Here is a 72,089-nt window from a genome sequence, read left to right as displayed (position 1 = left end):
ATATCCAGAATACATCTTTATCTATTTGAAAAGAGAAAGATCATTTATTTTTCCACAGTATTCTGCTAGTTGAAAGCAGAATTTCAGCTATTTGGTTGCATCTCAAACTTATCTTCTACAGCTTTCTTCAATTTGGCAATATTAGCCTTAGTTTAGGAAAGATCTTTAATGAACAGCATTAGTACTCAGTATGCAGTGGTTTTTAAGACATTTCATTCTTTTACAGAATCTGTGTTTAACTGGTTATTTGGTTTGCCTAGCTTAGTAACAACTTCTTAGTCTCTACTGCCCAAACCTTCAGCAGGACTTTCAATACTTGGATTACGTTCATTTGTTGAGGCTGGCAGGATTCTGTTGATTCTCAGTGGGCTGTTACTATCTTCCCTAGCATTTTTTTGTCACTGCTATTGACTGGAAAATCTTTTAGAGGTCTTAGGAAATATAAGCAAGAGGGACTCCTCTGTAGATGGCATCTACACCTTGCATTTTTAGTACATGAATTTAGGTAACTCAAGATGGCTTTACAGGAAAGAGAAAGCTTTACAAATACACATAAGCAAAAGCATCTACTGGTATACCAGAGGAATAACTATTCTTTTTGTCAAAGATTATAGATACACTTCTGGGAAATAATACAGATTCTTTCATTTATTTAATTGGAACAAGGTAGCGTTCTATTGCAGCAGGATAAAAAGGTTGTCCCACTGTTGTGCAATCTGCTATCTAGGGGACAGCTTGAAAAGGATAATGGAACCTTAACTAGGTGACTTGTAGCTTACTTACACAGCTGCTGGATACTAAATGATATACTTGGAATCCTTTTCTATGACAGAAAACTCCTATTGGTAGTAAACCATCACTTTAAAGTATTAGTGTGACATGAAACTAAGTGTTATAAACAGAACAGGTAAAACTGAACATCCGCCTTTTTGATGTATGAAAACTAGAGTAAGTTTTTGTTTATGAATCAAGCAATAGATATGCATTTTTTTTTTCTCCATGTTCCAGGGCCTATGATGCACTCTTTCCAATTCTGTCACATTCTGATTGAGATCAGAAGCTTAGAAACATGTTTCTATATTCCAAAATAGAACTGGCATACACACAGGTAACACAATTATCTGAGGTTTGTGATGCATCTGTGGTGATACAGTATGACTGGTGCTAATCTACGGTTGATGATTAAGAAATGCATTATATGTTTTTCAGAAAGGAGAAAAAGAATCAAACTAGTGAACAGCTGGTCAGATTTCTATTCTATGTAAAGATCTCACAAATGAACACATAAATGTATGAAGAAAATAACACAACTTGATGTGGATTTACAGTGAAGACAAATACTTAATCAATCTGAAAGCACCTGGTATGGCAGCACACACAAATTCAATAAACTGCAGAAAACTACAACTAGAAGGGAATTTTTGAAAGGATTACAGAACAATGTGTAAAGGAGAAATAAGAGTTGGAGAGGAATTGGTAAAGGGATTGCTCTTGGACAAATTTTACTAATGTTTTTTTCTAACAAGAAAAAAAGAACTAATAAGATTATCAGATGTTCTTAATATCAAATAAAGGTATTAAATATGTAAAAGGCACTGGTAAGAGCTGATGTGAAACACCTTGCTAAATTCTAGCCATCTGTGTGCAAGAAAATTAAACTCAAAATGGGGCATGTGAGATTAAGGTTTATCAAAAGCAGATAAAAAGTGGTTGACTTGTTCTGACTGTAAAAAAATGTAAGTTAAAGGTCAGTCTCTATACTAAAGCAAATAAATAGAAACTTCCCATGAATTACTTTACATTAGAAACTGGATCTTCTAACTACAAAACAACTGAGACCAAAGCTTCCAAACAGTTTTAAAATGGACCTTAAATCTCTTAACTGATATCATTAAGAGTCATTTAACTCTTAAATGACCTGCTTCTTGCAACTCCAGGTAAAAATAGTGGGCCACCCAAGAAGATGAACTCTGCTTCATGGAAATATATTTATTAAAATGCTTCCATGACTGCATGCATGCCTCCAAAAAAAAAAAGAAACACCAAACCAAAAAACAACCAGTCACAGTGAGTGTATATACTCACAGTGAAGTGAGTATGATTAGCCATGTATCTAAGATACACAAAGCAATTCTCCCATGCTAATATGGTCTTTTGAGAACTACTTATGAAGTCTGAGACGTTGAAAAGAAATGTAGAGAACTTTTAGTAGATAGTAGTAACACTCTGCAGAGGCCGTAAGCCGAAACATGACCCAAAAGACTGAACTTTTATTTCAATGAAAGCAACATCAGAAAGAGAAAATGGTAGGAATCTTCTAGGACTTCTTTGTATAAAAGCTGTTGCTAACATAGAGTTGACAGAATTGTTTCCAGATTTGCTGACACATAACAAGAAGTAACAGGTATAAACAAAATCAAGGGAAACCACAAAAATTTGTTAAAATAAAGCTTTCCAATGGTAAGGATTTTGAGTACTGAGTTCCATGTCCTTAAGAGTCTGTGAAGTCTAACCTTTTAAGGTTAGATAGGGTTAAAAGGTTAACCTTTTAAGGTTTTTAAGATCATGCAGGACACATCTGTCAGTAAAAACTCCTATCTTGCTTTGAGGCAGAATGATGGACTGCTATATAGCAGAGGACTCTTTCAGCTATATTGCGCATGATATGATGTTTAGGATTCTGGCAAAGATTAATTATACCAAGAGGTAAATGAAAGAGAAGAATATATGTCTGAGAATACTGGCAGATGACATCTGCAGCTATGGGAAGTAGTAAGCAGACATGTTTCAGGACTGCTTCAGGTACTTCAGATGTGAAATCTTGCCTCCATATCTGCCAAAGATGCATCTATATCAACAGATAAGACAAAAGTTCTGTTCTGAATAAAAAAAAGGAATATAAATTAGTTTAGAATGGACTAAGATACTGAAGGGTGGAAGACCAAAACAAAACAGCGGTCTTTAAAAAACAGATCATCCTAAAAGCTTTTCTAAACTTGATTTTCAAGTATTTTTTCTTGAAATAATGTGCACTGACACTTTGTATTGCAGTCAATGCACTGAATTTGGTGTATATCTTGTCCTTCCTGAAATTATGTCTTTCTCACAAAGACAAGAAATGGGAAAAAGCAACTGCATATGGAAACACTTTCTACATCCTACAATTTTAGAATTGTCTCCTTCCGCTGTCTATTTTCTCCAATATTTTAAATACTCATTTTTTAAAGTGTAATCCATTCTGTTAATAGTCTTTGATAAGTAATCCAGTGTTTCTTTCACCAATTCTAACTCTGTAAAGAATTATCTATGTAAAAAGCTTGACCACAGATGTATACTCTATGCATCTGACTCCTGACATTCCTTTGAGACTTCAGTCCCAGTATATAGAAATCATATCAATGACTTTTTTTCTAAGGGGAAATAAAATCTGATAAAGCCATTTAAAACATAAATCAACAAGATTTGTTGAAATAAAACCATTGTAACAGCTTTTAATGCTTGTAAGATATAAGAATTTTGTCACTTACCACAACACTCTGGGCAGTCTGGATGCCTTACAGCATTCACTCCATATCCTGGGTAGCAACGATCAACCCACACCATTTGCAGTGTACCTTCAATGTAGTATATTTCAGGCAATGGTTCAGAACTTTTCTTCCTAATTTCCACCTCTTTCTTAAAGAATCTCTCTATGAGGTCCTTTGCCTAAATTGAAACAAATAACTATTTTTTTTAGAATCAGTGATGCAATGAGGTCAAAATAGAAAATAAAACCAAGGAACATGGGTGTGAGTTGAGATTAAGAATTAAAGGATGTATTTCTAAATCTTTTCATTGTAGCACGTAGGTAGAATGGAAACAGGAAGGTAATCTGATATTTTTTGATATGTTGTCTTAAATGTAGATAAACCTTGCTCACTTAACACAATATCTCTAAATGTTCAGGATTATAGAAATACAACCATTTAAACTAATTCAGCTTTAAATAAACCTGGATTATAGCATTAAAGCTATCCTGCACTGGATATCTGTAGCTCATCACTAGTTTTGCAAATTTCCCTCTTATACCAGTACTATTATTTAGGTCCAATTATAGTTCACACTTTCCATCCACACTGAATATCTCTGTTCAATAAAAAGAAAATACCACACACACAGAAAATACACACACAAATTACAAAAATGGCAAAAACAAATGTGTTTATGCATTCTTATTTTGATCTTGTCTGCATGAAAATACCTTGACTATGAGCTTTCCCACAAATGTGTTTTTTTTTCCAATGGACAGTATGGAAACTGTTTAATGAGTACTGCATGTCTGTGACTCCCTTCCCACTCCAGTTGAATCCCGAAGCATGATTTATGTACGTGATATTTCTTGAGTGGATGGATGTAAATAGCAGATGGTTCAGAACAGCATTAAAAAACAACACTATACTGAACAGAGAGCACATCTATAATCAACATACTGTGAGGAAGGTGCTTAGAGGTAGGCCACACAAAAAAAAACACTGAAGGTTGCAACTGCCTTGAGCTTTCCTTTTTAAGTTCCTAAAGTACTTTAGTTCAGGTTGCAGAGCAGTACATTCATGATACGCACTGTCCTAGGTGTTCCCCTCCTAGGGAAGAAGGTATATCTTCCTCCTGTCCTTCCTTTCTCTTTTTCCTTCGCCTTTCAAGAATCTCTGAATCATAGTTAACCTGATAAGCTAAAGTTTGACTTCTCTTTCTCTACTGTGAGAGCCAAAATCTTCAAGCAGTTAATATTTTAGTAGATCACAGAATCACTTTCTATCACAAGTGATGGAAAGGCATGCCATTGCAAAAATATGACATTTAGTATTTGCAAGACTTGTCCAAAGCTTCCTGATTGTCTTGCTACTCTTCAGGTTCTTAAAATACTTTCCTTAATGCAGATTGATAAGTGGGATCTGCCTTACCCATATGGGCAACAGAATATTGTCAATTTTAACTAAATTTTATATTTTTTATTAATTTAGAACCACTAAAACTTTTATATTGGTTTATTTACTAACTAAACTATGTTTCATGTTGATATTTTACTATACGAGAGTAGCCTATTATGTTAGTTGCAATTTTATTCCTCTATCTACTTTACCTTGTATAATCTATGAGGTGCATCACAAGCACTTTGTGGACATGGTTTGTTGTTTTCTGTGTCTAAGCAAGTAACTGTAACAAAATACAATCTGTTTACAGAAGAGCAAAGTCAGTGAAATCAGCATTTCTATTAACTTGTTTACAAGAGTCTAATCATTTCTGATATAACTGTTTGGAATTTCACATTTCAGATGGCTAACTTGCAACATTTTAAAAACATTAATTTGTCCTCCTATAGACATTACCACTATGTCTATTTAAGTATATTGCATACACTTAAATATTTCATGGGAAATCATTTTTATTTGTAAATTCTGATGGCAAGGAAATATGTAATCCTGGATGCTTCGCAGACATATAGATATCCAAATCCTTTCAAAAAATAAAATACAATAAAATAAAATATGTTACTGTCTATTTACTTAGATATCATTCTGGTTTTATAAATACAGATTTAGAAACAGCCAGGGATCCTAACTGTTCAACCTTCTGATTGTTCAGATTGAATGGACTCCAGTTTTCTCTCAAGAACAACTTCATCAATATCAACGTTTTTAAAGATCTCCCAATTTCCCCCACTGATCTCTTCCTGTGCGCGCATCTCAGTCCCATGTACTCACACACTCAACCCCTTCCATCCTCATAGGAACCTCTATGAGGTACTGAACCAAAGGAAAACTTTGAGAATGGATTTAAGAAAAAATGGTTACACTTTAGTAATCCATTTGCATGAGACCACATTCCTCATCAACTATGACTAGCATGATATGGTGAAGGCCTGAGACATGATTAAGAAGCTGCTGGCCTACTCTCCAGAACCATCCCTTGATTAATCTGCCATAATAACATTATCTGTTATCATGTTAATTGCACTTCTCTTAAGCTTTACCTACCTCTGCCATAGAAGTAATTCTGAAACACCAAAAACTGCTTAGAAATAAAAAAAAAACTGCTTAGAAAAAAAAACCTGACACCTCAAGGTGCTGAAGAATGTGTAGTTTACCATTGGGTTACATCAAAGTTTAAATCCACCCAAATCTCTAACTGGAGAACTTCTCCTTGATTGTAGAAAAGCTTCAAAGCATTGCTTAAACATTTATGAAGTCTGCACATTGGCTAAATCTCATTTATGTCATCTCAACTAACTAGAATTAACCTAAACTAACGACCCTCTTCACATCAGTGCTATCCACTACAAATACCATCTTTAGAGAAACACAGCTAATAGTTTCACTGTTTTGGAAAGTGGGAAGTGGAAAACAAAGTGCAATTGATATCCTTTGTTGGATATTTTAAAACTGCATATGTTGATATATAGTGACTAATGTAATTATACATATGAAAATATGAAATAATTGAAAACATTAAGCTCAAGAAAACTTTAGATATGTTCTTATCCACATTCAGCTCAGCAACTGCAAACTAGATATCTCTTGATAACAAAGTTTTCAAGTGAACTACGTATATAGTGAGACTGCTTTACTTTCTGTTTCAATCTTCTTTCATAGCATAATGGATCCAGAACCTTTTCTCAAATGGTCTGAATGTTTAGAAGGAATACTCTCAAAAAAAGTAAAATAGTATCTTCTTTGGACTGACACAGCATTAAGATTTCTGACTTCCACAACTGATGCACTTAGTGAAAAGCTGTTAATAGAAACATTTTATGAAAATTAGTGTATGTTAAGGTGAAAATGTATTTGTAGTACATTAATCTTATGAGATAGTGTGAGATCATTTATGTATAAAAAGATTTGAATATCAGATATATCAGATATAATGTTTTGTAATTATTACAATATACAGTGGCACTCAGTAAGAACACTTAAATATCCCATAGCTTAGTGACTGACAAAACCACCTGATTATTTGCTTTTAATTGTGATTGAAGGAAACTACAAATACCAAAGTTAACCCAGCATTTTTGTAAACCGGTTTTGCCCACTTCTCCTTTATACTCCTTTTGTTTAAAAAAAAAATTGGAAAAATATTAAATATCCCTCTTTCACTGTTGCCACTTAAAGAAAGAACTGTACTGAGATTCATCTCATTTAACTCCAAACCACATCCATAGAGAGATTTATACATCTATAATAGCTGACAAGAGGAAAGTCATCCAGGGAGTTATGGAATACAATGCATCAGTTTTCTTCCCATGATAGTGTGCAACAAGGAACATGATAAAGTTTTATGATGCAAAATAAAAAAACATATTGATCTACGTACAGCTATAAAAAGTTCTGTTCTCTAGTGAAATAATGTAAAAAACACACTTTTGAGTAGATCTTCTTTTTGTTACGGGCAGCAGCTTCACATGCAATACCTTGAAGCACTTCTACAATTGGAGAAATTAAATACATATAATACTTTCAGCATATAAGCAGTAAGTTCAATTAGCCATAAAACATCTAACCATTCTCTACATCCAAGACAGATTTTTACCTGAAAATGTAAAGAACATTTCGTTCTGTAGGCCTCCTCTCTGCATTTTTACATGGTGGCATTCTGACTTAATTAGTGAAACCTCACATGAAAGGTCAGCAATGAGCTTGCTGAGTATCTGAAGCAACGCCTTCCCAAAAGAAGTATTACGAAAACTATTGCAGGGGGCTGCATGGTACTGGACTGTCAATTCATAGTAATACTGAGGATCAGAATAAGCTGCAGGAAAAAATGCAAATGATGATGAGGAAAATGTATGAAAAAATGAGTTACTCACATATTTGCAAATAAAACTGTCGCTTTAAATTCTTAACTTATAAACAAAATTAATTTGTTGTTAATTTGTTGTTAATTTTTAATGATAAAATAATGTATGATGGACTGGTCGGAAACACGTAGGAGACTTTACAAGTCCATATTCTTAATTATATCCATAGGTTACTTTATGTTTATTACTGGCTGTGGTGTTGTTTTTTTAAAAAAAAACAACAGTAAACTGTAGAAGAAGCATCAAGAATATGAAAGCTAAGAAGCATGTTACAAAATATCCTGTAGTATGTGATGAAGTATTTCAACTCACACATTATCTTCAGTTACAGTAGTGTATTTTACTCTTCTTACTCAACTATCACAAATAAGTATTTTAAAGGATGTAATAACTGAATAGAAATCCCTTCTCTATCAATGTAAGTACCTGAACATGTTATCATACAGACATGAAATTTACATTTAAGGAAGAACCAGCTATTTAAACTTTACTGCAAGGCTACATGCACACTTGGGCATCTTTTACAAATATAATGTACCATGAAATGCATGGGTTTAGTTACTTCATGATAACCACTCTACTTACCCAAAGCTTGCTATCAGCTTGATATTAATAGAATGCTAAATTGAAAACAGAAGTAGAAGAATGAAGAACAGGAGTGATGGTGTGGGTAGAAACACAGAAATAAGGAGGGAGATTTGCAGAGAAGAAAAATGAAGGAATACAAACTAAACCAGCCAAAAGAAAGAAAATAGAACAAACAAAAAAAAACCTAATAGAATCACAGAACAGTCTGGATTGGAAGGAACTTTAAATATGTAGTTCCAAGCTGCCTGCCATAGGCAGGGACACATTCCACTGTACCAGGTTGCCCAGGGCCCCATCCAACCTGGTTTTGAAACACTTCCAGGGATGGGATATCCACAGCTTCTCTGGGCAACCTGTTTCAGTGCCTCACCACCCTCACCCTGTGTAAAGAATTCTTTCCTTTTCTAGTTTAAAGCCGTCATCCTTTTTCCTATCACGACACTCCCTGATAAAGAGTTCCTCTCCAGCTTTCCTGTAGTCCCTGTTAAGCGCTGGAAGTACAGCATCAAAATATCAAGAATATGGCATCCGATTAAGGCAGCTAATTAGATTCTCCACATTGATTTTGCTTCCCCCATTTCCTTTCACTTGCTGAATATTCTGAATTTTGAATTTGGTATGCAAGTATTTAGATTGGATCCTTACTGAAAAATGTAAGACTGCATTACTGAAAACTGTAAACTTTCCCATCACAATTGCTTGAAAGAAATTTCTTCCAGTTCTCTCACACAAGGTAACTGTTAAAGGTTACAGATATTCTATATCAAGGCTACTAAGGCCAGAGTCAAATTAATTTACATCAGAGGCCAGTTTAGGTTACTGTGCTCTAGCAAGCCTTTAAATGAATACTGGTACATATTTCAAATTTGAGGTCAGACATCATTCCTGCTTAAGGCAATACAAACTCTTACCTAAATCTCCTCAAGAATTAAGGAAGGAAAAGAGATCTAGTAATGAATTAATGATATTGTCTTTGTAATATTTCACTTCATCAGCCATTCTTAACAAATGGATATGTAATCATAACAGGAAAGAATAAGCTACCAGTATTGTCACAGACTAATAGAATCATCAAGATTGGAAAAAGCCTCCAAGATCATCCCATCCAACTGCCAACCTACCACCAATATTTCCCCACTAAACAACATGCCTCAGTACAACATCCAAACGTTTCTTGAACACCTCCAGGGATGGTGACTCCACCACCTCCCCGGGCAGCCCATTCCAGCACCTGACCATTCTCTTAAAGGCGAAATTTTTCCCAACATCAAACCTGAATCTCCCCTGGTGCAACTTGAGACCATTCCATCTTGTCCTATCTCTAGTTATGAAGGAATTATTTAATTAATTGATTATCTAATTAATTGATACATCATTTACAATGTAAAAACACATTCAATTAATAATTAAGCCATTAACCTGTGTGAAATAAATCCATAAGGCTGTGCTAAAATTCATCTCCTAAAGAATAATTTCATTTTAAATTATACTATTTTTATGTTATTAAGGACTGTTATCTGTTCAACCTGTTGCATTCCACTGTGTTTTATGTTTCTTTTTTGAAAAGAACTGTATTCATAAATTTCTTAGTCAAAAAGTGACCTTCATTTAAGGCTCTGTAAATGCCATTAAATTAACTGCCTGCTAGCAACAGCTATTAAAAAAAATCTATCCAGAGCAACCAAATGTCTTTACCTCTCCAAGTTAAATTTTAAATAAGCATTACTTCTTTATAGGTAGCAACACACATTTAAAAAGAAAATCTACTTCAAGGTAACCACATGCTTAACAGCATTAATAACTTACCATAAATAAGATATTTTATTGTGAGTCTTTTATCAGGTTGTGCAGCGATAAGCTTATAAACAAGGGAACAAGTGTAAACTCCACTCAGGTCAGATCTGAAGTGTCCAAATATTAAAGTTCCCGTTGGTGATATTTGCACACTGCTATTTTCTGGTAAAATGTAATGAAATAATGTTAGCAGTCAGTATGAGAAGATGCAGTTCTCCCATGTAGTCTGCGTGTGGGTTACAAGATGACATTTGACGAACACTTTCCTAACTTGAAGACAGTGACAACATGCCTGAGGATTTCTTAAATAGCAGCTTATCTTGGTAGCTGTCATAGGAATCACTAGATTAGCACAGATTATAACAGACCTGAAGGTAAAACATTCACTTGGATAAAATATTTCTAGAACAGATTATTTTGCTTTTTGGAGCCCAAGAAAAAAAATCTTTTTAATATTCTAAGTACTTTAGGTCTTTTGTCTATGGTATGGAATCAAAGACAGCTAGTGTGATATGAAAACCATGTCTTTTTTGACTGAAAAAGTGAATCCTAAGGACATGAGATTTATATTGAACACATTTTAGGGCCCTTACTTTAGATCAGTCCTAATCTGGTTTTACAGACAGAACATGTGTTCTCTCTCAAAGCTAACCTTTCCAATTAGCTTTATTCAAAAGGAATCCAGTTTCTGCACCCAACAACCAGTCCATGATCCAAATAAAATGTGGTAAGTGAGCAACATTAAGCAATTCACTTCAAAGCCACACTCCTATTCAATCTAACAAATTACTGTTACCCTGGATGCATGCTGATTTTCCTGCTTTACAATTTTAAGATATTAACCAAAAGTAACTTGACCAAGGTCCTTCTTTTCACACACCTGGCAGAAGGGTGTGGTACGACTTTGTTCCTCAAGAATCAATTTAAACATTTAATCAACTTAGTTTTGTCTTATATGTAACTGTGTTTACAAAGATGATGATTCAAGTGCTGGTTAAACAAACAAACAAACAAACAAACAAACTACTAAAAAGACTGAAAGTATAAATTCTCTTACAAGAAATGTTGGGGATTCCATAAAAACTCAGGTTCTCACATTAATGGGACACTGTCATATTTAGTAGGACAGAGAGCTTTTTAATCCGATGACAAACAGGATGCGGAGTCTATAAACTAGGATGTGATTTGCTACCGAATGCTGAAATAGCCAGCAGATTAATATTGTAAGAAAACCAGCATACATTTCAGAATGTAGTTTGGATCTCTGGCATATTCAACTGCCCTAGCTGGAGTGCCTTTAAGACGTATCACAACGTCTCATTTTTGCTGCATCTACAAAATCCATTAGTAAATTTCAAAGATGACAAAGAAGTCCAGAAAAGACAAAGCCTGGACGTCCAGTGAAGAGATGTGATCGCAAAGAATTTTTTTGAAAATGCATCCCTAGAAATAGGAAAGTTAAGCAGTTCTTCTAATGGATTAAGTCACTGGTTTTATTTTAGAATTCTGTCCTACTTTGAACAATGAATATTTCTATAAAAGAAAGGAACAGAACTTTACAACAGTAGTCATTAACTCTTTTAATGGTACATCTGTCTGTAAAGAATCTCTGTACGGATCACAACATCAAAATATTGTTTTACTTTTCTTCTTAGCATTACAAACAAAACTACACAAACATCTCTTGCTGTGTGGGATTATCTGGATGCATGTGAGTTTGGATTCACACGAAAAAAAGACAATTACCTTTAAATGAAACTTGAAAAACAATTGATTTATTTATGCACTCTCTTCTCAAATCTAGTATTTTTTCAATGTTACTCTGCTGGAATAAGATAAGTAAGATGAGTTTGGATTTCATGTCACATTCTGTGATACAAATGACATGGTATGATTTAACGCGCTTCTCTTACACAAGAGGCATTTCATATACATGATGGACAAGGGATGTGATCAAGTGCAGAGTTTCCTTGTGGTCAACATAAAATAGCATGATACGAAATAAAAGAGAAGTTATTTTTGTTCTATGAGAGGAAGTTAGATTATTTTCCAGGCTCCATGAGTATGTTAGGTGGCAGTAACTTTCCTATACTTACTTATTCTTGGGTTCCACCAAAGTTTTAAAACAAACTTATTCCAATATTTGCATTAGCAAAAAGAATGAGATACTTTCTTACATTTTCTGTTCTATTTAACTATTTCTATTTAAACACCCTCCAAAATTCTTTTTTTTTTATGCAGTGAAACTTTAGGATGCAGAACATAAAACGCAATTTTTCTGTTTAAAGTGTGTTTTGAAATACTCTTATTCTCAGTCGTCTGACATTTCAAAACTTCAAAGTATAATTTCCAGATCTTAACACAAAAGAGTCATTCTGCTAACTGAAGAAAAATAGTAAATTTTAAAACTGTAATGATTTAAAAATAAATTTTGTGTAGTATTTTGTTTTTCATTATTCTTTCGACAACGCATACGTGGATTAGAACTATTTGTGAACAAAGATTCGAAAAACAGACTTGCTTGTTAATGACTACAAAAAGCAGAGCATTTACTGCTCCTTGTAAGTTTTTTTTGTAGTCGTGATGTTCTGTGTATATATTTTGACAAATTTGGTGGGCACAATACACCTGTTTATTGTGAGTGCCAAAGGGTGGTTCGCCTGAAAGATAATTTGATTTTTCTATCACAGTTCGTACATCCACTTTGAAATGTTTCAAGAAGCAGCATTTTCTTACTCTTCCCATGACTTGATTCATAATTCTACATTCCCACTAATAGGATTATTTTATTTTATATGAACACACTGAGATAAATGCTTATGAATGCTAATTTCCTTCCAGTATGGTGATTTACTATGATAGAGATTAGAGACTAACTGGACACAGAAGCCCATGTGATTTTTACCACTTAGCGGGAATTAGACTCATTATGAAAGAAGGCCTGGCAACAAAAAATTCTGTCACACAAAAAACAATTCATAAACTAGAAACTTAAGAGTTTGTTTATACTTGAGTTGAAAGAAAAGCTCTGTCAGGAAAACACATTTTCTTCTCTTTTGGAAATGGTTTTTGCTCTCCTGCTGCTGAGTCTAGCGTACCTAAAGTTTCCAAAGAACCGAGAATCCCTGCCACCCTAGCTTTTTGCTAGTCATCCAAGTCTGGCACAGCAACTTGAGATATTACTAAAGCAGTCTTCAGGAAAAGATTTAAACCTGTCAGATGGAAGTCTGAGGTCTCCATGCTTTTCTCTTCTGCATAGTTAACACTGTCGAAACTGTCATTTGGGTACGCAGAAGCCAGAGGACTGAAAAGGACAATTTTTGTTAACTGTGAATCAGGAGGCTGCTTTCTGTCTGATCACATTAAGCTCAGGACATATACACATGACAATATATCTGATAATGTGTTTGTCGTGCATCACAGACTGGGCATCAAAATATATCATTTACAATGCAGGACACACAGCTAACCACTACATATTCATTTCAAGAGAGATTAACATTTTCATGCAAAGTGACAGAGCCCACAAGCTTAAGTATAAGCAAAAACATCTTTAACTGCGAGGCAATGAATGCTATAAATTCATCCTCGAGGTTAAGCCTGTTATCAGATTGAAAGCAAAACCAGTGCAGTGTCAGATGCTATAGAAACTTGAAATGCTCTACTATGAAGGCTGGCATGTAGCGGATTAAGAATGAAGAATCACTATGATATCAACGGTACTTCAGATCACACAACAGGAAAAGCTGCTTGAAAATACACAAACACCAAGGACAGAGGTCTGACAGACACCAGTATAGATTAAGAAGAAAGCAAACAGAATTTAGTGACGCTGCCGTTATAAAAGGGTGAATACTTACTAACCTAAACTGTAAACTAAATTAAGAGATTAAACAGGTTTAAAATTAATCACAGTGTACTTTAAAAAAAAAGGTACCGAAATTACATTAAAGAGTAAATGGGACATACACAGAGGGAAATAAAAACAGAACTTAGGTTCCCTGCTCACACTTGGAAAGATGTTGCTCATGAGCAGGTCATGATCTCTAAGAAATCTTTCTCATTATGTGGGAATTGTAAAAAATGTACAAGTAGCCCAACACATTCAACAAAGAAACACTGATATGTAGCTTTCCTACCATACCAGCAGCTTAGGACAATGGTTTCATCACAAGCGTCTTTATGAAAAATGGTAGCCTTAAACGAGTCATGAAGAGATTAGTCAGAAACTGACCTTGGCAATGGATGTGAAGAGCCAACATAGACACATTCGATAGAAGAGCAACAGAAATGTTAGGCCAAGGATGAAGGGAGCTGAATGACAGCAACAAAGAACATGGAAACCATGAGGTAGTAAACATTCTTTGTTTCAGTCTTTCCTGGCAAGGGCTGCCTTCCAGCTTTTGTCCCAGAGTCCACCAGAGCTTACGGGGGATACTACAGGAAATTAGAAGTATGATGTTAGGGAGTTATTGAAGTGATCTGGACATACACAGGTTAATAGGCCAGAATGAGATTGTCTGTTTTGATGGCTATGTGGCCCCAATGGTCAGAAAGAGGCAAATAACACATCCATTTTCAAAACAGGGAATCCACAAGTCAGCCATTCTCACCTTAAACCCTTCAAAGATGGAAGTAACAGAAGCCATTTCAAGGCCCATGAATGCCAAAACTGTGACTATGAATAGGCAATGTAGATGGAAAATTGGATGGATCTCCATTTAGAAGATTGCTTGATTGTTCAAATTGTAACTAGCAGCGTATCTGAGGGACTTTCCTCAGGGCTGCTACAAGCACCAGTACTGATTAGAATCTTTACCACTGACCTACATTACAGGACAGGATGCCTTCTTGTCAAGTATGCAAAAAAAATCAAATGTCGCAAGTGCACTTGGAACAGAGTAAGAGTAGCATATACAGTTGCAATGTACAGTTGCAGACAAGATTTTTGGTAGCAGCCCTGCAAAAAAAAAAGGCCTGGGAGTCCAACTGGACCCTGCACATGACTCAGAAGCACACTTTTGCAACAGTGAAGGCTAACTGCATACCGGGGTGTATCAACAATAGTACAGCCAGCAGTTTAGTGATTATTTTCAGTACTCATTTTGGCACTACAGCACTCCTCGGTACAAGACAGATGCTAACAAACTGGAGTGAGTAAAGCAGGAAGCCTGTAAGATGATTAGGGAGTTGGAGCACAGGATAAGAGGCAATGGAAACTAGGATGTGAGAAATCTAGGGAAGGAATTGCAGTGCTTCACTACCTAGGGAGAGTTACAGGAAAGATTAAGCCACACCCTTTACGAGATACATCACAAAAAGATAAGCAGCAATAACAAAAAACTGCAATAAGGTAAATATTGTCTGAAAATGAGAAATAAAATGGAAGACTTTCCAGAGAAAGGACAGAAAATCTCCATGGATAGAGATTCTCCAAACTCTAGAGGTCAAAGCCATACGCAACTTCATGTCTGAAGGTAGCCTGTCATTGAGCAGGAGGTTGGGCTAGATCACACTGCCTATGACTCTATTACTCTATCCTTATAGAACAGTCCCAGCTATTGCTCAGTGCAGCAAATAATGTCACCTTCAGCCTCTGTTGCTTTCATTACACCTTGCCTTGTCTAGTACTCTTTAGAGATGGCACCATTTTCTACAGAGATCTGCAGTGTTTTATTCTGGTTATCCTGAATTTTTATCCTAAAACTTGAAAGTTTATCATTTGTATGTATGTTGTTTATCATTTATATAATATACATACAAACATAGAGTCTTCTCAATTCTCCTCCATTCACAGTTCTATCTTTCTAGCTATCATGATTCCTTTTAGGGGGAGGAGGAGGAGAAGAGAGAGAGTGTAGAGGGCCACGTAAGAAAATAAATTCTTACCTGAAGAAAGATAACCACCTGGTCCATTCCACCGGAATACTGGATCAATCAATTCTGAGTTTCGTAGGTGATTTGTGACACATAGAATATGTGGACTGCTGTGATCCAGCTTGACATAAACTTTCACTGAAAAAAGTTTATTATTAGCATTAAATACTTATCACTGTGAGATATATAATGATACCAGTGAGATATATAATGTTAAGACAGTAGTAAATGTAATTTTATTGTGTACAGTTTGTTTTATTTCCCTTCCTAATGACATTCTGCAAACCATTTGCGTTCTTCAGAAGCATGAGATGCTAGATATTTATACTCTAGAGTACTCCAAACATGAATATAGCATGCTATCCTAATGCTGTTGAAAAGGCCCAACTTGTATAAACACTACAACCACAACATTTGTGGTCTAGAGAATCTGACTTAATAAGTGAAATTAAATCAAATATACAAATTACCATTTATTTTACCATGCCATTTAGATTCCCTGAAGGGAGAAAACTGTTTAGATATTTGATATGGGAAGGAATTAACATTTAGAAAAACAGTTTTCACTTTTCCATTATGTCAAGTAGTAGTAATGGCACCAGTTTTCTCTCCCCTTCAAGCACGATTGTTTCCTGTCATTAAAACATGAAAAACCTCTTAACATCACAGCACAATATTAGACTGCTTAAACAGAATACAGACATCAGTATTAACATTTGATACAGAAAAATACATTTAGAATTTTGATAGTCTCAAGAACAGGAAGAATGTCCATCCCAGCTAATAAGCTTGTTACTGTGGCTTGTAACACAGGAAACAGAAATGTGTATCTTTTAACTGTACAGCAGAAAATCATGGAATTAAACATTATTTGCAGGTGTTACTTCAGATTTTTAACCCAGAAAAGGGTGGGGGGAGGAGGACATGTCCCAGTCTTTCTAATCAGAAATGCCTTGCGTCATATAGCTCCTTTTATTATTTTTCACCTTGCAAAGGCATGCTTTCATTTGTTTATGACGTTAGTTCAGGGTGAGAAGAGCAGCATGATACAAGGAACAAGTGGGAAATTAAAGGATTATGCTTCAAGTGGAATGCACAAAGGGGAAAAAAAAAAACTACACAGGTTTCTGAGCTCATCTCCATTTGCATTGAATGAAAACAAGTATTTTCGAAGTTTTAACCACGAATCTGAAAGTGTGTCTTTCATTTTACAGTAGAGCACAATACTCATGAAGCAACTCTATGACCTCAAGTTGTATTCTGAATATGAGGTAAAATGCCAGAGAGGTTTGCAAAAAGGAATATTTATTTAAAGGAATCTCAGTGCTAAATGCCCAATTATAAATTTGTTTGTTTCCCATGGCTGACAAAAGCTATTCTGTATGCACAAACTGCTTTTTGGTTATTTTAGTAGGGAACAGTCTGAAAAACGACTTGTACTAACTTCCACATGTTAGTCAAGTCTGGAGAAATATCGAGCAAAGCTGAACGCGCATCTTCTAGAACAGAACTTTATTTTGTCTCAGTTTTGTTCTCCTTCCTTAATCAGTAGCAGCCCTACTGAAACATATATGTTACTATTCTCAGGGAAGAAAAAAGAAAAGAATTGCATTTTGCACTGACTTTAGTTTAATGCTTCTAGGTATGCTATTAGTAAAGCTGAAAGTGTAAACACAGATGGAGAAAACTAGGGGGAGGTGCATTATCAAAACCAAGTATGCAATGTGCATTAAAGAGATGGCAACATAAGTAAGTATATGGCAATGAGGAACAACCTGTTCTTTAATCTTCAGATTTTTTAACAATTGCTTTATTTATTAAGAAAGTGACTGTATTATGTAGATACACGTGATGTATTAAGCAATTAACTCTTAACATTTCTTAATTTTTATTGTAGAATATAGCATAAGACTCAGGTTCTGCGTACACAGAAAGTAAAAAGCAGCAGGAATATCTACAATGGGATAAAGCAGTATTTTGGGGCAAAGGTCTTGCAGCCAGAATGATGAGTACAAAGAATGCTGTTGTTTTTAGAACAATTCTGGAAAATAATTGTCTTTGCTTTATAAAAATTGCAAGAATAAAAAAAAATCAGTGGTAGGAATATGTGCTTTTGTGGCCTACTAAGTCATAGTAACATAGGTAAGTCAGTACAGAATTGTAATTAATTAAGGCATTTTAAATAATTAAACAACAAGGAATATGATGGAGAAGGGCACTTTTGTGGTAGAAGCGTTTACATTATGTTTAAAGAAAAATACCTGGAAATAAGATGGATCCCACTATTTTTAAGCTATTGCTTCCTGACTCTGCACTTCCTGAGTACTGAACTGTTAAAAGACAAAACAATTGCATCAACACAACTATTGCATTTCTCTGAAAAAGCAAACAGCATGGTTCAGGTCAATGCACATCCTTTAGGGACTTGCACTTCAACAGGTATTAACTTTGTCTAATGTCTTACACAGGGCATGTTTCTCATTTTCAGCTTTAAATATATTTCTAATTTTTACAGAAGAGCTGTCACATTTTATATGAAGTCTCTCTATAATGAGAGTAATGGGATTAGATACCACCTAAAAGGGGGATAAAACTTAGCTACATCGTTATGATACACAGTCTGGATGTCAGTCAATGTGAGTACTGACCACTAACAAGGTAACAAACATAGTTTCTGTTATTATTGTGATTTTCTTAATTTCCTCCATGAAATTAATACAAGCTCTTAATTGTTTTAATTTGGTTGTTTTTATTTGCATCTTCAACATTAAATAGAGATTTTAAAGACCTTTCATAACAACTGAAAAGCTTTGTAAGACATGCAAGACTTCTGAAAGAAAACTGAATAACCTGCCAGTGTGCAGTACCAGGTGGGCATTCTAGCACAAGTCAGATCTGAGTATCTTCTACAGATATTCCAGATATGCTGCAGAAAGCCAGCAGAAAGAGAACACTGGCTAACAGATCTCTCAGTATTTTGTGTTCTTTGTCTCCACCTCCTGTTTAGAAAGAACATGGGTTACTGAGAGTTAAGTTCCTTAGGGGAATCTGGGAAAGCGAGTAAATATCAGAGGAATATAAAGTCTTGAACACAAAAGATGGCAATAAAATACTGTGCATATAATCAGTAGCAATAATGGGCTTAATAGTTATGTGGCACCAGAACTGTGCTTGTTGCTAACTTACATTCAAGAGATACCAAGTAAAGCCAGCAGCAGATACGCTAGTAAATTCATTTCCCATTGCGGCATTTGTTGGTACACAAGAAGGACTGGGTCAACTCCCAGCTTCGCTTTGATTTACCTTGATTAGAACAATAATGGGAAATCACCAATTCACCACATCTATTATGAAGCTGGTAACTGTACTCCTTACCATACATTGTTGAAATGGAAAACAGAAGGAAGTCAGACTCTCCAGCAATCAGGACAAGATAACCAACGTAAGTTAAAAGAACTGCCTATTTTGCCATCTGAGGATACAAGCAAACTATTCTATTCAAAATACTTATGGAACAGAAAAAGCAAATTGAAAGAAAATAACAAGTAGAATCGTATATGATTTCTGCAGATAACAGTTTAATTTACTTCATAACATTGCTTTACCAAGTAGCAATTCACAACTTTTTTTTTTCTTTTTAGGAGTAAAAACTTTTCAAATAGCTTAATTTTCCCCCAAGACCTCCTAGAAGGATTGGAGGATTTCAGTTATAAAACAAAACAGATTTGAAATTCTAATTGGAATATTTATATTGTCTTCCAGAACTCTACTGCACTGGAGCAGATATACATAGCTCTTCACTGGAAACAGTGATTTTTTACAATAATAACTTAAACCCAAAGATGGAGCTCTTGCACTGCTTACACAAAACAAATTAGAAGTTCAAAGAATGTAGTTACTGAAGGAAGACAGTGTAAAAAACTACTGAAATTACTGTTTTGGCATCATTAAGGACATCACATTTGCCTGCTCTGTCATGCGCATACACTTCATTTGCGTGGCAGTCATTTCAGTCAGTAAGTGCTTCTGCCCACATATGAACCTGACCTCAATATGCTCTTTCCCTCACTTTCTATACTGACTTGAAAATTTTTTTGGAAGTCTTTTTTCAGGTTTCCTACTTGAATTCCTATCCTCTCCTCCTAATCACTTTAAATGGCTCTTCCTCAGGCAGTCTCTAGCACAAATGATCTTCTCATTTTCACTCACCAGTTTAAGAGTGCATACGATCAGTTTAAACAGATTCTTATCACAGCAAAAGTATTACGAGGTCATTCCAAAGAAAATGTAGCAAAAACACAATCAAGATAGGACAAAATAAGAGCTTAAACTGTATTTTAAGGTCATTAAAGATGCTATTCCATCTCCTCAAATTGCAACAGCACTTAAAAAGCAATGGGAAAAGCTAAGATTCATTCATTTTTTGAGAAAAACAAAGGTGATCTCTTTATTAATTCTCCACATAAGCTTTTTAAGCAGCCCAATGCACAGGGTGTGATTCTTCCTCGTATTGCATTCCTTACAGGCATAACAAAAGCAGATGAATATAGATGAAGAAAACTAGTTTTGTATCACTGTCAGAAAAAGAGAAGTCAAGTCATTCATCTCCAAGGCTGAGGAAAACTTCCCAGCTGCCTGAAGAGCCATGCAAAGAAAACTGTTTATTACTGGAATTCAAAGGAATTCATTTCCCTGTCTATAGTGATACACATGGTATCTGTTACCTGAGTATCAGATCTGTATGTTATTCATCAATGGACTCTGAAATCCTCTGGAGTCAAACTCATCAGCCTTCCTTCTAACTTACACCACAGTTTCTGTAGGGAGTTCAGTTTAAGCATAAAATGCTAACACTCTGTTTTCTTGCACTGAAAGTCTATTTGGCTGAACAATAAATTATACCCAAGAGAAAAAGTAATCAAAGTAAGAGAGAGATGACATCCATGTATTTCTAAGGAGTTTTGTCTGCAGAGGAAAAGTCTCAACACCAGATCAGAAGCAGCAAATGGATTGTACTTGCACATATACAAGGCTCCCCTGCTCCTCCCTGTTCCACGGGGCATTACAACAGTGCCACACAACAGGGGTCCATTCTCACTCCCTGCCCAAAGGAAGAATCTGGTTAGGTTAATAATGACTTCAGGAGTAGTGAGTTGAAAGGGAATGCCACTCTGCAGCTCTAAGATTCACATGAAATAATTCAACCATTTCATATAATACTTTATCCTGACTGTTTCAGTCTTAAAATGAACGCTATGGTAGCAAAATTAGTCATCTTCAGAATAGCTAATCAGAAAATGATATTTGTCTGAAAAGTGCAATGGCAGGAAGTAGGGTTTAAAATAAGACTTAACTAATTAAACAATGTATTAATTAGCAAAATGCTGTACTGCTAGAATGTGCAATTGGCATAGTTTCAATTCATTTATAAATGAAACTTATAAAATTACAGAGATTTAAGTTATGGTGACTGCTGAATTTTTTTAAAAGTAATTATGTTTGGAAGTAATTTTTGTAAAGTGATTTCCATACCAAAAGACAATATAAACAACAACACTACTTATCTTTACCCAATGGTGCTAATAGACAAGTGCTTTCCTATATCCAAGCATTTTAATGACAGCTGGCATTTCCAAGCTGCCTATTGATGGAAAGTGCTCTTTAAAGAAAACTACACAAACCCCAAATGCAAGCATTAGTAAACAAAACGAGAAAACGTTCATATTTTTTACATCGATCTGAATCCAGAGTGTAACAATAACAGTGACACAAAATTAAAATTAATGTCTTTTTTGGAATTGATAATGTCTATTCTGACTATTAAAATCTAGGATAGAAGCAATAGTATAACAGCAATGCTTCAGTGAATAAATACTAGAATGCTGCTAACAATGTGTTTTTAATATTGTTTTTTTTTGTTGGAGTAGAACTTCACCACTAATCTTGCTCATGGAAAAGTCCTCAGAAAGGAATTAGTGAAACTTGGCCATAAGTAGATTGGCAAATACAAAAATCTGGCACCTAAACACACTGATGCCCAAAATGAATAATCTAGTTTAGTATGGCCAGAAAGCCCGAAGCGACTTGTTACATTCAGACTTCAAAACCCCACAAAGGACCAGGCTACCCAGACAGCTGTGGTGCCTCCTTCTGCGGAGACACTCAAAACCTGCCCGGACACTTCCCTGTAGGGAACCTGCTTTAGCAGAGGGTGGACTCGCTGATGTGCAGAGCTCCCTTCCAACCCCTGCCGGTCTGTGACTTCAAGGCAATCCCAGTTTTAGCATCGAGGCTGTACAACCAAATTTCCCAATAGATGTCAGCTGACAGCTGTGATCACGCGCGCTGGATAGCAGATCAGCAGAACCGCTCCCGACAAGTGCAATCTTGGTGTCCTACCGCAGAACTACCCACGTTCTTCAGAGCTGATGACAGACATGCGGCTCTCAGCTCGGTCCCCGAGTCGCCAGCTGCCTCACCAAGGAGAAAAACCTCTCCCCTCAGAACTCACTGTTCGCTTTTGAGGAAAATAACCCTTTAGCTTTCCTACGTCTACCGGTGGGTGTAGATGGGCTGTGAGATTTTGTCACCGTACGGTGAAGGCGCACGTACCTGCCTGGACCGCCTGCAGCAGGACGAAGAGGAGGCCGAGCAGGAGGAGGCCCTGCCCGCACATGACGGCGGCCGTTGCCCGGGGGCGGCCACGCGTCCCTCCGCCGGCCGCGCTCTGCGCCGCCACCGCCCGCCGTGCCGCTGCTCGGCAGCCGTTAGCGACCCCCGCCGGGCACCCGGCGGCCGGGTTGCGCGCTGGACGACCCGCCGCGGGGAAGTCTGCGGAGGGGCTTTCCCGGCCGCAGAGCGGAGCACCTCTGCGCTCCGGCGAGAGAAAGCGTGGTGCTTTCACATCCTCAGAGCCCGGGGAAACGTGTGCCGCGGTGGCAGCTCCAGCTAAGAGCGTCCCGCTGCCGGGCGGTACGCGCTTAATCTCGCTCCATCGTTGTCCCTTAAAAAATACGTAAACAAACAAACAAATAAACAAAAGCGAGGAAGTTCCCGTAGCAAAAGTGAACTGTGCATCAGTGTCATGAGACGTACCGCCTGCTTCTCATTGTGCTGCTTCATAAAGTGCCTGGAATCCCAGTGTGCTGGCATGCTTCTGTGGTATATTTTTAACTTGTATAGGTTAGGTAAGGTAGTGTATGAAAGAATAGGGGAGGGGAAAAATGAGCTGCCCAGGAAGCAAGTAAAGTCTGACAGGAAAAATTAACTACTGGAAAAATGTGGCTGCTGTGCCGGAGATGAAAAATAGCTGCTTACATCAAAGAGACTGCTCCACAGAACAGTGGCACTGAAAGACGTGGTGGTGGTGGTTGGACTGGATGGTCTTAGAGGTCTTTTCAACCTTAATGATTCTGTGAACCTTACACCCTTAAGAGTACCACCACAGACACATGACCAGCTCCTCTGTGTGCTTCCTTCTATCACAGACCACTTCTGAAAACTGACAGCAGAAACCACTCAACCTTCATTGGCTTAGTTGGCAAATTTGCTTCCCAGGATAATTTAGACAGAATCTCTGCCAACAAAATCTAGGATAAAGCTTTACTTGCATGTCAGTCTGTGAAATGAAGGCAACAACACAGGACTCATCCTTGGAATGGCATCCATGTTGTGCCTTACCTGAGTCCCACAGCAAACAACTCCAAAGGAGAACCACCATAATCCTGCATTATGGAACGTAACATTTTATTATCTAAACCTTCTATTATATACGTTAGCCCCATGTCTGATCTCGTGTTAGTCAAGAGCAACTTAGGAATTCAGGGAAGTTACATCTTTGTGACAGTGACATAAGTGAATTAATGCTGACAGAGCCATGGAGTAAAGGTCCTACAACATCAGTTATATAATAAATGTAGTTTATTTTTTTCTGAAGTGTTGGACCTTTGCAGATGGCACTGAATTCATGCAGAATACCAAGTATAATTCAGACTGCTTTTTTTTCCCTAGATTGCTAAATGAAGACAGTAGGATTTGGAATTAGGAAATGAGTGCAACATATTCTGACCTGCGACATTAGTAGGTTTGCCAAACAATAAAACAAATGGCAAAGCTACAGAATTAAGCTGTGTAGGATGCTGTAATGTCTATGGGATTTATTTTTTTCCAAGTAATAATTCTTCAGTTTTCTGAATTTTTATTTTTCTATGATTGTGTTTGATAAATTTTAAGTCAGTGTTTCAGTTTATTTTCAGATTTGTTCTCTAGATATAAAAAAAAATACTTTATTTTAAAATGAACCAATGAAAATACCAGATAACCTTTAGTAAAATTGAAAAGATCTTAATTTTGCCTCTTGTAGTAATTTTAAAATAATCTTGTAAGTAATTGGCAGTGTTATTTCAAGTTGTTATCTGCATCTTTGTGAAGGGTGAGGTTACCGTGGTACATGTGAACCATCTTTCACACTAGGAGACGTCATTGTGAAGTAGCTTCCGTAGTCACCAAGTAACAAAAAGGCTCACTGTTAATTCAGCAGTTCCATTCTTTTTGCACCTTTTTGATAAATGCCCTTCTCAGGAAGGAATTCACCACTTGAGCCACTGCTTTGCTCTTTATGAATTCTTTGTACTGATGTTCTGGAAGATGACCCTTAGTTTTACTGTGGTTTGCTGGCTAAGACTTCAGGAACTTGAAGAAACAGGAGAAAGGGGACTCTTTTGAATGTGCTGCTACGTAAGTGAAATAGAAGAGAATGGCCATGGTTTCTCATGGAGCTGAAAGGCGGGCTGCCATGTCAGTTGAACCAATTCACAGGATGCATCACCAACAGTATCAAAATCTATTGAAGAAGATGTGCATGCCATTTATGAAAGGTCCTGAGAACAGACATGACTTTGCCAGCTTTGAAGAGAAAGGCAGCATTTCTTTCCTTAAATTCCATCCAGACACCCCTCCGTTTGGGCCGAATTACCCCTTATTCCCACACCGAGATGATGTGCCTTTAGTAGATCCCTGCTCAGGCTTTGTAAGTGCAGGAAGGGATGCTGAGCTGCAGCCCAGTGCTGGAAAAGTTATTGAATCCCTGGTGGACTACAGTGATGTGAAACCTCACCAGCGGGTCCCTACAGCAGGAAAGGGGGTACGGACTGCTCACAGGAGGCATATGATCCTCCTAGAGGAAACCAGTCAGGACCGACGGTGGAATTCCAGGGCTGTGCCAGCTGCTTTGATTAGGGCAAAACTCAGAGGTAAAGCAAGCTACTATTTTTATTTCTTAATCACTAAAGAAAAATCATTGATGTTTAATAAATAAACAGTTTTTTTTGTGAACACCATCCCCCAAGGTTCTAAAGGAGCAACCATATAAAATATATTTGTGCTGGATATTTGAGATATTTGAACTGAACATAATCACTGCTGTAGAACGCGTGAGTCACAGTCCTTGCTTCAGCAAAGAGGTACAAGTCAGCAAATTCTAATAAGCATCAAAAAAAAAAAAAAAAAAAGAAAGTAAAGAAAAATCTTTGAAATAAATAACATTTTAAACAATGTATTTAAATTGTGAAGTTATATATGATAGATAAAGGGAGCATCTGTTTTAACATAACCTGAAATAACAAATAAATGCTAAGTGTCAGGAAATCCCCTGAATATTTCTGTGTCTTTTAGCATTTCCTGAAAAATAGCTATGCAGAGTATTTAAGACGTTTGTCCAATATCTAGTTGATGGGAGAACAGAAATTCTTCAAGACTGCCATCATATCTTTTTTCAATTACATATTACCTTCCTAATGTACTTCAATGTGTTACATCTGAAGTTAGGTCTGTTAATTTCACATTAATTGCAGCATCAAAACTAAAATTTACTCCTCGTAATGGCAAAGTTTCAAAACCATAGTCTGTTGATATTTCTGGAGAGAATGAATATCTATCCAGGGTTTCTAAGGTCAGACATTATTAGTGGTAAGCAGTGTGGTTGAACTGTTCTAAAGATTAAGCCAATTCCCAGAGTTTTCACAGAGAAATGCTCATCTCAACCAGAAAAATAAATGAATAAATAGATAAATAAATAGATAAATAAATAAATCAATAATGAGAACTCAGACAACACACTAAAGTCTCATAGATAAAAAAAGCATCACTCAGAACAAGATAAAGAAATGTAAATAAGCTATTTGCTCCATTTTACCATACAGAGATATCATGCCGTCTTTACAGTTTACTGTGCTTTATCCATGTTATTGTCACCATGAAGTCTCTACATACAATATATTCCAGCTGTTTTTGGCTCCTTGTTTCCGTCTTAGAAATTTTCGCTTTAAATCCTTTTAAGCCTACTGATGTCATGTAATGGAAGCCAAAAGAACCCAAGAAACCAGAGAGTAAAATAATAAGACCTCATAATTTTCTTTTTTTTCTTTCTCATTCCAAATTATTTTTGCTATTTGTTCTCAGTGGTCTACTTAAATTAGATCTAAGAAATCAATCAGAAGTGATTAGCTTTTTCCACAAGCCTATGGAGAAGCAAAAGGAAGGAGGAAATATGATAATCTATCTGACCATTAATTTTTTCAACACAAAGAAAAGCAAACAGAGACAGAGATAGAAATACTGTGACGGATTAGACACTCTTGAAATGAACTCAGACAAAAACTGAAACCATATGTCATCAAATCAGTTATCTGTTTTACAGTTAAGAAAGTGGTCCAGAATGGAGAGTAGTTCCATAAGTCAGATAGAAATTGCCTGGTGACTTCCTGTTGATTTACCCTTGGGTGAAGTTCACTATTAGTGTGAAATACCAACTTCAATGAAAATATCTGCAAAAGTTAAACTTGTGCACAAAATCTTGAAACAGAGTCCAGTATAAATTTATTTGAGATACCTCTGCAAGTGTTCTTCCAAACCTAGTATTCATTTCCAGGTTTTCCTGTGATGCTGAATGTTGATTACAGATGTGTAAATATAGATTAATAAAAGAAAAAAAAGTAGTTGAGCTTTAAGATGCTGTTTTCAATGCATAAGCAAATTCCAGATTTCAGCTATTCAAGCCAGAGGCCAACTAGCAACCCACAGGCACATGATGCTTTGAAAGTGCTAATCTTTCTAGACATCAGTCCTGAGACATCATTCCCCAGCATTGTTGTTTGGGGAAGTTGTGCTAAAAGAGAGATCAGTCAGGCATTTTGCAAGCAAATTCTGCACTGTTTATCCACTGTGCTGGTGATGAGTGGAAAAAAAAAAGCAGATACAGAAGCGGCCTTTGAGATGTATGAGTTGAGGTATTTAGAAACATCTCCAGTGTCCAGGAGGTCTTCTTTTGTGAGAAAGTGTACAGCAATATTACTTTGGCAATCAACACTGGTAACTTTAAATGTCCCCACACAGCCTTTTGCAACTACTGGGAAAATCAAGTTAATGGAGCAGTGAAGCTCTGTGATACCAAAGCATGGTGAGAAGCTGGCAAAGGAGATTGTTTTATGACTTCAGAATCTAGCAGAGAAGGAAGATTGCTTAAGAACTATTCTTCATGGGTGTTTTGCTTTGTGTAAGGAAGATGCTTGGTGCTGCAAGACAGAGTCTTTAAGTTGACTGTTTCCCTGTAGATTCCCCTTCCATAACTCACATGGCAACTGAATTTTCCCTTTTTCTGCAGTTTCAAATTCCTTTGCACATTCAGGATTTGATCCTACAGGTGTATTTGTAAATGCAAGCCTGACAATGAAGTCATAACTGTAATTATTATTCTATTTGGTGTGGGTTAACTATTTGGTGTGGGTGTTCTGTTGCATGAATAAATACTGAGGTTTCGCTAAGGGTGTGATACTTATCATCTCTGCAATTATATATTTCACTGTGCACTCATTTTTCACGTGCCCCATAGCAGAGAGGTTTGTTGATTTAACAAATTTGTTCTTTACCTGTCACTTCTTTTGTCATACATTTTCAACCTAAACTGTTTGGTATTATGCTTACGTTAAGCTAGTTTTCAGTGAGTGAGTTAAGCCTTTTCTTATGGGTGTAAAACCAAACAGAAGTAATGTTAATTGGTTATATTTATTTTTCATATATAAAGAGAAGGAAAATAATTCATCAAAGAACTAACCAAGAGAATTTGGAAGAGTTATCTGTATGCTCTTCAGTTGGCATTGTTATCTCTTGTTCGACCCACTGAAGTCAATACTACTAATTTTAAGATATAAAAAGTCAAAAACATCACATGTTTTCAAGCAACAGTGAAGTGCAATGAAGCTTGTAAGGCCACTGTTTTGTAAACCTCTTTGCATATGACCTTACATGATGACATAGGAGTCTCACTTTTTCCTTTGTAAACAAAACAAAAAGATATTCTAGCTTTTGTGATTTCTGGGAAATGAATTAGAAAAGTGAATGAGTACATCTTCAGTTTCTGACTCAGAATGCAAAAACCAGAAAACCTTCAAAATTCATTATCCGTCATTGAATCCTTTTTCAGATTAGGAACTAGTTTAAGTAATCAACTGAAACTGACAGCATCATTAATATCTTGATAGTTAAAGTGGCAAAGTCAAGACATTGAGTGCCAAACTTGAACAAGAACAGGTCATGCCATTTTCAGTTCTGAGGTCTAAGCAAATCGATAGGGGCATTGAAACCTCCAGAAAGTTGACTTAAGGAAAAAGCACTGTTTTTATGCTAGATCTTTCCACTGAAAGCAAAAAGAGAAGTAAATGTTAGAAAACTAATCATCCCAGCATTGAGGTGAATATAGCAAAATACAGCATAAGATGCCAAGAGCAGAGCTCTAATAGAAATTCATATGTACAGTTACCAAAGCAAATGTAAAGTTATATACAGATCCTTCTAAGGACACTGTAGCTGAAATGAGTTTTACACATACAGCACAAGGAAAAATATTTGCAACCTTTAGTTACTTAATCGATAAACATGAAAAGAAACTATTTTTATGGAACAACTAATAAATATGCATAGATGAGTAATCTGCCAATTTACTGTGGAGAACACTAATACAGTAGTATGAAGTAATTACAAAATATAAAACTTAATAGAAACATTCCCACCTGAGTACAACCATATATTTGCAGGTAAAATTTAAAATCTCCACCAGGCTGAGGCAGTGAAGATGCAGACACCATCTTTACTACAAGCACATTGCCTATTTAAGAGAAATTTTCCAATTGACTTGTTTTAATCAGAGAGGGATTCAGTTTGAAAGCTTTCTTCACAGTGCAAATATCAATAAATTCTTTCAAGCTTTACAAAAGCAGCAACTTAAAGTTATGGTACACTGTGAAGAAAAAAAAATGCTCTTTTTAAAAAGCAGGTCATACTATTTCACAATCTACATACAGCATCACGGCACTAACCTGTGTTTTTCTTTAAAACTTTGACATGTTCTACAGGAATTAACTTTTTATTCTTCACAGCGATTTCCAATTTTCAGGTTTTGATCACTTTTCTCCAAAGTACACCTTTGTAGACCTTTTTTTCCCCACAAATAGCTATGAAAAGTAACTCCATTACAAATTAGTTTCCATACACCTTCACATATATTGGAAACTTTTAGGGGATCTGGAAGTAAAAAGCAGGACGAAAAGGAAGGCATAAATTAGTGTTCTTGAGGAACCTGAATCTTGGGCATTATACCATCTTTCTGTTTGGCAGCAGCTCTCTTCATTACCAGTATGTGTATACTGGCTTACCAGTAGAAATATGCCTCAATAGTAACTGCAGACTTTGGCCTCTGAATGGGTAAGCCAAATTTCCAGGACCTGGTCAGGGCAAGCTCTTGCTGGAATATGAAGTTGGGAGGATAATGACTGAAAAGGAATATCTTTAAGAAATCATTTCTCTGCTGCTCATGGAATAGCTTGTTGCTAACAAGGTTGGCGAAAACAACGTAAGTGTAGAAATGCAAGACATAATCAATAGTTTGGTTATGTTAGCAAATTTTTATTATTATAATTGCAGGGTTGGATATTTTCTTTAATACATTTAATTTGGTACATGACAATACGTGAAGTTGGCCGAATCATAGCAAAGTATGTTGCAATACTATTTATCACTGTATGGGAACTACTGAGTCACGGCCTGAACCTCTGATTGATCACCTGAGGCGAGCCATGAGTCAGCCAGAGGAGCACAGGTGAAGGCAATTCACCTGTGCTGCTGGAAGGGCTGGAGCCAGGCTCCACCCCTCCTAGACCTATTTAAGAGCTGGCTACCAGAGGGGAAGGATCTCTTCTGGAGATCACCTCTCTTGGTGTTTTCTAGTGAGCTCAGCTGAAGGGTAAGCTCTTCCACTTATTCTCTTTTGTGATCGTTGTCTACTTTGCCTAATTCTCTTGATTATATTGTGATTATAACATCTTGATATCTGTTGATTATTCAATTATATTGCGATTATAACATCTTGATATCTATTGATTATACACAATTATATTGTGATTATAACATCTTGATTATACAATCACTCATTTTAAGCTTTCATGTAATTAACTTCATGTCAAATCATAGACTATCCTGAGTTGGAAAGGACTCACACAGACCACTGAGTCCAATTCCTGGCTCTTAAAGCACCACCCAAATTCAAACCCTGTGTCTGATAGCATTGTCCAAACACTTCTCGAACTCCGCCTGACTTGGTGACCAATGCCCTAGGGAGCCTGTTCTAATTGCCAACCACTTTCCAATCTGATCTTCCACTTACACAACTCCATGTGGTTTCCTTAGGTTCCCTTGCTATCACCAGAGAGAATAGACGCTTCTCTACTCCCATTGTGAGGAAGCTGTAGGTTGCCATGAGGCCTTCCCCTCAAGATCCTATCCTACAGGCTGAACAAACCAAGAGACCTCAGCCACTCCTCATATATCTTGTCCTCCCAACCCTTCACCATTTTCATAGCCCTCCTTTGGATTATCTTTAATAGTTCTCTAATAGTTTTATGTGTTATAAGTAGTAAGAATGTACAGTATGTGTATACAAAAATGTGTTTTTGTGGACATTTGTAATTCCTTTCAGAGTCGGATCAGGTAGCTCAACACTTATTCATTGATTCTGGTGAAAAACCATGAGTTTTTTCCATCCAGTTTAAAACAGCAAGGATTGCTGCAAATTGATTAACACAATAGGAACCCCCTTCTTTCAGGTCACAAAACTCCAGCGAAAGGTCTTCATGTTCTACCTGATCAACACCATAATTTTGCATTTTCTATGGATCCCCATCTCAAGGCAAGTGTCCCATTATTTTGTTATAATAATGGAAAACATATTTAAATTATTTAATTTCTAACTCTGCTTTCAATTTAAAATGCTTTTTGCAGTGACTTTGATAATGTGGTGAAATAGGGCTTTTTCATTTCTTCATCTGATTATAGTAAATAAGTGCATGTAGCATGATTTAACAGTGCTCTTTGCTCCAATACTATTTTTGTACTGTTTCCCTGGTTAAAGCATTTAGACTGTAAGGCATGACTGATACCACTTATGTCATATGTATCTAAATATGACAGACTTAGAGCCAAAATAGCAAAATATAGAAAGAATCAGGAGTTGGACTCAGTGATCTTTATGAGTCCTTTCTTCTAACTCAATGTGTTCTATGAGTCTGTGATATAAAAACTACAATTGAAATTATATTACTATATTTAAAATTAGGCCAGCCCATATTTGATATATATAGTACTTAGAATCATAGAATCATAGAATCCTTAGAGTTGGAAGGGACCTTTAAAGGTCATAAAGTCAGGCTGCTTGGAGTGCGATCTAGCCTTGCCTTGAATGTCTCCCATCTTGAATGGATGGGTCTTCCATTGCATCTCTGGGCTACCTGTTCCAGTGTCTCACCAGTGTCTCTGTAAAAGACTTTTTCCTTACATCCAATCTAAATCTACCTTCTTTAATTTTGAAACAATTTCCCCTTGTTCCATCACCACAGACCCTGCTAAAGAGCCTGTCCCTTTCTTTTTCATATCCCCTTTAGATACTGAAGGATGGCTATCAGAACTCCCCAGAGCCCTCTCCAGGCTCAACAGCCTCAACTGTCAACATGTCTCCATAGGAGAGGTGTTCCATCCCTTGCATCATGGTCTTCAACAACTTTTAAAATCTAAACCATTATATGATCCTGTGATTCTATCATATATGGTGCAAGTCTTAAAGAAATAAGTAAATAAAATGACACCAATGAGTCCATAGCACAACACTGATTAAGTCTTTCCTGTACTGAAAATGAAATGGTATCCTTCACCCTTTTAGACTGATGTGGTAATTCATAGCCCTTAATGTGTCACACATGCTTAAATGGATTCCTGTAACACCCATGAACATCATACAAATATATCAGGCATATATGAGAGTTTCTTTGTTATGTCATTTTATAGACAACATAACAAATGGAAAGCTGCATTCCTGAGGATTGGAGAGATAAGGACATTCTACTAGTTTTTTAACTTGTATTCACTTATTAAATTTTCCTTTCTCAGGAAAATTCTTACATTCCAAATAAATCTCCAGTGCTGTCTGGTGAAGAATGTGAAATTGCATATTTCACTTTCTGATGCAAAAGAAAATATTAAACTAGAATAATGTAGATGTGTTCAGTTCACTCGTAAGCAATCACAGCATCATATATGTTGATAATATTGCTTTTTGCCATCTCTGATTTCTCTTAGGATTCAAATGATCCTTCTGCAAGTTGGAGAGAAGAAAAAGCGAGGGACTATTTCTACAAGTCAAGTACTCAAAAGTGAGACATCATTTCTTTTAAGAATAGAATTTGTTTGTGCTTTGCTTCATTTTTTTTCCCAACTTATTTTGCTCTGATGAACCTCTAGGTAGCAAAGTACATAAGATAATACATAATTGTGGCCACGTAAGACCACAATTAGTTTTTCTGTCACTTCAGAGCTTCTTGTATTGCAGCAGCAATTATTTAGCATAGTATTCATCTCATTACCTGCAGCTATCTAAAAATTTGTATCCAGCCTGTGCCATTCATCTCTATTTCCTCTATATGCAGTGAAGAAAATCTGGAGTTTCCTAAAGGACATTCTGTACATCTGTTTTTAACAACTGCCATAGGCATGATATGTGGTGTGTCTAATCTCTATTAATATAACTTATCTGATTTTTCAAACATAGATAAAATAAACCCTATCACCACCATAAGTTAATTAGAAGATAAACTACTTTTGGAAGATAAATTACTACTTTCAATTAGTAAGTGAGAAAGTTTAAATAAGAGAAGCCTGTGAAAATCTGTCATAACTACTTTTTCAAACACAGAAAACGTGTAATTCCAGTCTTTTCATTGCCCTTTGAATGAGAAATATACTTGTTTTTTTCCACATCCTTATCACAGAATTCTTATCTAGCTACAGATGCAATTCAGAACAGATTATATTGCAACTTCTTTAATCTTTTTTTTTTTTTTTTTTTTTACCTAGGGCATATGAAGATGTTCCATGGGATAATATATTGCCATCCAAAATTCAGCCTTCTGAATCAACAGTGGAAGTGATGGCTGATCCCGTTTCCCAGTGTTTCACAAAAAGGAGATACAATCCTGAACCTGAAATAAGCCAAGTCAGTGAGCAACTTCTTTCTAATTGTTCTTAGATTTTGCTAAGGGAATGTAGCCTAAGATTTGTGTAGATCACACAGATAAACACACGGTAATAATTTCAAATAAGAACATTCCCTAGAGAGCATTTAAGGCCATCTTCACATTTGAGAAACTGCCTCACATTGTTTCATGTGTTTTCTCTTTTTCCCGTTGTGAATTGGTACAGAAGACATGCATGCACATTACCAAAAGAGAGGACAAAGATACTGATAAAAAACTGTAGCACAGGAAACTTTATGTTAGGTTTGTTTGTCATTATTATCTTGTAATAATTACCATTCTTACTAAATAAAAATTCAGTCTTGAAATTGACTCTGCACAGGTCATCCTTTCCATAACAGTTTATTTCAGTGATGAATTGCAGCATAAAAATCTATTAAGTCAAGTTAATTAAGCATCTAATTACGATTTTAGGTTGTTGGAAGCCTTTGGGATAGATTTCAAAGAAGATATTTTACCTCTTCACAGAGACCTGCTAATTTGTAAGTTTCTTTTCTTGTTTGTTTGTTTAATACTAAGGTCCTCTGAACAATTCCTTATCAGGTTATTCTATAACTAGAGAAGTTAAGATATTCAGTCGATGCCTATCTGAAATGTACACTCCAACATTCTTTTCTTTTGAGACTTAAATGTAAAAAGCAGAACAGAAGAATAAGAGAATGACTATCATGATTGCATACATCTGATGTTTTCATTGAGGTGTGACATTTATGAAAATCCACAGTAGTCACAGACATTTACAAACTCAAAATTTCATCTCCTTTCCATAACATCTTGAACAGCTTCAGAGTGGAGCTTAATTTGCTTGTTCAAACTCAAGAGACAGGTATACTGCCAGACAGATAGGCATAAAACAGGAGAGACACACACATCTCCAGAGTGGAAGGGAGATAAGAGCATATTATCACTGTCTTCTTGGATGTTTCTCTTGCAAAGGAATATAGATGTGGCCAGTGAGAGCACGTTGCAAGGACAGAGCAAGAGAGGAATTCAGACCTGATGTTAAATTTTCCCATGTTCTTGAGAACTGACTAAAGTGTTACAAGTAGAAAGACAGTTCATGTTTAAAGAAAACCTGCATATACAATTGCAGGAAAATACCTGAAGCCCCAGCATCTGAGGATGAGGGTTAAAGAGAAAAATTTTGCAAGCCGAACTGGGTCATTTAACATATATGTCAAACTAATCATTTACCACAGTCTTTTACCACAACTCAAATGAGCACTGCATCATTCCAAGAGCAAAACGTTGACTTGTCACTACCTCTCTTTTGGGGCTTCATAAATATTCTATCAGAATATTCTGCTGAGTGAAAAAAAAAAAAAGTGATTGAGATATTTTGTCTTTAACAGTGTAAGCCGAAGCTCTCAAATCTGTCAAATCCCTTTGTACACGTAAGTACAATGTCCCTGAATCCTTTCTAGTTTTGTTGGTTTGTTGTTGTTGTTTAATCCCAAGCAATCCATCTCTTTCATTTTCTGAAGGTAGAATTTTAGATGAAGCAAGAAGCAAGATGTACAATATGTGATCTATTCTTATGGTATTTTCTGGTGCTGGGGAGGAGGATGTGCTGAGTTGCCCCTGCTTGTGGAGGAAGCCTTTTACCTATGGAGCAGAAAGCAGGACTCATTATGTCCTCTTTGGAAGAATATCCCTGTTTGGTCACAGGCATAACCAGAAGGACAAGGGATTATACATTTCTATGTTATTGCCACTCTTCACAAACCTTCTCTATGCACATATATACTATGTGCTGTCATTTCTTATATGTGGCAAGTTCAGCAAGTGATTGTTTTCATCTTGGGATATGCCTAGCATGCAGGGGGGTTCATCTCCATGTTTTTTTCTCGTGGACCATTTTAATAAACAACTAGAATTTTGGAGTATGCAGTGTATGGTTCAGCTGCCTCCAGCATCTGTCTTATAAATAATTTACATGTATTTGATTTCCATCCTAACAGTGGCTGTGTTGGTGCAGTAGATTTTGAAGACATTGACAATCCCAGTGTGGACTTAATCGTGTTTAACCATGTGCAAACTTCAAAGCCTCGCTACACAAGGACTGCACAGTATGTTTCTCTTATTAGCAATATTTTGATGCTGCATCTTGAGTTCTGGATACTCAGGAAAGGGGAAAAAATATTTAAGACCCAGTCTGGATCCAGAAGAATTTTAAAAATTGGTGGAAACGCCAATCCTTATACTTTTGGATAATTTCAATGAGGTTCTATTAACACAGGAAGTGCAGTAGGTTTTCAGGTGCAAGACTGAACTTGAAAAAGTCCTTCATAATAACTGTGTCAGTAGTAAATGGCCTGCAGTAGTAAATTCCTACTGTGATCAGAGTCGGTCTTCATAAATCTCAGAGACCATTCAGTCTAGATACTCAAAATCAGTCAAGGAAGCTTAACCAAGATGAACAGAGAAATGTCTATGGAAATCATGGTATAAGAGATTTTATACATCTATTTATTTTATGGCTTTCAATGAAAAACACTAATCGCAGGAATGCGTTGGCAGTAAAGTTAATTCAACTTGTATGTTCACATACAAGAAAAGTTGAATGTGAAGCTACTCTCAGGATATTTGCTAAATCATGCCTACGAACACCCAACCATAGCTCCTGCTAATGTTAGACCACCCAGAACAGGCATTCTTCTAAATGTCCAGCAGCAGGAAACAGATTTGTGTTACATTCAAGGCTCAAGTTGAGAGCACGTGGAAGAGAAACTTCTGAGCTCGGAGGGCCCCAGGAACTTCTGTTGACGCCATTCTGAATAGATTCCTTACTCCCAAAGTGTTACATTAATCCTGAAAATATGGTATATTTTCATATTTCAAACACTTCTTCTGTTCTAATATTCACGAACAAGTCTTCTGGTGTAAAAGGGATTACAGCACGCTTTGATGCATGGGATGACTTGAATGCTGTAATGCTAAAAATGTGATTTTTAACTTTAGCCACTAGATGGCCTTCTAGTTTGCCAAAGTTCTCTGAATGCCATTAGGAGCAAGTCCTTGCTCTTAGTTAGATCATAAACTTTGATGTTTAAAAGTTTTCACTTTAAGTCTTTCCTAATGTTGTCTTTAGTAGTTTGAGATAATATGAAGCCTTTATTTGCAAATTTTTTGCACAGTAAAATGGTGAGAGTAGCAACATAATGACAAGAGCTAAAAATTGTAAAACAAAAGACAGTTCTGCTTACCTTATCACATTTTTCTTCTTGCCTTTCCTTTTTTTTTTTTTCCTGTCGACAATCTTGCAAAGTTCTGTGAGAAAACTACAGAAGATTTACAGCAATGGAGAAAGCAGTGGGAGAAAAATCTGTAAAGACACTTCTCTCTCTGGAATGCTGGCCTTAGTCGTGAGGGTATTACTACTTGCTCGGAGATGGCTTAGAGATGGCTGGAATTTCTGAGCTCTACTTTAGGTCTCTTCATTTCAGATTTTTGTATCAGTTTCAGGCAGAATACCTGTCATTTTATAGTGTATTACATACTACCACAGTTGTGAGGAGAAAAGCTCCATCCTCCACACAGCCCTATCCATTATGGCAGTATATTCACAGACAACATGAAGTTGTGAAGTTTAAGCACTGTAATATGGCCAAATTTGACCCATATTACTGTAACCAAACCCATTATTACCAAGCTGTTAATGTACCTAATGCACCTCTCTGACTGTCTCACCTCCTAATTGAGTCATCTGTTTTCTCACAGCCTTAATTTAACCTGCAACTTCTGCTTGAATTAGAACAGAAAACAGTAGAAAATGATTCCTGATAAATGTGCTTTAAAATACAGTATACATGAAATACAATTCAGTGCTGAACAGAGATCACTGAAGTTAGCAGACCTATTAACTTTTAATTCTGCTGTTATGCAGCTGTTCTTTTCAGCTTCAGAAAACAGTAGCTAATGTGCACCCTGTGCTGCAAACAGGCGTATTGTCTGAAACTATTTGCAGCATGTGTTTCCATATTCTCCAATATTCTCTATTTTCTTGGGTGTTAGTGAGTGAGACAATGATTTCCATTGATTTCTGGCAAGCAGGAGACCAAGAACTCTAGCACCTTGAAGATTCTGATATCTCAAAGCTGGGAAAAAGTCAATTCCACTTGAAAAATTCTACTCTTGAAAAGAAGTATACCTTTGCATAAAGAATATTTGTTTACTGTGCCTATGACTGCCAGATATCAAGATTGCTATGATTTTAAGCTGAAGAAAAAAAAACAAAAACACACACATTGAAATGAAGAAATAGATGTAATTATTGTTTGTTTGTTTTTAATTTATTTATTCCTTTGTGTATTTGATAGTAGTTCTGGACAGATGCATAAAAGTCTTAAGGCTTCTAGAATCCTACTGGAATCCTTGAGAAATTAGATTCATGATTTCAATTTAGAAACCTGTGTATGCTTTGCAAATCTGTAAAATGTAAAAATCTCTTTGCAGATAGTCACTTTCACTCTTTCATGGACTAGCAGTTGCACTTCCTGCTTCTAGAACCCTGGCAGCAGCACTCAGGCAATACTCTGGAGGGAGACTCTTCATCCCCAGACCATGCAAGAAAGTGGTTGCCAGTCAAATAATTAACATAGATGAAACTAGCTAAGAGTCATCTGTCATGTTATTTTGCACAGACAAACAGGAAAAGTGGTGAACCTGGGCATGTTTTGTATGTTACTCTTGTGCCCGCCCTCTCTTCCTTTTGGCGGAACAGGAAACCATCTTCTGTTTTTCTTTTTCTTCTTCTTCTTCTTCTTCTTCTTTTTTTTTTTTTTTTAAGGAATTAGAAAAAGGATAAAAGTAATGGCTTATGGTTGAGTTGAGCCCAAAAGCCCCTAGTATAAGATCAGCCTTGTAGAGAGGCACTATGAATATACACAGAACTCCTGATAATACATTGAAGTCCTTACCGTGCATTTTGGAGTTTTTACAGATGAGAATTCAGGTGGGATTAAGTGGTTTGCCAAATCCCATTTGGAATCTGTAGCACAGTTAGGAATGAAACTTCATGTACCCTGAAACGTTGCCGAATGTTGAGCTTTGATCTATTGAAACAGTGCTTTGCTTAAACTTGATTAGAAAAATAGTAATAATTAGCAAAAAAAGTTGGCTGTAGTTCTTAAAAGTTATAATCAAACACAATTGAAGACAGGAATTTAAGTCATCTTTTATCCAGTTTTTCCATTCTGTGATTCAGTCACAGAATGGGAGCATTCATCATATGTAAAAAGTCATATCATAAGTGTTGTGACTCAGCTAGAAGTTTTAAATTGATGTCTGGATTTATTAATCAAAATTATATTTGTGTTCTGCTGGTGGTGATCAGTGGGCATTTCCATAAGGGAGCTTTGCAAATACTTTTCTTGGGTCACACTCATCACCTTCAAACTCAACCAAAGATCCTGAATGGTAATTTAATTTTTCTCATTCTCTTCCATGCTTTCATTAAAGCCTATCCTGGGGGAAAGGGATTGAATGTATCATCTCTTCTGTTTCAGTTTCAAAATGTAGCATCGTTCTTAACATCCTTGGTTTGTGTATTCACTCCTCAATTTGCTTTAGAATGAACTTGTTCCTTTTTTCCATCCTTCATAATGCTGTGAAGTACAACTGAAATCTGAAATCCTCTATCACTTATTTGCCAAGGATGTAAAAAAAAAAACCATATTAAAAAAAAAAAAAACTGGTAAAGAAATAGGAAATTGTTATGAAGGACTACTCTGAAAACATCATTTATTATAGTTCCATTCTAATGATTTCAAAAACTATCTTATAAAACATATCATGCTCTCTTTTTACCGTTCAAGGCTGCATTGATTGAACTACATTGGCAAAGTAAAGAAGTTGTAGGTTTGAATTTTTTTCTTTTCATGCCATTAACAAGTGAGCTTTCAAATAGAATATTTTTATGTATTTTCATTAAATGCTGCTTATGCAATTTTGTTAGGTGCACTGACCAATGTAGGTCCAGTGGCTCAAGTGTTTTTTTGTTGCTGTTGTTGTATTTTTAGATTTATTGACGTTTGCATAGTTTTGTATTTCTTCCTTGCTGTGTTTTTTCCTACTTTCTCTCCTTGTCTGCCTACTTCAAGCTCTTTTCTTGTATTTGATTTATTTTCCTTCAAACTACTGAAACATAAATTCCAATGGAATTAATGAGTTGAAGACATTCTCTTAACAAGATTTTCTGAACAGGAATGGAATTGATTATGCAGTCATACACTTAGCAGAACTGAGAGCTCTGCTGTTTATTGTAGAGGACTCTAGAGTTTACAATGATTATACCTGTTTTCTTTAATTTGTATTTTTGTTGGTAGTTTTGTTTCTTACGGATTTGATTATTATTTGCTCATAGTACTTATTTATTTGTGGGAGATGAATATTGCACTTGATTATATATGTCACATGGCTAACCATATACCAGGCAGGGAAGCAGCTGAGAGCTAGAGTGTTTTCTGCAGCCAGCCAGGCTTTCAAAAATAGCTCAGCGACCACATTTGAAAACCAGAATTCAGAAAGAGCTCACCTTCTGGCTGTATGTTGATTGGTAAGCTCCTGTGAAAATCTGGCCACAAACACCACAATGAAACTTTTAGATATAGAGCACTTTTAAAAATCTGGCCCCATGTGTAACTGCTGCTTCAACCCATTTAATATCAAGGAAAAGTAGGATGGTCAGAATTCAGAGGATACACGGTATTTTCAGACTACTTGGGCAAAGTAGTACACAGCTACCATGACTTTCAGGAAGGTTCAGACTGCTAAATCCTCTGAGTGCTTCTGAGGCTTTATCTTATTAATAAGAGCAAATATGCAGTGATCCAAATCATTCTTTCACATTATTATCAACGATCGCTTTGAAAAAAAAAACTCTTTCTTATTCAGAAATGTATTCTGAATTCAGTAATTTTGAAAACGATGCAGAACCTGGATTTACTGCTTTGTATGGATTCCCAACATAATAATCTGCTCTTCTCTTTTTCTTAAACATCTTTATCAGCATGCAGTTTTGTATAATCCTTCTTCAACCCCTAGTCAACAGATTTTTCCTTCAGTTGACCTCTTCCCCGATAACTACTGAAACAAGGTTATGCTTGATGTGGTATTTTAGTTCTGCAGGTGTTTTAAGGGTCAGTGGAAAAAAGCCTCCCACACTGGTGATGGGGATTTCCTCTGCGACATTCATGGGCAGGGCTCTGCAAAATGCTCAGTCTTACAGGCTCAAATAACTCTCTTTCTGGGCACTGTTAGAACTCCCTTACACACTCTGCAAGTTAGCATTGCTTATTATAGCGGTAGTGCAGCACACTTAGTGCATTCCAGTGTACACAGCAACTACTTCTATCAGTCATTATATCTGCTTATAGTATCACAGTAGCTCCCACGTCGTGGTACTTACTGCAACCTCTTGAAATCTGAGGTAAGCAGTTAGGACAGAGATTACATTTTCTTTTTCCACATTAAAAGCCTCTGACTCCAGAATTAAAAAAAAATCTGGCATTTGTTCACATTTTATAACTTGATACTCATAATTCATCAACTTTCATAGCACTCAGTAGAGGGCACTGCTTACACAATCAGAGCACTATTTTCTCAGCAACACTTTGAAGTGTCAGCTAGTTCATGCTTGTAACACAGATAAGGTAGATTATGACACTAATTTTGGAAAGATGAAGACTAAGGATTATGAACTGGCTTGTTCAAGGCCTTGGATGTTGTCTTTATTGGAGAGTGACTAGGATCTCACCCAAATCCATTTCTGGGAGCAATTGTTTAAAAGGTGAATTTTGAAATGTGAGTTACTTTGTGTAATACACACAGTTTCCAGGAAGATCAAGACCTGTGTGTTTCAAGTCCTACCGTTCTTGCACAAAGCTGTTCTCTGAAACTATCCTTTATTCTTGGTTCCCCCAAGCACACTGGGCAAAATGCTACTATCGTAGCAGCACATCTGCAGTGACTTCAGTCATATTTCTTCAGTATAAAGTCAGCTTCCAACTGACTGTGTGCATGCATCCCTTATCATTTCAAGTTACCACAGAAACCTCACAGGCCACAATTAGCTGAGGACAGGACCCTCTGCTGCCTTCCAGCTTGCATAGTCATTTACACTGACTGTCTACGAGGTCCTTCACAATGTATCTTTGCTTCAGAAACTGACAGCTTATCCACTATGTGTGCGTTTTCAGCAGTTTTCCAATTTGAGTCATGCTGAGGGTGACAGTGAGTGAAGGGAGTGGGTGCCTAAATATCCTCATTTGACATTTACCAAGTGAGATTTTATAGTTGTTTCTGGAAAAAAAATAAAAATTACTCATACTAAAAAGGGGGCTTGAAAAAATTGAAAACAGAATTGAAATTATTTGAAATTGTAGGAACAAAATATTCTGGTCCAAAATATTTCTGGGAAAATACCGTTTTAGTGTTTATTCTGTTAGAAATGCCAAATCCATTCCTTATACTGCTTTGATGGCTGAGGGACAAGGGTATAAAATGCAGCCCAGAATGGAATGCTTTGTTAAAAATTCCTGTTGGTCCCATTCTTCACTCTATGTGGAGCACCTTGTTCTGACTTCATAAGCTCTCTCAAGTACATTCTTTCCTAATTCTAGGAACTATATGCGCTGAGTTTCTTGACAGAAAATCACGTCAGAGACATTTTTACCATAGGTTATTCTACTAAGCAAATAGGGTCATGAAGTAAAAGAATGGCCACAAATGGGTGATATGTAGGTCTTCCTGGCAGAGAATTTTAGGTGGAAACCATTTGCAAGACTTACGTATTGTGATGAGATCTGAGAGGCCTGTTTTGTAATTGCACTAACCAAAAAAACTAATTTATGACTTTATTTGGTGACTTAGTTATTTGGGATTTTCTAAGAATGAGTAAGGTGTTAGGAACCCTTCATTCTTAAGTGCGAGATATGAATCTCCAGGACTGCTTTCATGAGACAGAACTTTTGCACAGAGGATTTGCAAACCTAATTCATAGTATCATAGAATGGTTTGAATTGGAAAGGACCTTTAAGATCACCCAGTTTCAACTCGTCTGCTATAGGCAGGAACACCTCCGTCTAGACCCAGTTGCTGAAAGCCCCATCCAGCCTGGCCTTGAGTGCTTCCAGGGAAGGGGCATCCACAACCTCTCTGGGCATCCTGTTCCAGTGTCTCACCACTCTGACAGCGAAGAATTTTTTCCTAATATCTAATCTAAATCTGCCGTCTTCCAGTTTAAAACTGTTTCCCCTCATCCTTTTGCTACATGCTCTTACAAAAAGTCCCTCCCCAGGTTTCCCCAGTTCAGTTCCAGTACCAGTTCAGGTACTGGAAGGCCACTATAACGTCCCCCTGGAGCCTTCTCTTCCTTAGGCTGAAGAGCCCTAGCTCTCTCATCCTGTCCTTGTAGGGAAGGTTCTCCACCCCTCTGATCATCTTTGTGGTTCTCTGGACCCAATCTAACAGCTCTCGAATTGGGGTCCCCAGAACTGGATGCAGTACTTCAGGTGGGGTCTCACAAGAGCTGAGTAAAGGGGCAGAATCACCTCCCTCAACCTGCTGGCCATGCTTCTTTTGGTAGGGATATGGTTGGCTCAGATTATGGATTCACTCAAGTTGAAGTGCTAGATCCAAGGTTTTCAATAATTCCAAATGGTTTGAGGCATTCTTGATTTTGTTCCTGTAAAGACACCTGGGATGGAATTTATGTGGCAAAGCTGAGCATCCAAACTCCTGCAGACTCACTCCTACAACATCACTTCCAACTGCTGCTTCAGAACAGTATGGGAGTTATATGGGTCCCACACTGTACAGGGATGTCTTGGATACCTTAAAGGCATCTCAGGTGGCTCTCAAAATCTTACAGCTTATGCATATGTTATCACAGTATATCTGTTACTGGACCAAGAACTTCTAGTATGATAATAAGGAATTATATGAACAGGAGAGATGTCATGCTTACAGAAAGGAAGCCTGGTTACAACAGCATGTAGCAGGTTTTTGTATGTTGCCCAGTAGAAGCTTGGCACTTAGTTGTTTTCTTTAACAGCAAAAGCAGATTAGCTGCTTTAGCAGCTCATCAGAGAAAACGCACAAGAGCCAAACTGTGTGATCCAAAAACAAAAAAACAAGGGGGTAGTTTTCTAACCTAATTTTCTTCTGCTTTATCACATACATAACCACAGCACTTTTTTGCATCTTCTTTGCAGGTTCCCAAGAGAGCAGCTGCTTTACTGTAGTCTCTGCTTTCTTATGATCCTGGTGCTTTTAGCTGTTCTCTGCACATTTCTTTTTCAGAGTGACATCGTTTCCACATGTTATGAAGCTGCCAACTTCTGTGAAACCTTTCTGACAGACAGTCGAAAACAAATCTTCAACTTAGGTCATCTCCCAGACTTGATTTTTGGGTCATGCTTGGTCATTTATGATGCTTTTCTCTCTTCTAGTTTTGCTAGCATTCAGGTCGGAAGATTTTATCAATCAGATACTTCACTGTGCATAATTTATTTTAATATCTCACTTGTATAGTTATTCTATGAATTAACTCCTAATGAGGTTATAAAACATAACAAGTTAGTGGGACTTGTTGTGATCTCCTTGGTGTTGCTTATAAAATTTCAAGGAATTGAACAGAATTTCTTCATTACACATGAGAGTTGTATCTTGATTACAGAACATTGCTAAGGTAGTAAATATCTGTTCATAGTCTTAAGTCCTTTGGAGAGATTTTCAGGTTTAGTTTAGCTAGATGCATGGTCTTATACTCGCACACGCTCGATGTGTGTCCATTTTGTATCTCAGTGAGATCCCTGCGTATGAAAATGAACTTTTCTACACAAAGCTACTTCATCTGCATATAACCTGAAAAACCGTTTGCTTTGATATGAAGAGGCAACTTTGTCTGACAGCCATTTTGGCCAGATCTGAAAATGTGTCTCACTGCTGTACTGTATTTTCGGTCCTGCTTGTGTGGCTGCTGTGAAGACAGAGAGTAAGTCTGTTACTTGCTCAGACAACAACTTGGGGATTACCTACAGAGAACAGCTTCTCAAAAGCTACAAAACTGCTGTACTGATTCTACAAAAACATCTGGAGGGTCACGCTCTGCAGTGTGGCCCAGGGAACGTAACATTGTGTGAATATTTGGGTTAGTGCAAGGTTACTTTAAAATCGGAGACCAACTAATTGGTCTTTCTGCCAGCTATGGATAGTTCATCCACATTTCCTTGCTGTCACTGAGGTCAATACAGCATTTTGTCATTACCTCAGCTATTCTGGTAAGGAATTTCAGAGCTGAGTTTCCTTGTACACCAATCAAAAAAGTAGCCGATAAAACAGTAGCTGATAAAACAGCATGTGCACAGTTTTGCATCCTATGCTGTACATTAGCATGGAGAAGTAGCTAATCAACTGTACCAAAACTAATAGCTCTATCTGCTTTATTAATACAGGAACTGTTTATGTTCACCCAGAGTACAAGTTAACAAAGAAATATCTCAGGGATTATTTTAAAGAGGCCATTCTTGCTATTCTTGCATCAGATGGCTCACAAAAGAATAATGCAGTCAAGGTTAACAATCCTTATTATATTGTTTCAGTGGATGAAACAGCTTGGCATGACCTCTTATGTTTATGTGTACGAGGATCTGAATATGTTTATAATTCAGTGGTATCCTATTTAGAAATGCCAGCATAGAATAGCACTGTTGGTACTCTGAATAATTTTGTGCGGAAAAAAAAGCTATCAATTTGGGGTATTAGATTGTTTAATTATTAATCTTCATGGATTATTGTACTTCTTTCTTTTTCTTTTTTCTTTAATTTGGTCCATCTCTGTTTTATCTCCTATCAAATACTGGTAAAATTTTCTGTGTGCTACCTCGACTAAGTAGAATTATTTTGTCTTTAAAGAAAGAATCCTCTTAAAGCTTCTTTAAGAAACTTTATTTTTGAATTCCACATTAAAATTTTACTTCAGAATTAACAAAAGTGTTTAGTTTTCTAAGATATGATGCACACTCACAATCTTGTCATGCACTCATGCTAGATTTTAAGTGTGTATCTGAGCAGTGTTAATGATATTGTACATCCATCTGAATTTAAAGAACTTTAAAAATGTCTGGGAAATCATTTGTGTTTTAGGTCACTAGAAATCACACCTGTTGGCTGAAACCCTATTACCTCAATCCCATGTTTAAATCTGGAATGTAAATATCAGCTAAATCTGTATCACAGTTTAAAAAATATTTCCTTGCTTTTTTGTGAACCACGTGACTACATATTTTCATTGAGATGAAATAATGAACTGTTGCTTATAATCATGAATATCATACAGATATTCCAAGAACTTAAACATATGGGATAAAAGATACTGTCATGTCTAACAAAGGTTTTGGGTCAGATCATCAGCACGATTAGCTTGAAGTTGTTTCATTGATCTTAAAGAAGTCTAACTGTATGATGATGATTTTTTACCCTACTCAGTTTTAGTAGAGAAACACCAACTATTTTAAGGTGATCTGTAAATCATATTTCAAATCTGTTATAATTTAATTTACTCTTTCTTTCCCCTCACCCTTTCCTTCCCTTTTTTTTTTTTTTTAATTTAGCACTCCAAATATCCCTGGATATACTGGCAAGGTTCATTGGTTGGCAACTCATCCGGCAAATTCTAATCTTCCATCAACATCACCATCAATAATTTCACAAATGCATGGGTAAGTATGAGGGATATTTCTTAGCATGTTCAGAAAGGTTACAGGGAAAATCCTAATTGCATTTATTTAACTAAAGAACAATTAAATGTTGAGTGTTACTTTTCCTTGGCTTAAAAATATATAGAACAGTTTGTGCTGGATCCCACAACATTGTTGTGGTGGTCATCTGAAATTATCTTGAGTTTTTTTTTTTAATTTTTGGAATGTCATAGGGTGCATATTAGAAAGGCACCTTAGGTAGATAATGATTTCTGAATGTTTCTGCACTGATGTATATTTTCCCTAGCTAAGATAGATTAAGTCATGGCTTCAGTAAACTCTATTTTTGGTTGATCTATTTACATTTTGATAGAAGACCAAAATTAAACTTTTTAAAATGTGGTATTGCACTTCCAATATGGTGTTGGCAGATTCTCATGAAGTGGGCATTTGCTGTTTCTTGCTCTTCCATACAACACCTGTTAAAACTACGGGTCACATTTCCGAAATATGTATGTGATGCTTTAAACAGAACTGTACTGTTCAGAATACCTGAAAAACTCTATTACTTTATTTAATACAAAGAGTCTGACATAGGCATGGGTCCAATCTAGCCTTTCTTCCAGTGTCTGAACTATTAGTAACTACTTGCTTCCCCTTCCTCCTTTATGATTTTCTACTTTCTCTTTAGTTTCTGATCTATTATTTTCCAGAATGATCTAGGACATGGTGACACTATCCAAGTTTCCACATAGCCCTTATAAATTTATCTTCAATTAAACATTTTAATAGTCCCTTGGGATTCTGTCCACAACACATTTAAATTGTTTTTTCAGTAGTAACAGTGCTAAGTGCCCAGAAAAGACATGAGAAGCTTTAGGGAGCTTCCTGACTTTTGAAGAAATCAACATGTCAACAGTTTCATCACTGTGCAAAATGCACTGACTTCCATTTCTGCTGTCTACCAGCTATTCACTTCTGCTCATTTTCTCCTGTGGTTAGCCCTAGAAAATAGGCAGTCAGCTGTAGTCAGTTTACTGTTGACAGGGAATGAAAATATGCAACAGTCTCAAGTCTGTATAACCCAATAAAGCCAAGCTCAGATTGATGCAAGACTAACTTGCTTTTAAATGTCAGACAAATAAAAAAGCAAAGGCATCTTAGCAAAGATCATTTACAGGCTTCAGACAGATACCAAATTTCAAAAGCAAAAAGACAGATGCCAGTGTGATCTAAGAAAAGAAAACACATCTGTTACTTCATTTTACTTTCTACAGGTGTTACTGTGAGTGTATTTCATAGAGAATAAATTTTGTTAGTTTCTAGTGGAGAGGAAGAGTAGAGTTTCTTTTCTGTGCTAGTAGAGTCTTTCTAGAATCAGGACAGAATCCTCTGGTCTTTTGAAGATGGGTATATAGTAAACAGACAGCAAGCCTAATCACACTTAAAAACTGACAACAAAGTTTTTCCATTCTTTTTCTGAGTTGAGTGGTACCTTCCCATGAGATTAGAACCTCCAGCTGCAACGCTGTAAGAGATAATTTCTTACCTTCTCTGTGGCTACTTACATGTAGTGTTCACTGGCTTAAGAGGGAAGATTATAGCCCTCTTTGATACTTCTATGAATTACAGGTCCCCTGCCCACTCCCAACATTAGTGATGCCTGTAAAAGAAAAGTGCTCAACAATTGATTTCTTACTTTTGTAATATAAAGGACAAAATTTCTGTTGATTTCAGTGGTCACAAGTCAAGCTAGGCTGTAGTCAAGAAGAGAGGTTATTTCTGAAATGCGGACTCAAACTACTCTGATTCATCTCCATATGCTTTTCTTGTGGGATGACATCTCATTCGTACTGTTTTTAAAATGGTGATCTATTTTTTTTTTTCTTTTTGATAATTTTCAAGCCATGGCTGTAATAATCTCTCAGAAAGTAACGAGTGTTTACACGTGGTGGATATTTTAGAGCCACTTTTTTGACATGTCCACAATATATGAAGACAATTACGGGTGACAAAGAGGGTCACTCTTCTACTGCTGACAGGTCTTGTACATGTTTTGTTGAGAACTAACATCAATACCAGGTAGACCAAAGAGCATGCAGCCACTTCTATGCTGTATTTTCTTTGCATGGACCTTCCACAGCATGTGGAGCAAGACTGTAGTATTTTTAAGCATTCTAAACTCACTAGAGTTGTGTATGTTATAGAACAGCAGAAATATTGTTTCTTCATTGTTGAATATGAATAGCTTTTTTGCACATCAAGTTTTGTTGCTATGTTGTATTTTTAATTCTAGGTAATCCCAAGTTGAAGTTGGAAAATTAAGTAGTAAAGTTCTCTAGTACAGTTTAGTTTTGACATCAATGTTAACTCTTGCAGAGAAGGGAACATTTGATGTGCATCTCTAGTTGCATGACAGTGCCTTGGAATTACAATAGTTAATACAAGATGGTGCTGGATTTCATTGGATTTTAGACAAAAGAGTTACATACTTTTAGCAGGATGTTTTGGAGTCTTCAAGAGGAATCCTTAGGTCAAAAGGCAATCTGTTTTTTATTTGAAGAGTTGGTGAACACAAGATTCTGTGCTGAGTTCTGTGTCAGACCTACTTTTGATTTGAGGCTTTTCAGCTCAACATAGTTACACTATGTAAGACTGCAGGTATAAGATTATTGTTAGTGCATCTTCTTGTAAAGATTTTGAAGTGTATCACAAGATCAGAGTTAATTGTTTGCTTGCATACAGTCCCCAGCATATTTTCTAAACCCCACCTCAGTATGCTGTATCACAGCGACTGGGCGTTTAGAGCAGGATTGGCATGGTGCTAACAAAGTGTTTTTTCGAGGTTTGAAAACCAAACCTCCAACGTCACCAGGGCTAGCCCTGCAGAAGCTGCAGGGCCTTATGTGCCTGAATGCATTTGGTGTACTCATAGCCTTTTGCCACATGGTACATATATTAGTTGTGAAGGACTCTGCACTCAAGAAAGGCTGAAAAGAGGCAAAAGGATTTTTGTAATATCCTTCTTACAGTTCCTGTAGGGACCTGCATTTCTGTGCATCACAAAAAGTTTTAAAACTCTTGGGAAGATTTCTCACCACTGTTCTTAAAAAGACTGATTCCAAGAATATAGGATATTGCAGATTGTCAATATTTTCTGACACAAATGGACATGTCTTTAGCAGTGAGAGGGAAGAAGAGGGAAAGTTTAGCAACATGAGAACTTGTTTTAAAGCCTTTTATTTCTCTTTTTGTAATTGCAGATCTATAGCAAAACATGGAAGATCATCTCAGTATAATCACCAGGGACCTTTTTCTCAGATGATAACTCCAGTTAGTCCTCAGAATCCTTTCAACAAGATTCAGAGAAACTATTACAGTTTAAAAAGGGTCAGTCATTTTTACCTGCCTAACCAAGCCTTAGTGTCTGATAGCAAGGAAGATGGAAATGTGTGGATATTTTAAATAAAGAACAAAAATAACATATAAACGGGTGTTTGTGGTAGTCTTATTACATCATTGTCAGATATGTGACCTCCTACCACTGACAGTTAAAACTGTATTAAAAACAAGAGGAGTTATAAGTCAAAGGCTTGAAACTTCTCTCTATACTAGATTGCCTTCTGAACTAAGGTAGAATATGATGGTATAAAAGTTCTATCAATTGGCATATATATATGGATATATATATGCATAGAAACACATGTAATCACACCTATGTAAATGTATTATTAACTAGTAAATCATAACAGAGCAGCAGTCCCTCTCACCAGACTGTATCTGGCAAAGATGGTTAAATATTACAGAGTGGTATTTTAACCTTTTTATGTGCTAACTCTGTGTATAGTAGTAACTAAAAGGAGCCAGGTTATGTTTTCTGGTCTGGAGGCTAATTAATTCTGTGCATCTCACATCTGTGCTTAAATTCTTATGCTAAAATTGAAAGTAATTAAATAGGGAGGGTGGAGTATCAGTGTTCAAGCCTCTGTTGTGGTACTGTTTTATTTTCTGGTGTTGGTGTAGGCAGGATGAGGGAGTTGCATTCCTGAGAAAGAGAAGACCAAATGCCACGTTGTTGGTCAGGAAGTTCTGCTGTGCTCCATGGGTCAGAATATTCTGAACAGTTTATTGTAATTTGGACAGCCTCTCTCTTGAGGTCTTTGTTGAGCTGTATTACCCAAATCATCTATATTGCTATTCATTTACCTGCTTGTGGGCTTATGATGGACATGTGTGTAACACATCTGTAAGAAACAGCCCAGTTAAGGACTTTCAGCGAATGACTATAACATGTATCTATGGCCAAAAGCCTTTTCAAGAGAAGAATGAAGACTTCACTGGGAATACTGAAAGGTAAGTGGGGAATATAAACCACAGAGGCAGAAAAAAAGCAAATCTTCAGAAAAGAACATCCATCAACAAAAAGATTAGATCCTTGGCAACAACAACCAAGCATCCAAATATCTACTATTGCTGTGCAAATCTCAATCATAAAGGATATACAAACTCCAAGGGAAAGGAAGCTGACAGCTAAGCAAGGAAAGCACTGACCCTAAAGTAAACAATTTTTCCTAGTAAGACAGCAGCAGATTGCCTATTCCAAAGTAGAGCAGAAAGACTCCAGTTCTTAAAGTGTCTGACCCAACACAGAAACTGTCACTTCTGGTTGCCTGTATTTTCACTGTACAAAAGTCACAATATAAAAAAAAAGTCACAGATACCAGATTATTTTAAAGAGAGGCTCTCATCCAACCAATTTCTCTATATTCATTATATTAGAATTTTATATATGCATGCAGAATTAAGGCGTGTGTACAGGAAGGATGCAATCTGCCTTTGCCTTGTAAGCCTGCGCATTTTGGAGCTGCACATTTATGTAAGCTGGTGAGCATTTTAGATAAAAACATAGTCTCTTTTGCGAATTTGGCATATTGAAATTACCTGGTACTACATAAAAAAATATTTGCAATTTTTTTTTACTGGATACAAAGATTACACTGTTATGTGCTTGAGAAGGACTCAAATATTTCAGGCTCCCAACTCAGCAGTGCAGGGGGAGTGATCTGGCTCTGGCTAAGAATCTAGGAACTGTCTTTGTGCAGTGCAATGCAGCATCACAGGCTGTATCTTGAACAGAAACTTAAATTTCATTCAAACGAGCAGATGAAAACTGATTACATTTTAAGCCAGCAGTGGGCTGAGAACGTTGACTGCAAAGAGATGCCATCGCTTGAGTAAGTTCAGATTGGATGCTTTGTATAAAAACATTTTACACATGGCATAATTAAGGCACAATAATCTAAGGAGATAGGAACTGCATTTAAAAGGGACAGGTTATCATCAAGATAACTCAGTGTAGCTTTCTCTGACCTTACAGATTGCATAAGAGTCAGAATCTCTACATCTAATGAATGAAAAGAAAAAACAAGATTTACATTTCTCCATACTGCTAGAGGAAATTTCTTTTAAAAATAAACAGAGGGGAGAAAAGGCATTTTCAAAAGTCAAGAAGCCAGTTCCTCATTACTTTCAGTTTCTGTGAGGCTTGAACAAAGAGCAGTAAGCTCTTGTGCTTAAACAGCAAATGGAAGGGAAATGCTTGCATCCAAGATACAAAGCTCCTCATTCCACTTGAATTAAATCAATTAAATCCATAGTATGCATGTTTTCAAATAGTTTTTCCCATTAAGAAGTTCTTATGATTTTAACAAATCTGTATTTTTGATGCTAAAATTATGAGACAGTATTCCTTGAAATCCAAAGGAGGGAAAAATTTTAAGTACTGAAACAAAATCTTACAAGGGTAGTAGTTAGAAAAGAGCTATGTGACACATTCAGTATAAGGCCTATTCCTGCTTTGGCTTCACTGTTGGCTACAGTGACATCATTCCTGTTAGTGAAGACAGATGGGGGCTCTTGACATCATGTCAATGCTGTAAAGAGCACCACTTGATTTAATCTGGACCCTTCTAAGGTCATGTGATATATGGTAGGGTGTACTAGCTATTATTATTTTTAAGCTTCCTGACTTCTTTCTCACCTGGTGTTTTGGCACATGGTATAAAGTAAATGAAAGAAAACTGCTATAAAAGAATCTCACTTTTTTCTTCAACTGGAAACGAAATGAGAAACACTTTAGTTCATGGGGTAACTTCTGTCTTGTATCAGTCAAACACTACTGAATCACAGATGCTGTCAATCTATACATGGTCTCAATAAAGCAGACAAATTTCAAGTCACTGGAAATCTTTTTTGGATCTGTTCCTTTGAGTTATTGCATTGACATGCAGATGAACAGGAACAGAGGTGACTTCCGCTCTGTAGTAAAACCACTGAAAAACAATGCTGCTGCGAGAGAAATGGTTTCCTGGGTAGAATTTATTTGGCTTTCCTTCTACAGTCTTCTAAAGACTCACATTGGTGTAGTCTTCTAAAGCAGATCACTTACACCACACAAAAATACACTACATCTGCAGCTTGTTTCACAGAATTTCTCTTCATATCAAGGTTTGGGAGGTTTGGAAGGGAAATTGATTTGAGATAATCTTGCGTAAAGTAGTAGTTAGCATAGTGACTGTGCTTTTTATAGTATGTCTTCCATATGCACAGTAAATAAACTTGTCAAACCGTTCTATTGCTTATTTATTTCTAAATTATGTCTGTATGTTTTGTACAAGCATAGCTATTAAAAGCAGACAAATACATTTTTTGCATTGTAGTAAGTGGAGTAATAAAAAAAAGCATTTTAATGTGAAAAAATAGGCTACATAAAACAATTATCCTAACTCTAACTAAAGTTTATATTCTCTTTAGGTTACATTCTTTCCCCTTTTGCTCCTTTCCAGTTGAGGAGCAGAAATACGCATTTTTAAAAGATTGGTTTCCTTTGGTTTGTTTGCTATTTTATTCCTAATGCTTCTCATCTGCTATCTAGTAAAGGTCATAGAAATATTAATGTACTTCCAAAGCAAGAGGACCAAAAAGCTTAGCTTTCAGCATAGCTTAGAGTATGGTGATGCAAATTGGAAAAAATCAGTGGCCTGTATCTTCTCACAGAATTATTTAGTAATGAATATACCAACTGAAAGAGAAATGTCTGTTGGGTAAACAATACACACAAACAACTTCATGGTAGGAAAATACTATGATGTAAAAGGCTGTGGTGATCCTAGCCTGAAATCTTGAAAATGACTGGAGAAAATTGGTACTTGTAGAGGAGACAGAAAGAAAAAGCCTGTAATAACTGCAAAGTTTGTTTTGTTTCATTGTAGATGGAAGCATTTTTCATTTAATAAAATGCAATTAAAAACAGAATAACATCATAAATATGTAAATATTTATAAATAAAAATTTGTGCTGCTTTAAGGAATTGTTTAAGATAGAGTATGATGTACTTGGAGCAGAGAATAAAACATTTAAGCGGAGTATTCCCTTCCACTTGTGGCTAAAAGCCACTTGTCTGAAGTCTGAGCATCTCTCAGCCTCTGCCATCTTTTCTCTCCCTCAGCCATTGCCAGGCCAAGGCACCTTGTCTAATGCATTAGGACGGAGTTTTCCCTAAAGTGAAAGAAGATCAAACAATGGTGTGAAGTATATTTGGAGTGCACGTCCCAGATATATTTGCTTCCAAAATACTGACACATCCTATTCTGTGAAGCAGGACTCATCCATGTGCACTTAGAAAACATAGCTGCTGGTTTTGTAGTACAGACTGAGGACACTCCTTGTCTTGTGCATACTGTGACTGCTTCTGCCCGTATACTGACAGTAAGAAGTCAAGACTGCACCTCATGTCTTCTCTGAGATCAGCCTGAGGAAATGTGTCTCAACAAAGGCTGAGAAGGAAAATAACCGCCCAAATCATCCCTCATTCATTACGTTTGATTTTCATTATTTTCATTGGAGGTTTCTCAGAGGAACATCACTCAGGCCTAAGTGTAGTTGTCTATGGGACCTGACAAAAGCATTGTTGCTATTGTGTGCTCATTACTAAGCCTAGAAATGAGGATATGATGTAATGAGCATACTAATTCCAGTAATAATCATACCTAGTATATTTATTACATGTATACATGCAGATCCTTGACGTCAAAGGCAGTTCCACTGACCAGTGGTTTCATTTGCCTTGGGAGCATCATTGACTCAACAACTGGATAACATCAGAGCGCTGCCAGTGGCATTCCTTTCAACATACCTTAGACTGCAAACTTCAGAAAGTGTCCTCTCTCTGCCACCATTAAAAATATATTAATCAGGTTCCATCTTTAAATAAAAGGCTTTGTATGCCTCCCTGTTGCCATTCCCCGTGAAACAATTCTGTACGTGTAAATGATATGTAAAGTCATTAGGTTTGGATTTTGCCAGGAATTCCTTCAGCATTTTCACAGTTGGACTACAAAATGAAATTTCCAGGACTTTCTAATAAGGAGATAACACACACACAGTAAGAAGGAATTCAATGGAACCATTCACAAGAATAAAATTACATTTGTGCTTCTCTCGTCTTTGTGCAGGCCTTTGATTCGAGAAATTATCCCTATGGAATGGATTACTTATAGACAAAGCCAATACTCAGCACTTTGCTGTCAGTTTTAAAACAGTGTATACTTTGCTGAACCTTCTGGTATGAATCTTTTATGTCAACGACCATTGAAAAATAACTATATGTAAATACTGCAGTTTTGCACAGTTGGGTTCTTCAACAAGAACCTTTGAGTATGGCTTACATCCATACTCTGCACAAAATGTAAGTCAAACTCTTGACTGATAAAATTGTTTGCAGCTTTCTATTATGCTCAGTTCAGCAGTGAACACCAGTCAATTCAGGATAAAAAGTTACCCAAGACAGGAAAGCAGTTTGGTCTTGGTAACCAGACACAGACCTGAGAATTAGGGCTTTCCAATTTACCTGCATCATGCTCTCAGCTCTCTTTACGTTTACCTCCCCATTACATGCACGTAGTTTTAGTGTAATGATGAGCACTTTGTTTAAAAAAAAAAATTAAAAAATCAAGGAGGAAAAGGGATAAACAAGACCTAAGTGATGTTAGTATTATTCCCTATTGAAATTAAAACGGTACTAATTTCTTGTCTTGCAGGCTCCACATGTCTCTCACAATTTCTCCAATCATCTAGCTATAGCCCTAACCTGAAGAGCTGTTAGTGTGAAATTTCACAGATCTTTCTAGGCTTATTTCCATTTTATTTATTTTTTTTTCTGACAGCCTTGTGCGGGACAATTAAATAATTTGGGTAAGCAGTCACCCCAATCAAAATATTTTCCAGTTAATTAGCAGATCAGATATCAGTGAAAAAAGGATCTAATTGTATTATCCACCATCAGCTTGATACAATAAATATGCTAGTACATACACTTCTCATATAATGATACAGTCAGCAGACTGTAAATCTGATGAATTTATACTTAAAATAATTAGAGAATAAAGGAGAAATGACTGGAATGACTGAAGATTTTTTAGAATGCAAACCACATCACAAACATAAATGATTAAAAAGTCTTAATTAAAGCCTTGATAAAGATGCCTAAATTTGAAGTGGGCTATTTACTTTGTCAGTAAACTGGACAGAAGCCAAGCAAAAATAAAATGAGCCAAAGAAATGCAAAATTATCCACTGACTTCAGTTGCTATATGGCTTAGATTACAGCTTCCTAATGACCAGAGACTAGGTGCATAGAAGGGGATATATACCTAAAGCAGAAGTCAGATGGGATGTAATTATTCAAATCAAAAACTGAAACTAGTTCTCCCCCACAGCACAGATCAATCTGCACAGCTGCCCATGCATCCTGAAGCTGACTCTTTGGCCTCCTACCTCCTTAGGCACTGAGGCTGCCTCCACACCGGTGAATTAAAATGTGTCAGGGACAAGGGTCAAGGAACACCCAAAATCCATACTGTTCACTCTAAGAGACTCCAAAACAAGGAGGCCACACGTAAGAAGAATCAGCTACTCCTTCCAGTTTCCAAATTTATGTCTGATCTGAGATGTTTTTGGATGGGTGGAGAGAGATGCTGTAGAGCATGAACCGGACCTATGCCAGGGACCACGCTAACTATTAATAATAATACTGCTGGAGCAGTTGCACAGCTAGGAATATTCCCTGAGAGTGTTTAATTTGGTTACGTAAACACAGAGAAATTTGCTTCTGAGCTTGCACAGAATTAGCTGGCACAGTGCATGCGTAAGCCAGAACAAATTCTAGAAACCAGTAATAACAGTAAAGAAACAGCTGCCCAAAATCAGCCTGTCACCTAGGAGATAAGATTTCTCCCCTGGATCCTCTCCAATTTATCCATAGTGACCTCTTTTATCCCCATGTCCTGCTGAATCCTTTTAGACAAGGCCATTAAAGAACATTCCTATCACAAAAGTTAGAGGTGGGAAAGAGGGATAGAAGGGAAAGTTGAGTTGCTTCCCCAAGTTGTTTTTAATTAGAAATTGTTGAATTATTTTGTCTTAAAGGCTATATTCATCCGTAAGCAATAAGTTTATTTTATACAGACATGCACGTGTCGGTATCTGTACACACACACACACGTGTGCCTTTGTGTGAATCTATGCATGTATACATAGGGGTGTATGTCCTACTGGTTTGGTTAAAGTGCCTGCATACCTGCTTTCGCCTGCCCCTGCAGTTCCTGCCTTTCTTTAGACTCTTTGATCCACATTCCCTTTTTCTAAATTAGGGATATGGTTTCGCCTGGGAATACCTCAAAATTTGATCCCCCATTTTAGAGCAGTTATACTCTTTATTTATTTATTTATTTTCATTTGGCTCAGAACACTCATTATAAGAGAAGTTACTTATATACTCATTTTTTAACTGCCCTGGGAGCAATAAGTTACTTTGCAATCCTAAACCTCTTTCCCAAGAGGCAGTTCTGTTGTATGGATGCTATTTTTCAGCCCAGGACAGGATATCCATTGACTTGCAACAACTAACCTGCTTCCATGCACTGCTCGCTGGCAATGTGCCATGAATTCCCTTTCTATCAGCTATGCCTCACTCTAATCCATCTTTCAAGTCAGCTAATGAAATGCAGTGCTACAGTCCAGACTTGTTTTAAAAAAAAGAAAGAAAGAAAAGAAAAGAAAAGAAAACCACCCCAAGCCTTGAGTACTGAATAGCTGGGAGAGAAAGACTAATATGACAGAGACGGTCTCCTGTCATATTTGTAAAACTTTCCCAGGAAGGAAATCCTGTCAACTTTCAAAAGTTCTTCATCTGTACAGACATTTCAGTTAGAGCTGTGTTTTTGTGTATAATAAATTGCTTCTAGTTGGCTGAAAATCATTTTTAGCTCTTATCTCTGTGATCAGTTACCTATGCTGTTCTTTAATGGCCTTCACCTCATTATGCAACTAGTCATTAAAAGCTTAGTATCCAGTACAATGGTAGCTTATGTAAAGTGATCTATGAGAGCTTTATATAGGCTTACCAGCCGCAACCTTAATTTTACTCATTCGTCTTAATTTTTTGTAATCATTTTTTGTAAAGAGGGTATAATGTCAGGCATGCTTCCCTGCTACTGACAGATCCAATCTAGCAGATAATTACCATAAGGAAATTGATGCTTTAGTGTGCAGGGGAGAATTTAATTTACTCAGACATCCTACAGTACAATGCATTCCAAAAGATATGAGGATTTAAGTTTTTAAGAAATTAAATTTCACTATTTAACATGATTACTTATGTTGAACATCATTAACTAGCTTTTTTTTTTATTTTTAACTGTTTGATATAATTACAAGAAAAGTTTTTTGGTCTAAAATCCAAAGTCATCTTTAAATAAGGGTTAAGGACCCATGAAGTATTAAAAAAAGAGAGTTGCGTTCTTTCTCTCCCCCTCTCAAACACCATCCTCCCAGCAGCAGCATTAAAAAATCTATAGAGATTAACTGAGCCAATACTTGAACTATAGAGCTTTTTCCAATGATGTTTTAATAGATCCTTTGTTATCGGCCTATTCCACTTCCACTCCATTGGTCAGGAAAGATTCTTTAGTTCTATTCACAAACACAAATTACTTAGAACATTTCAAAAATGTTAGAACCGTGAAGGAGTTGCTGAGATCCCAATTAAGCAAGATGATTAACTTATGCTTAATTTTGAGTGCTTGATAACTTCCAGAGAAATCTATAGGTTTTAGCATTATATTAACTCAATTAACCTCTGTAAACAGATTTATTTTCCATATGAAAATTTTCCTTCTTGCACAGAATGCAACAAGGAAGGCCCAAAATGATGAGTCTTTTGAAAACCAAACTTCAGAAATGATGCTGGCCAGGGCCTTGACTGACACCCCAGAAATGCAGTCTGGACAAGGGTCTTTGCCCTACTCCCAAACTCAACAAAGGCAATGGATATCTCATCACCAGCAGTTTGACAAGTGTTTCTAGATGCTCCACAGAGGGCTTCTGATCGGGCAGAGTTTTCTCTTATTCTTTATTATTAAAATAAAAGGCATTCAAGAAATAAAGAATTTTTTTCACTAAGGTCATTGATGCCTCAGATAATCAACTCTGAAATAGCGTCTGTATTTTCTCAAAAGATCTTTGCCGAGCATGCACTTTTCATATCTGCAAAAGAGAAGGTAAGAAACTGTAAATAGGATAAGAGAATTATATGACTCAGTATTATTTCTAAAATAAAGGGTCATGCCATTTTTAGTTACACTGATAGATACACAAATGTTAAATGGAAAGAGTATAATGTCAGCAATGACATCAGCACTCACTCCGAAGAAGTCGTTTTTTAGAAGAACTGCACTTATAAGAATGCCTCAAAATACAGAAAAGAATCTGTAAATAACAGCGGAAGCTCAGAGGATGTGAAGCTGTGTTCTTATGCCATCTGCACATCACTTGAGTCACCATCTCGCACAGGCCATGGCTTACCTTAGGAGAATGGCTAATGGAGATGGAGGAAAAAAGAAGGTCAGTGGCTGTAACAGGCACTGGCAGCTGTGATACTCTATTTAGGTTATTTCTTGTCAAAGTAAGCAGGTCCATTTACACTGGAAAGTATTTTCTCCTCAGTTTTGAGTCCCCCAGTAGAAGATATTGACCCACTAGAGAAAGTCCACGTAAGGGCTACAAAAATGATCTGAGGAATGGTGCACATCTCCTATGAAGAAAGACTGAACGAGTTGGGGTTCTTCAGTTTGGAGAAGGCTCAACAAAGACCTCATTGCTGCCTTTCAGTACTTAAAGAACAACAAAGACTTTTTTACAAGAGCCATTAGTGATAGGACAAGGGGCAGCAGTTGTAAATAAAAAGAGAATACATCCAGATTAGGTACAAGGAAGAAATTCTTCATGATCAGGGTGATGAGGCACTGGAACAGGTTGCTCAGAGAAGTTGTGGATGCCTCATCCTCTGGAAGGGCTCAAGGCCAGGTTGGATGGGGCTTTGAGCAAACTGGTCTAGTGGAACATGTCCCTGCCCATTGCAAAGTGGTTGGAACCCCGTAATCCCTCCCAGCACAAACCTCTCTATGTTTCTGTGATTTTATCAGCAAAATTCTTCCACAGAATTTCTTAGGGGGAAAAAAAAAAAGAAAAAGAAAAAGAAAAAAAGAAAAAAAACAGAAATGCAATAGTTTAAAAGCATTTCTCTTTCTGAAGCTTACCAAATGTCCAACAGCTTGCATAAAAATCTCCTGCTCTGAGAAGAGATCCTGCCTCTTAGTTATCCGCCCAAACACTGAGAATGGCTTGTCCATAGTTCAGAAGGGAGCATTAACAGCTGAGGAGTTTAGTGAAAGGGATGATATATTTATCATCTGTGCAAGCACACCTAGCCTTCCATCTTACAAGTGTTTGCAGACTTGAAAAAAAATCCCAGTTTTAAAACTTTCAAAACAAGTAGGAGAAAAACTATGAAATTAAGCAAGCTCTCAATCAGTAGTCATGATTGTAACTCCTGAATCATGCTTCACCTTAGACTGTCTGGACAGGAATTTGCCTAGTCTATGACATCCCAGCTCTGCCTTTGCCAAGCACCACATCCTCTTGATCCTATGATTCATACAATTCACTGTAGACACTTTTCAAACTTACGTGTAAAGTGTCTTTAGGTGCACATTCATACATAATCACATATATTTTAACTATGCATTTATATAGATGTATATATGTAGTATAAAAAGTATATTTTGTACACTAAATAAAACAAAGGATATAAAATACACGCCCATTTCAGTTGTTTTCTAAGGCCGGCTCAGAAGTATGTCACTGTTGAATCTAAATCAGTAGCATCAGAACATAGGAAATATTCTGTTCTTTTAAGAGACTTCTTTTTATGATGATTTTTTCATCTACGCCATCCCAAAAGCTGTGAAAAAAAAACTGTGAGTTTTGTTTTGTTTTGTTTTTTTTTTTTGACACATAGAAGTTTGTTTTCTTTTCCCCTTATACTCAGAAGACAGTTTTACCACACATTTCCAAAAAGTTGTAGCTTCAGATATAGGCCAGGTATGGAAATTTTTAACCTGAATGGTGAGAGTTTAAGAGTGGTTTAGGTGGGTGACTGACAGAGAAGAGTGGGTTAGGATGGAAATTTTTATGCAACACTGGCAGACACGTAGGGGGGTGCCACTGATGTAATAGACTGGGTTTATTAATGTGAATATTTAGCTCAGTGTGCCATACCCTTTTAGCAGCAAACAAAAACCCTAACTTCAACTGGAAGATCATGGGCCTCCTCTCCTCTCCTCTCCTCTCCTCTCCTCTCCTCTCCTCTCCTCTCCTCTCCTCTCCTCTCCTCTCCTCTCCTCTCCTCTCCTCTCCTCTCCTCTCCTCTCCTCTCCTCTCCTCTCCTCTCCTCTCCTCTCCTCTCCTCTCCTCTCCTCTCCTCTCCTCTCCTCTCCTCTCCTCTCCTCTCCTCTCCTCTCCTCTCCTCTCCTCTCCTCTCCTCTCCTCTCCTCTCCTCTCCTCTCCTCTCCTCTCCTCTCCTCTCCTCTCCTCTTTTTATTTTCTTTTTGCTGAAAGGGTGAGCATTTCAATGTCCCTTATTTCAGTAAGAGCAGGAAAAACCTTATCTGCTGAATGGGCCATGGGACAGGAAAAAATATTTCTTGTTTTATCACCCAAGGCTTTTGTGCAATTGGAATTCAGAAGACGTCAGGGTATCACACATGAAGCAAGTAAACAGCAACTGTTTTACTACAGTGCAGGCAGAGCACATCCAAAATGGGGGAAACATTAAATAAAAAACATTAGCCCAAGGCTTCAGTTGGGTTTAACAAGTTTTGAGCAAAAGCTGTTGTCACACCTCTGAAGAAAGTGATGCCATGTTCATCTTTCCCCAGCAAAGGTTGGACATACTTTAACTAAGAGATCGTACTCCAGGATGCCATCTTGATAGAGCTGCGTGGGGGAGATCTTATCTCTACACACCATCAGCAGCCAAGGGATACCCAGAGAAAGCTCCATTTTGGGTACAGAATGAGTTCAGGGACACTCTTTGGGAGAGTCTCTGTAAGACGGTGTCTGGACCCTGAGAGCACTTTTAATGGCACCCTGAGCAGCCTCGTCTGGAGACTCCTACTTGCCTCAGTTTTGGACAATGGAAAGAGGGAAGGAAAGTTCACTTTTTTGTGTCTTTCTCCCTTTTTGACCTATGAATCATAGAAAGCAGATGTAATTTTTATTTACTTCAGTCATATGTTGCCTTTGAGACTTTGGAAAGAAGATAAAATTTGAGAGTTGCCTCAAGGGGACACCTCATTCCCTCGTGTCACCTTGTCACTGAGTTAGGTCGAGGGCACAGCCCAGGGAGAGGCGGCCCTGGTCAGGCCAGCACCCAGCTGGTTTGGTGCAGTTCTGAGGGCCCAGGGAGCTCTGTACAGTTTCATCCCCAGCTGCATAGAGCAGGATTCACTCTGGAGGCAGCACATGAGGCACTGTGGGTCCAGCTCTGGCGCAAACAGAGTAAAGGGCTGCATCTGCCTGTTAAACACTGCAGACAGTACAGATCTTCGTGCTGTTGGAAGGTATGTGTTCTATACTGGGTCTGCAAAAAGATTTTTCAAAAGTTAATATCAAATTAGTTTTGAAAAAAGAAAAAAGACGCTGTAACAGATCTATCCTTAAGGCTTTCTCAAAGTTAAATAGGTATATTGATTCTGTTTTCCTGTCACTAAGTAAATCAATTTGTAGCTTTTGATTTAATAATTATGTTTCATTATAACTGAAGCTGTCCAGTATAACAGGTGGGCTTTTTTTTTTTAATTCCTCTCAGAAGCTCAGTTGTGACATCTTCTGCTGTTGGTATTTCAGCAGTGATGGTGAGGGAAAGTACAGGAAAATGCGGTCCTTTTTCAAAGCGATCGCAGTCACAGGATCTAATCGTACAAACAATGTTGAATGTGCTAAGTTACACCACATTAGCTGTTTCTGATAATTGTAATAATATTACTCACTGGGAACCATTGCTGCTTTCTCCCATGACATTATCAGCACAGCCAGGCTGCCAAGCCCTTGCATACCACACAGTTGCTCCAGAAAAAAAAAAAAAAAAAAAAGGGAGGGAATTTGGCTATGGCAAACATTTGACATGGCCTTCCTCCCTGATTTGTAATTAATTGTCTACAAATTCCTTACTCCAGGAAGAAGCAGTAAGGGAAGATCAAGGTTTGGGGTAGGACAGGAAATGAGTATGCTAACACTGTGGGAGAGACTGTAACCAAAACTGGGGACCTTGACAACTTTAGAGAGAAGGAGATGCGGTTGGAAAATATGACTGGAGGAAGACGTGGAGAAGAGGATAAAAGTGCTGGTGACAGCAGTGGAACAATGAAGGAAAGGGATGTAGACATACATGTGAATTAAGGATCAGAGCACAAACGTCTCTTCCTCAAAGGACCGGAGCTCATGTCTGAGTGTATGAACAGGAAGGAAAAGATGGGTGTAGGGGTATTAGGGGAAATTTTGATTCTATTAAGGTCCCAAACAAAACTTGCATGGTTTTACCAGTAGATGGTCTTAGATTTGCAAGAAAAGAAAAAAAAGGAAAAAAAAGATACATAGAAACTTTACTACTGTTGAATCCACTGGTAATCAACAAGTGCAGAACTGGAAAAAGGCCAACTGACTGAAAGTCATGTACAAATTATCTAGAGAAAACTACTGAGAATTTCATAAAATAATTATAAAAAAAAAAAAACAAAAAAAAACCTCACTAAGCTGCCTAAAATTTCCTGGAGCTAGATGCAGAAAGAGGTCTGGGGGTTTGTTTCGTTTTCCACATGGTGTATTAGCCTCAGGAAGCAAATGAACATCATATATCTGGGAACTACAAGGGGAAAAGACTGTGCTTCTGTCACAGAAGCCATCATTCTGTAACACCTGTAGCAGTAAACTGTATGCCTTGTGTTTTGAACTCCAGAAGTCAAAGCAAAGACTATTTATGACTGAATAGCCAGGCATGCACCATACGTAGGAGCTGGAAAAAGAATTGCTCAAATAAGCTATATGACTAATGCTTTGATGTAATAGAGAGTTCATTGTTGTGGCCTAAAGTCTTATCTCTTCCTCATACAAAGAGATGACTTTATAATCATGATGAAAAACACAATTCCTCAAGAGAGGTCTGTCCTTATTTAGCATTCATTTGTCCAATTAAATATTCTCATTTATTTGAGTCAGGACTTGACTTAATTGCAGTGTTGTCAACCAGTAGAAAGGCTGGTGATGTTTTCATTGAGCTTGGAACAGACCCATTCACTGGCAGGCAGATCAGGTACCGTAACCATGAACTTCACTGAAATCAGCGCCAAAGGTATATTGTCATGCTATGATATCAATTGATAAAGAAGACAATTCAGCTAATTTCTCACTAAAGGCAAAGAATTCAGGTAGTGAAATCTCTGGAATAGTTGTTCTGATACAAGCCATGCAAATAAGTGCAGTTGTTTGACAGTGGGAAGTGAAAAAGGAATCAGATAGATGGTTGATAGCTAGATAGTAAGTAACAGATAGAGAACTGCTTGTGACAGTTCTTCCAAGGAAAACTCAGTTATTTTTTAAAGTTAATATGTCTAAATAACTAAATAAGGGAAAAGATTAAAATACACTACAATTCTCCTTGCTCTCTAGTATCTTGCTACTTCCCTTAAGTATGAGTATTCACTCACATTAATATTCACTTTCTTCCTCTTCTGTAGGAAATTTGATGTACCCATGATCTTGATGACTTCTATTTTCAAAGAAATGTCCTGCAAATGAAGATGTTAAAGTGAATTGTCATAATCTTCAGTTTGCAGATATCTTAAAGAACACAGAAAGGTTTCTTGTATGAACTCAAATAGATGTCTTAGAGCCTGACAAGAAAGAATCTAGTCAATAAATGTATACTGAGTAGTCATCGAGTCACATGGAGTCACTGAGCCCACTAAAAACGGAGCGTGTGATTAAGACAGGTTTATATGCAAATGGACTGAGAAGGAACTGATTATTATCATTAAGGGACTTTAGCCAGAGAATTGGGTTTGAGTCCTCAAAGTTGAAGAAAACTTAGATGCTCTGGCAGAGTCCTGTAAATATTTAGTTAACATGAAGGTTGCTTACCTTCTGTAGACAAGCTTTGCTTAAGTCCCTGATTCAGAAATAGTCAAAGCATTCTGGAATTCCAGACGGAAACTGGCAAGAAGAATGTTTTCTCCTTGTAACAAAATTGCATTATGGTCTCCTAGTCTGAGCTTGTATCTGCACTCTCCTCCTTCGTAACTTTTCCAAGTCCTTGGCAGATGCTGCTCTGTATGGAGTCCTATGCAAGAACACCTGATTTTTCTGCATGTACTGTGTAGACATTTGGGGTGGACAACTTAGAGCAGTAAACTCTACTAGATTGCAATGTGAGCCTTTGTTCTGTAACTTTGTCCTTTCATCTGTGTGTCTTGATTCTCCATCTGGTGACAGAAGTACTTCCTGGTATTGAACATTTTTTTCAGAGAAACTGATTACTTCCTGAGGTTTTATGAACTGAAACTAGACTACAGATGTTGGATAAATGTCCTAGATGGTGACTCATTCCAGTTGGGTACACAGTGAGGAGTAGCATGCAGCTTTAAAGATCAGTCATTTGTATCCAGTAATTAATATCTCTAGTTTCAAGATTACTGACATAAGAGCATCTGTGTTCATTCCAGAGCAAAGAGAATCAAAGCAATATGAGAGAAGAAAAGATACATATTTAGCTATACTCATTTCTCTTAATTTGACTATGACAAAATTACACATTTATGCAAAGCACAAATATCCATGGCCACTCAGCTTCACTGCTGACCTAAACTGACAGGGCTTCCCATGAAGCTGCTTTGAAAAGCACCTTGCCTTCCCGTATATCTACTCTTGCGTTCTTCATCAAGCTGGTTTGCACTCTTCTGTACAAGAGCGCCAAGGAAAGACTGAGATCTTTATATCAGAGAAGCCTTAAGCTGGAGTGGATCCAGTAAAATAGCTCTGCTGTGCTGACTGCCCTGGGAAAGCAGGGCTATGGTGGTGAAGTGCTGTGTAAAGAAGATTCCTTCCAGCTAGGAAAATCAGTTGAGCCCAGTGCAAGCTGAATGGGTGCTGTGCATTGCAATCTCGATGTGCTGTGTGTGATTGAAGCCCCAGTCCTTCCTTGATTGATTGAATTTTTCCTAGACCTAGGAATAATTTCTAAACACTGATTTCCTCAAACTGCCTCTCTTTTTAAGATAACCAGATATAAGCTTGGAGTTGATAGTAAATAATGTAGTGTTTTGTCTCTCTGTATTTTGAATAGAAGATAATTAATGATGAAGGAACAGTTAAAGGGCTTCTGGGACATTCTGAAAGCTATCTAAATTTTAATAGTAGAAATCTTACAAAATCCTGCTACCTACTGAAATTCTCACTACTTCCTTCTTTCTGACAGCCTGATATATTTCTAGAAAAATCTTTCCCACAGTATTTTTTCAGATGCATTTCCTAAACCAAGAAGGATGTAGCACAGATTACTTCTCAAGAAGTGTGAGTAGAGGAAAGCACATTGCCCCCGCCCCCCCAGCCCCCTTTATTTTCAGGGAAATCCTTGCCTTCAAAAGCAAATACAGATAGTCATTTAGATTTTTAGGGTGCCATTTGCACTGTAGAAATTCCTGGAAGAGATGTGGTACACTGAAACACTTGTGTTAAACTTTCAAAACTTCAAAATATTTAAAATAGTGGCAGGCTGTTCTGGAAGTAAAAATTTGAGGTTTTTCCATCTCCACAAACCAATAAAACTGCATTTTACTCTGGGAAATACGCAGTCAAAATTGACTTTTTTCATCTTGTAGATAAATGTTTGTGATAAGCGTAAATAGAAATGAACAAAGAAACAGATTCACATCTTGGCATCGAGAGTACTTGATCTGAATCTAGCAGATTCAAATTTTGTGATCAAGCTTTTTTCCTTGGTTAGCCTCACATTTCATCCATTTTCTCATTGCTCTGCTTATATGATAGCAGGATGCAATCGGAGATGGAAGCTCTGTTTCTGATACTGATCTACTTCTACAGAGCAGATGTAGGTTGCTCCAAAAGTAGTGTCTCGTATTTATTTCCATGGAAGCTACAACTGAAACAAAGAGCACATTAACACTATTTGATACAGTGACTTCTCAGCCTATTTTTCAGTGCAGTCACCACCTTTAGCTATGCTTTTTTGCCAGCAATGAGCAGTATCCTGCATGCTATACTTGCAACAATCTGTACCAGCGGAGATAACCCATTGTTGCCATTGCCTCTGCTGAAACACACCACCCCCCCCCTCAGTGTGCTCACATCCACTGTTTGGTCTCATTGATGTTCAGCAACTGTCAGTGAATGTCAGTGGGTGCCATTTTTTCTGCACTGAGGAGTTCAATGACACAATTTTCTCCCTATGAACTTCTAAGTCAGATGCCATTCTGTCAGATTGCCCCTCTGCTGTCACATGGACACAAAATTCCAATTTTTAGCTCTCTCACTCTACAAAATTGCCACATGGGGGAAGACATACTCTAAAATAGAGGTTATTGTACTGAGCATCATCAAATTCAAGAAAACCTATATATCAAATGGCTTTTAGGGAAGTAATGATCCTTATCAATGCAGTGGAGGAAAATAATATATTGTTTACTAAAAATATTCCCTGAAAGTCAAGTGTGGCTTTCAATTATATATTTATTCCTACAAAAGGTATCTACAAAATATAGAGGTTCCCCTTATATCAGCTTATATCCTGTTGATAGCTGAAATAGCATCAGGCCCATTTATTAGTTTCTAGTGGTTAAACTGAAAATGTTGGTCTCATAAAATGTACTACAAACACTATCTCAATTGTAACTTTGCTGTTCAATGGTACACAGACTGTTTAGATGGTTGAGAATGCTATTTCCCAGCACTGGGACATGTTGCATTTGGCAATCATTTATTCCAGTCTGCTTCGAGGATATGAAGAAAGATTTTACCAAAGTAATCCCTAAGTAAAAACAGGAAACAAAATGATTAATACAAAAGCTTTGGATTACAGAATGAACGAGCTTTATTATACCTGAAGAGAGGATGGGGTGATTGCATGTTTCTACCTCTATAGGGAAATAAATGTTTGTTCTTTCCACACACAAAGATGGTGGGAAAATTACATGGGATTGATTTCATGAGTCTGGAAATGAGCCCTGGTGTTGAGAATGACTTCACAGCCCGAACTCTGGATATATTTGGCAGTGTAGACTTAAGAACCCCTTACTCCCAGCAAAGACTCTTCTGCCAGTGGTTTCAGCACAAAGGGGGTTTGGCTTGGAAAGGAGGAGTTGTGATATAATGAAGTCCCACTATGGAGTGGAAAAAAAGTGGATTTGTTTCCATCTGGAACAGGATAGTTTGTAGGAAAAAGAAGATGAAAGTCTGTGCAATTATTTCTCTTGATTCCTCTGTAGAGCTATGCAAAACGATTGTAAAATACAGGTTTAGCCAATGTCAGATTAACACAGTGCTGCAATTTTATCCTTTTTCCAGTACCTACCCTATCTGTAGAGATTTAATAGTTGGTCTTTTGGACTTTTCAGCCTCAAGGACACAAGGATTCTGAGACTGTGCTCTTACACCACCTTAGGAAGCGTGCAAACCATTGTGGTTTTCAGCTAAACTTGACATGAGGCAGGGACCACAGTTGAGTTGTGTTCCTATAAGCCTTTCTGAAGAATTCATGCTTGTGCAGAGAAAAGAGCTCGAGATTAATACCTGAAGTGAAAACAGAGGAAAGTGAGCCATTATGTTGCCTAATGGCAGCAGGAGTGACACAGATGTGTGCAGGAAAATCTAGGTGGCATATGGGGGTGCTGGGGTTTTTAGGAGTGGAGTGTTTGAAAACAGGATATTTAATTCCAGAAATGATGCTTCATGCTCAAAGAAACTCTTAAAATGTTTTTTAAAAATCCAAACTAAACCTCCTGTTCCTTTTTTTACATGACCTTTCCCTGCCCACTTAACCATGCTGTGACAACATGGAGTTAGCAGCTTGGGTGGGCTGTACGGTTCCTTCAGGAAGATTTTAACCATTCTAACCATTGGAAAAATAAATTAGAACTCTCATGTGTAGATGCAATGAACTGAAACTGTTACATGCTGGTCTCAGAATAAAGCATGAGACCACAAAACCTGTTTTTTTAAGTCTCACCAGTAATAGCCTCACTGCTGAAGCAAACAGAAAATGTGTTGGCTGGGCAGATAGAGAACCTTAGAGTACCTATGAAACTGTGACTCAGCACACTGAATCTACTACTGTTTTACAAGAAGATGCTGACTCATTTACTAATTGCATGTCAGTGGCAAAGCAGCCAAAAAGCATTTACTCTCTTCCTCCTGAAAGACTTAGACATTACTATTGGTAGTGACCATGAGCAAAGAAGGGTCAGAAATATTTTTTGGGAATACAAATGATTCTATGCTCTCCAAAACTTGTTGGCCCGTTGGGAATTACAGACAGCTTTCAGTAATAAAATCAATAGTAACAAGAGAGATGCTGGAAAAAACTCGTTTGATTCTGGATGCATGTTTTTTTGCTGGGCAGTGAGAAAAGTCTTAATTTGAAAGAGATTGATCTGATCAAACTTTGCATGTCATCCTGATAAGCCATTAGAGATGAGGAAAGGAAGCAGCCAGAAACAGATCTGAGTTATTCTTCCTGCTGTTTGATGCTTTTTTAAGGCAAGCCAACTAGTTAGAACTAGCTTTTCTTCTTCTTCATGGCAGCAAAAAGATAATGTATGTCCCTGCAGAGATCTACTGAACTCAGTAAATGTCTATTCCGATGCATTTGTTAAGGTTTTTATGTGAGATTAATGCTTTTCCATCAAAAATAACTTGCCAACCTTGAGTTATTTTCTTTAGATTTCCTAACAGTGCATGCACTAAAAAGCAGGAAAATGCAAATTAAGCAGTCATTAGTACTCAGACTCAGTCCAGGCTGATGTATTGTTCAGCATTGTGCTTTGTTTCTTCTACCCTGGACAAGTGATGCTTCTTTTCCAACATATGGCCACCCATTCCTCCAGTTACTTCCACACAGCCCCAGGTTGACTCCAACTTCAATAATATTAGGTGTCATATAGAAACACAGGCTGACCCTCTGTGATCACAGCTTACCTAGAGAGGTCAGTAGAATAGAGGCCAAAGAAGCCCTGGACAGAAATGGTGGCTAAACATTTCTGGGTTTGCCCAGTTGGTAGGGGCCCTTTTTAAAAACCAACACCTGAGACACCTGCTATTCAGTTTATGTGCAAGAATGTCACCCCATCTGCCCCTAAAAATGTCTTGGAAAGGATGAGCTTGCTTTCACAGAACTCCTTTGGGCAAAAGCATTGCAAGGACCTGAAAGCAAAGACACGTGTTAAACTAGTATTGATACAACCTTCTCAGAACTCTCACAATGGGAATAGGTGGTGCTGCTGCCCTATGCTATGTGTTACAAAATATTTACATCAAAACCACTTTTATTTCTTGGAAATTAAACCAAAGTGGGGCAGGTATGAAAACCATGAGCAATGACAATTTGCAAGTACTGCTCTTGTTCTTCCTCTAGGCCAATGTCTGTGCCTCATAGGTAGAAAACTGTCTCCTCAGCATACTTAGTGGATTCTTTTTATTTTACTGAGAAGGGCCTCAGCTGAGCATTTTATTCCGTTTGTGCTAAAGGATCTTACTACTGCCATGCGTTCTTTTCTCTAGGCCTCACTATTGCTGCTGACTGAGAAGGAAAGCTAAGCAAGGAACAGGATGCAGGTTTCTTTAGCTGTCTGAATAGTAATGCCATGGCTGAAGACACTGGATTTTTCTGGAATAAATAGAAGGACCCGTAGTGTTAGGCAGCTGCTGAGTGGATTGGATACCACTGGCACATAAATGCTGGATTCACTTGAACCTCTGTTGAGTTCACAGCTTTTCCAGAACGTCCTGCCAAAGTGCCTCAAGTCCACTCAGTGAGACATGTGAAGCTGGGTCGCTTTTTATGTTTTTTGCTTACTGTTCCCTGAAGGGTTAATTAGCATACAGCGATAATAAGTGCTTGGTCTATTTTCTGCACTTTTTGCTGATTAAGCCTGACAAAGAGGGAAACTAAGGCAACAGGAAGATATTTGCCCAGATTCACACATCTAGTGAGGCTTAACACTATAGGCAGCTCTGCTTTGTCTGTTGACTTTTCTTTCCACATACCCCCAAAGTCCGGCTTTGGAACCCAACAATTACATTACATTGCCTCTATCGCACATTCCTGAGGACATGTACTATCTAAAAATGAGGAATATCTCCAAATATCTCAGGAGAAAAACCACTTTCTATTGAAACTGGATGGAACTTGAACAGAAAATGCATTGCTGAAGGGATTTTATCCAAAACAAAATAAATTTGTAAATGAATAAAGGCACGTACTTCCCCCTGAGAATGTCTGTGCTATATAATTGTAGTAGTTGTATAACTATGGAAGGAATTACACAGCCACAGAATATAATACATAACCAACTAATCCACTGTAGGACATACATAAGCAGGGGACAGCTATTTGGTAAGACTCAGGCAGTTTGTGCGATCTCTGCATTTGGTTTTCATGGAGTTTGTTAAGAGGTAACACAGTGGGAAACCATTGGCTGCCTCCAAGTGCTCAGAAGAAACATCAGCTGAGTGTTAAATCCATAGCATATCAGTTCATTTTATTCAGAGGAGGTGGGGAAAACAAAGATCTATGTGGGCATGCATCAGTGTCTTCTTTCCATAACTTAATTTGAGAAAATATAGCGAGCACTCGTTTTTGGATCTGATTTGTATGGAATAGCTCGAGTGTAACAGAGCTTATGCCATCTTGCCCTTGACCTTACCTTCCTACAGCAAATTTACTCTTTCTTTTTCTTTCCCCCCATGCAATGTTTCAGTGTCATCTCTTTAAATATGTGAGTTCTGCTGTGGTTATAGCAATGCTTTTACTATTACTGATTGTCAGGAACTGCTCTAAACAGCAGCCAATGCCTAAAACTCTCATCTGTGCTTTGAAAGCAGTTAGTTGCAGCCCTGTGGCTTCTGCACAGTTTTTACCATATAAAAAGCACCGTGCAATTGCTTCTCTAGTGGTCTGCTACCTGGCTTTTTATTCCGTCTTGC

General features: G+C 37.2%; 2 protein-coding genes across 2 annotated transcripts in view; one reads left to right on the top strand and one right to left on the bottom strand.

The window, feature by feature from the left end:
• The window catches only part of ZPBP (zona pellucida binding protein), a gene marked incomplete at both ends in the record, with an annotated part of 24,029 nt that extends 155 nt beyond the window's left edge, over positions 1-23,874 (bottom strand). The window contains 10 exon segments of the mRNA XM_079533899.1: positions 3,528-3,705; positions 5,120-5,193; positions 7,564-7,782; positions 10,226-10,375; positions 16,103-16,228; positions 18,352-18,420; positions 22,602-22,697; positions 22,700-23,093; positions 23,186-23,246; positions 23,771-23,874. Of these exon segments, the coding sequence (XP_079390025.1) occupies positions 3,528-3,705; positions 5,120-5,193; positions 7,564-7,782; positions 10,226-10,375; positions 16,103-16,228; positions 18,352-18,420; positions 22,602-22,697; positions 22,700-23,093; positions 23,186-23,246; positions 23,771-23,874 (1,471 nt within the window).
• Positions 23,875-24,845: 971 nt separating this feature from the next.
• SPMIP7 (sperm microtubule inner protein 7) lies at positions 24,846-58,844 on the top strand (the record flags this gene model as incomplete). The annotated part of the gene is made up of 10 exons (XM_079533898.1): positions 24,846-25,341; positions 31,243-31,325; positions 32,768-32,841; positions 33,542-33,680; positions 34,135-34,202; positions 35,073-35,114; positions 35,682-35,789; positions 46,335-46,442; positions 49,685-49,811; positions 58,665-58,844. The coding sequence occupies 10 exons, from the start codon at positions 24,846-24,848 to the stop codon at positions 58,842-58,844; spliced, it is 1,425 nt and encodes a 474-aa protein (XP_079390024.1).
• Between the last annotated feature and the right edge of the window lie 13,245 nt (positions 58,845-72,089).

This window comes from Tetrao urogallus, assembly GCF_951394365.1.
Source record: "Tetrao urogallus genome assembly, chromosome: 3".
Taxonomy (NCBI): domain Eukaryota; kingdom Metazoa; phylum Chordata; class Aves; order Galliformes; family Phasianidae; genus Tetrao; species Tetrao urogallus.
Note: the sequence above shows the minus strand (reverse complement) of the source record. Positions and strands in the feature narration are given on the sequence as shown.